Consider the following 72,089-nt stretch of genomic DNA (forward strand, 5'->3'; position numbering starts at 1 on the left):
TATATGCATCAACCAAGGGGATTTCGTGACACACAATTTCCCAACCATGTATGTATCTTAAAGTAGTCCATATATGGTCTAAAACAAGCCCTGACAGCGTGGTATCATAGATTTTCTGAATACGCCTTCCAAATTGGGTTTCAGCATAGTCGCTCCGATCATTCACTATTCATCTACCTACATGGAGGGGATATCGCCTACCTATTGTTATATGTGGATGATATTCTTCTTGTGAAATCCTCAGATTCTCTACGACTTAAATTAATGGGTCTCCTTGCCAAGGAGTTCGCAATGAAAGACCTTGGGCCCTTAAGTTTCTTTATGGGTATTGCAGTCACACGACAATCTGCTGGTTTGATGTTCCTTTAACAGCAAAAATATGCTGCAAAAATTCTAAAAAAAGCAGGCTTCGAAAATTGCAAACCTCTTCCAACACCGGTTGACTCATCACAAAATTAGCGCCAACATCGGCGAACTTTTGGAGAACCCGACAGAATTTAAGCAGCTAGCGGGGGCCTTTCAATATCTCACTTTTACACGTATGTACATTAGCTATGCGGTTCAACAAATTTGCATGCACATGCATGCCCCTCGATTTCCCCATTTCACGGCCCTCAAAACAATACTTTGATACATTTTTGGCGCAATAGATCATGGCTTATCACTTACTGGTCCAACACTACATCACTTTTATCCTACACTGATGCTGATTGGGCGGGTTGTCCCGACACCTGACGTTCGACATCTGGATACTGCATCTTTATGGGAAACAAACTCATTTCTTGGTCCTCCAAACGGTAGACCACTATTTCCAGATCGAGCGTCGAAGTCAAATACCGAGGGTTTGCTAATGTCGTCTCAAAATCTTGTTGGCTACGAAATCTTTTATGTGAATTACAGCATCCCCCTCGCAAAGCAACTATTTTCTATTGTGATAACGTGAGTGTTTTTTATTTGTCAATCAATTTGGTTCAACATCAACTCACTAAACACATAGAAATCGACAACCATTTCGTTCGCGAAAAAGTAGCTAAGGGTGAAGTTCGAGCCTTTCATGTGCCATCATAGTTTCAAATTGCCGACATCTTCACAAAGGGAGTCCTACATGTTCTGTTCTACGACTTCAGATCCAGTCTCAACATTCGGCCACCTACCGTTTCGACTGTGGGGGTGTATTATCCATATATTTTATATTAACTGTATGTTTTGTATAATGATGAAATTATTTTGTAAATATTTTCCTAACTTAGATTAGGTAACCCATTCTTGTATTATAAAGACCTTTGAGATTGATGGAATAACATTCGGAAGATTTTATCAAATTTCAATAAATTATATATATATATATATATATATATATATATATATATATATATATATATATATATATATCATACATACTTATAAAGCTAGCATTTTTTCTTGAATATGATGCATTTGAAACTCTCATGACTTTTCAATTTCTTTATAATAATAATTATAATTTGGTAATTAGGTTAAATAAATATCAAATCTAAAGTGTATTCATATATAAACTAAATTTCAATATTAAAATAATATCTTTAATTCTACTTATAAAATTATGTTTTTTTAACTTTTAACATATCATACTTAATTTATTAGTTTTAATATATTGATGAATGTAAACCATTATCATTTTAAAGGTATAATATTTGAACAATTTGTATAAAATACTTAAATTATTAATTAAAATATAACATTATAGGCTCAATTAAATAAAAATTTTATTTAACTTAAACAACCCAAAGATTATTTTATAAATAATTAAAGTGATAAATTGTAGTGTCTTTCTAATAATGATTGTAAGTTGGTTAATAAGGTTAAATAAATATCAAACCTAAAGTGTAATCATAAATAGACTAAATTTCAATTTTAAAATAATATCCTTACTTCTATTTATAAATTTATGTCTTTAAATTTTAACATATAATACTTAATTTATTAGATTTAAAATGTTATTGCATGTAAACCATTATCAGTTTAAAGCTACAATTTTTGAACAATTTGGACAAAATACTTCAATTGTTAATTTAAATATAATATTACAGTGTCAACTTAAATATAAATTTCAGTTTCACTAAAAAAACCAAATAATATTTTGTAAATAGTTAAAAATGATAAATTATAGTGATAAATGCAAAAACTAAATTGTAATATCAGTTTAACTAAAATATTTCGTAAATATATTTATATAATCGTTAAAAACTTTCAAATAAGTAGCTTAAAATAACTTATAATAACAATAGTTAAAATTAACTCTATATAAATGATTATATTGTTACCTTTAAAATCTAAAAATAATGTTTGATGTTTTAAATAATTATAATGATAGAAATTAAAACATTAAGCAAATATATTTTAAATAATTAGTTAAAAATAACAACTATAAATAATATTAAACCATATATAATATTTAGTTTTATTGATGTGTAACTCGCGAGTAGAAGTCATTCAAACGATTGAGATTATGACGTTATAATAGATTTATATATTATCATATAATTCAAAATAGTCAATATGTTATATCAAATTAATATACGAATTATTATATCAAATTTAACAACAACGTTAGTGTTATATTTTAATATATATATATATATATATATATATATATATATATATATTTGTAAAGACTTCAACTATATAAGTGTTTCTACGCATTACAATGTCAACTCAAATATAAATTTCAGTTCCATTTAAAAAAACTAAAGAATATTTTATAAATAGTTAAAAGTGATAAATTGTAGTGATAAAAGCAAAAACTAAATTGTAATTTCAATTTAACTAAAATATTTCTTAAATATATTTTTATAATCATTAAAAGTTTCCAAATAAGTAGCTTAAAATAACTTACAATAACAATAGTTAAAAACAACTCTATATAAATGATTATATTGTTAGCTTTAAAATAAAAAAAAAACAATGTTTGATGTTTTAAATAATTATAATGATAGAAATTAAAACATTAAGCAAATAAATTTTAAAAAATTAAATAACAATAAAACAACTATAAATAACATCAAATCATATATTATATTTAATTTTATTCATATGTAACTCACGTGTAGAAGTCATTCAAACGATTGAGATTAATAAGTTATAATAAATGTATATATTATCATATAATTCAAAATAATCAATATATTATATCAATTTAGTATATACAAATTACTATATCAAATTTAACAACAACGTTATTGTTGTATTTAAAAAATCATATATTTGTACAGACTTCAACTATATAGGTGTTTCTGCGCAACACGCAGGCATTCGCCTAGTATATATATAATTGTGTAAATATGTAATTAAACAATTAATGCATATTAATAGCAATTTTCCTACGTGAAACAATGATGCTACAAATATAATAGAGTACGTTGTGTCATATTAGCAATTGAAAATGTTGCTTTAACATGAAGAAAACATATTTGTGTCACTTTAGTAAATGAAATTTTGCTTTAACATGAAAAAAACATGTTTGGTTAGCATCATAAAACTTAAAAAAATAAAAATAAATAAATAAATAAAAATAAAAAGTAGTTGATTTAGATTAAAGGAAATGCGTTAGGTTAAATTTAGGTGTAATCAAGGTCGTATTTTTTGTAACTAAAACTGTAATAAAGGTTGTATATAAATATAAAAAATATGTACTACATGCAACTAATTCAGAAAAGCTTTGCACTTCGTAAAAATTGATTTGGGTCTAAGACAACTTCGGCTAACACAAATGCTGATAAAGGGTTACTTTAGTCAAATGCAACCTTTTCAATGCTTAGGGGGTGTTTGGATTAGATTTTTAGCTTATTGCTTATAGCTTATTTGTAGTGGGAATAAGCAATAAACAATAAGCATGGAGATGAATGTTTATTAAAATTAGCTTATTTAGCCTAATAAGCTGAATTTTATCCAAACATTTAAATTAGCTTATTGTGGGAATAAACAATAAGCACCTTTTTTTTTCCTATCCAAACACCCCCTTAATGCAACTGTTTACCAAACATGATGCATTAGCTTCATTTTGTTGTAGTGATTGTCATTTAGATGTTAATGGTTATAAGTTGTTTATGTTACATGTGTCTCTAATTATTTTATGACACCACTCTATGTGTTGACAATGTTAAATGTTAAAACTTGACCATTTACGACAAAATTTTACAAAATGTTTTCCTAAAAAATTATTGTTATCCAAATTATTTCAAATATATTTTAAATAACTATTTCAAATAACTCATACGAGATGTATTTCATGATCTACCTCTCACTTTTATGTGCGTCTTGGCCAAAACCTCCTCTCATGGTCATCAAAACGTCAAGTTCAAGATCTCATGTCAAAACCTTCTCTTATGGTCCATCGTCTTGGCCAAAACCTTCTCTCATGGTCATTAATACGTTGACAAGTAACATGATATTAATTAAAAAAACGTAATAAGATGACACATAATAAAAGTATTACATATCTACAATTTTACCCGTGCAAATCTATATATATTGATATCAATGGGATACCATATGTTATTGGAAATTAACACAACAAAAACTCAACGAAATGTATCACTTTTTTCCATTTCTTTTATATTTTTTTTATAAAAAATGCTACTTTATCGGATTTAACACAATATTTTATGTAAATATAAGTTTTAAAATCTTAAAAAACATTTTTTTCACTCTTTTCTTTTGTTTAAAAAATTGAGTAAAAATAAGTATTTATATAAAAGCGCACTCTGATTTTTGAGTAATCATGATGTTTTGATCGGACAAAATACATGCGAACAAAATTTCACGATTGAGTACATTCGAACCGAACAACGCTTATGATTACTTGATGGACCCCATGGATATGTCGATTTCAATCAAATTTTCTTCCTCATTCATCTCCGACCACCGGTAAATAGATTCCGGTGATAATTGCTCAAAACACAACTCTTCTTCATCATCGTCTTCTCCTCCTCCTTTCAACCCAACATAGTTCCCCGCCGGAAGTTCTATTTCTATTAGGCTCTCCTCGTCGGAGCAGTCAGGACTCTCGCTCGGAAACTGCCCACAGTCAAAGTCGGAATCTTCTTCACTGGTGGATGAAAACCGGCCAATAATGTCGTTTTCCGAGAAAGATTCCGGCAAACCTTTGTCGGAAAATCCAATCTTTACTTCATCTTGAGCCTGTGTTGAGATCTTCCGATCAGAGCAGATAAGATCATGGCCATCTTGTTGTTGCGACTGTTCTTTCTTAAGAACTTGTACTTTGAGTTTTGCGAGTGGCAAGAACAGAAAGGTAGAAGAAACCAATATCAAAACTGTGCTGAGGAAGAAAAAGATGGGGAAATTACAGAAAGACCCATAAGCGTATGTGAGAATGGGGAGAAAAAAAGCAATAATCCATGGGGTTTTCGGGAAATAAACACAGGATTTCATAGGGGTTAGAGAATAGAGACTAATGAATCTTGGAAGTGTTAAGAATACAAGAAAGGATTCTTTTTGAGCACACACACACATGCACTAAAACCCTAGAAACATAAACATTGTAAAGATTTGTGAAGCCATGGCCATGTGACCACCTCTTTCTTCACCACATGGCTTTTTGAAAGTTCAAATCAAATTGCCTCAAATAGCAAAATAATAATTAATTCTTAATTATATAACAAAAATTATATATATATTTTTTTATGATATAGATAATGTATAGAAATCTGAAGCACTGGTTACCGACTAGATATGACAATTTTTTTGAAATTATTATTGTTAATTAATAATCAAGTTTTATGTTTAACTTTAATTAGTATGAATGTGTTTATTTTTTGTCTTATTTAAAAGAAAGAGATTCAAAAGTTTGGAAGTGTGGTATAAACAATTCAACATTGTAGTTTATGTCAGAATTACTATTTTTAGTTAAGATCATCTTCGATAATGATGGTAATAAGACGGATAAGGGCGGGGCCTTCTTCATATTTGTTTATAGAGAGTCTGTTTAATCGGATTTTGTTTACTTAAGTTTGATTTAATCGGTTTTTTTAGCAATTTTAATTTAACTGTAATAAAACCGAATAATATTCGGTTTAATCAGTTTTGAGATTCGGTTCAATTTAAAAGGTAGAGATAATGACTTGAAAGGGTAAGATACTTTTGACTTTGATCACATTTGGTCACTAAACTTTATTTCGTGCTTTATTAACCATTTAACTTGTTGAATTGTATTAATGTTCCCCTTATAACCAGGTTTAGCCGGTTTTAAAGGATTTATCGATCCTACGTGTACTTTTTATCTTACATGACGAAAGAGGTGGCATGTAGGCCCCGATTTGTCGTCTCCTTCTCGTTAAACCTCACCCCGAAGTCTCATTTGGTCATTAAACTCAACTAGGGCACAAAATTCTCCATCGATCATTCGTCTCCTTCAATCGTTCTGTAGAATGGCATCATCTCCAAATCCTACTGATCAAAACTTCATTGTAGTGGATTTCCACTACAATGGTCAGTTTGCACCCAATCCCTTAGTTTACTTTGATCCCGACAAAGCATCAGCGCGAGATGTTGACTTCAGTGCGTTTGGGTATGAGTAATTCATGGAATTCCTTCACAAGCTCACCAAATCGAGAAGCAAAGACATCTATTTCTGCCTTCCACAAGAGTCTTTAGGTCTTGGAATTCATACACTGGTGAACGAGGGTGATTACAAGGAATTTTTGGATTTGGCGTATGCTAATGACAAGAGAATGAATGTATATGTGGATCACCATAATGAACCTATCTTCGACTGGATTGAGGCTGAGGAAAGTGAAAGTAAAAATGAAGACTTAGATGAAGATGAGGATTCAGTTATTCAAGATTCATATTCTGTTGATCATGAAGAAGATGATGCTACCTATCCATTTCCAGTAAACAAGACTGCACATGATAGATTTTTAAACATCCTTTGTGAACCTACAGAGAGTGAAGATCAAGATGATAAATGCGTGCCACCCCAGTACCCTGTGTATGATGAGAGACAGCCATGGGATCAGATGAAACCAATGATAGGTATGCGATTTTCTAACCCTACTTAACTTAAACATATGTTAAGCAATTATGCAGTTACTAATGGGTATGATCTATGGTTTGAAAAAAATGACTCTAATAGATTGTTAGTGAAATGTTGCAAAAAGAATAAGTCACCATCTTTCCCTTTCAGACTATGGGCCTCCTGGATGAGTAAAGAAAAGACTTTTTAGATCAAATCTCTAGTGAATGAACATAATTGTTGTAGGGTGTTTAAGTTTGGGTCAATAGTAACTTACAGATGGATAGGGAAACATTTTATGAGTCAAATTATAGAGAACCCAAAAATAAGTGCAAGGAAGATGATAGCTAAAGTGTCAACGACATTCAACATAAATGTGAGTGTGGGGCAATGCAGAAATGCAAAGAAATTTGCATTACAAGAGATTGAAGGAAGTCTAATTGAACATTATGGGAGATTGTGGTCATATGGTGAGGAAATTATCAGGTCAAATCCTGGGTCTACTGTGAAGTTGGATGTAGACATCATGCCAGATTCCACAACTTTGTTTTCCAATTTTTATGTGTGTTTCAAAGTTGTAAGGGATGGTTGGTTAGAAGGGTGCAGGCTTGTATTTGGGCTTGATGGTTGCTTTTTAAAGGGTGTAGTTAGAGGAGAAGTTCTTTCAGCTGTTGGGAGAGATGCAAACAACCACATCTACCCTTTAGCATGGGCTGTGGTATGTGTTGAGAATAAAGAAACATGGAAGTGGTTCATAGATTTGCTTATGGATCACATTAATGGTGGTCTTGGTGCAGGCATTACCCTTCTTTCTGATGGATACAAGGTTAGTACTAGATCCTTTTTATACTTCATTTTTATGCTTTTTCACCCATAATGATGTTGTGATTTGTAGGGGTTATTACAAGCAGTTAAGGAAAGATGTCCAGAAGCTGAACATAGGCAATGTGCCAGACACATTGTGGCCAATTTTAGTAAAAGGTTTACTAGTCAAGAATACATGAAGTTATTTTGGAGGGCTATAAGGGCTAGTACTGTGGAGAAGTTCAGAGGTGTAATGGAGAAGATCAAATCTATTGATACTCATGCTTATGATTACCTTATAGATAGAGATCCTACTACCTGGTCTAAGGCATTCTTTCAATAAGGAAGAGATTGTGATGCATGGAGAATGGGGTCAGTGAGAGTTTCAATTCTGCTATTAGGCATGCTAGAAGGAGACCTATAATCACTATGCTAGAGGAGATTAGGTTATTTGTGATGGAAAGGATATACACTCAAAGAGTTGAAGGAATGGAATGGGATTTGCTTATATGTCCAAGTATTAGGAAGCGTATAGAAGATTTGAAGGTTAAACAGAGGGATGTTTTTTACTTTAATATGCTTATGTTAATTATGAGGATGTGTTATTGATTTATATTTTTTTGCTTTAAACAGGTTGTGGGGAGTTACTCCTTGTGGTTATCAAAAGTATGAGGTTAGATTCACTGATGTTGCATATGGAGTGGATCTAATTGCAAAGAAGTGTGCCTGTAGAATATGGCAACTTACAGGGATACCATGCTTACATGGAGTGGCAACAATCTCTTACTTAAATCATGATGCAGAGACATATGTGTCTCAATCATACACTACTAAGGCTTACCTAAAATGCTACAAATATAGCATTAATCCTCTCAATAGTAGTGATATGTGGCCAGATGTTCCATACCACAAGCCTTTGCCTCCCAAAAGAAGAAGATTACATGGTAGGCCATCAGTGAAAAGGAAGAGGGATGCAATTGAAAGAGAGTTGACTGGACCAAGTAGACAAATTGTCACAAGAAGGGGAAGCCTAATAAAGTGTGGTATTTGTAAGGAACCATGTCACAACAAGAAAAAGTGTCCATCTAACCAGCAAAGCAATACATCAGGTTAATATTTTTAAAAACATTACATCATTTGAACAAAGAATTGACATTTTGATTTTTTTTTGCAGTACCAAGTTCATCCAGGGGCAGTGGAGCAGACCCAAGTTTATCCACGGGCAATGAAGGACCACCACCTACAGTCCAACCACCTCCTCCACCACCACCTGTAGCCCAACCACCTCCACCACCACTACCTGCAGCCCAACAACCTCCTCCACCACCACCTATAGTCCAACCACCTCCACCACCACCACCTGCAGCCCAACCACCTCCACCTCCACCACCACCACCTGCAGTCCCCATGCCAAGAAGAAGGGTCCCAGTTGGTAGAAGTGGAAGGAGGCAATATTCTGAACAGATCATCAAACAAGCATTAAGGAGGCAGATACTTGGGGTTGGGAGCAATACAGATAACCCTTCAGTTATTGATTAATTTAGTGGGTAGGTAGTGGGTGGGTAGGAATATCTTTTGTGAGGCAGTTGTGATGTAAAGACAAAGTAATAGTCTTTTTATTATGCTTTTCTATGGTACTATCAAGTAGGTGTGTGGGCACATGGTAACCCTTCTTTTGTCTATGCAGGAATCTTTTGTGTTACCTAGAAACTACTTTTTTGTATGCAGACAAGAACTTATTTAATTTCGAATAGTAATGGAGTATTTCAATGAATCCAACCACCACATTCATTTACTTCTTTGTTATATGTATTCATTGTTATATGTATGCTACTTTGTGATTCCATTCCAGTCAAAACTAATTCTTTATGATTCTATTCCAGTCAAAATTATATATATATATATATATATATATATATATATATATATATATATATATATATATATGCAACTCTGTGATTCTATTCCAGTCAAAATCATATATGTATTCATTGTTATATGTATGCTTCTTTATGATTCCATTCCAATCAAAATTATTTCTTTGTGATTCCATTCAAGTCAAAGTTACTTCATTCCATTCCAACAAGAAGTTAAGATAATGGCTCCATTCTTTGTGATTCCATTCCAGTGAAAGTTAATATGTATGCTTCTTTATGATTCCATTCCAGTCAACATTACTTCTTTGTGATTCCATTACATTCAATGTTACTTCATTCCATTCCAACAAGAAGTTAAGATAACGACTCCATTCTATTCAAACAACATCTTTCAATACATCATTTCACATCACTTCATCATATACACGATGATCAAAAAAAGAAATCCTATGGTAAACTTATTGTAGCACCTGGTTCTTGGTACGTATTCTTTGTAATTAACTCTTTAAATATTTTCATTTTTGGCCTTGGACTCAGCGAGTTGAAGGACCAACTTGCCGAGTAGAAGCGGGATAAGACGCGGGACTTAAGTGATGGACTCGGTGAGTCGGGTCCCGGACTCGACGAGTAGGTACTGTTCGGACAAAAACCCTAATCCGCGGGTTTGCACCCTATTTAAGCAATGTTATGATGGCCATATTGTCCCTTATGCTCCCCACAACACTTCTCATTGAAACCCTAGCCATTTGTGCTTTGTTGAGGCCATTTTTGGTGTTCTTGTGTGGTTGTTAAGCTTGGAAGGAAGGAAGGAGCTTGGAACTTGAGTTGGGACCAGTAGATCCAGGGATTTTACTTCATTTTCAGCAGTTTCAAGCCGGAGGATTTTCAGAGCAGCAACAATAGATAGACAGTTCCCGCGCAGATCAGCAGCTACTTCGAGGTGAGTTACCCTCCAGTAGCGGTGGGTCTACGGCCACAATGTCGGCTCATTAGTAGGAGTTGTATGATTAGATGATTGTCTATGTGATATTCATCTAGGTTTGCTACTACCTGATATGTTTACGTGCTAGTGACAGTAGGGGAGATAGTCCCCAAATTTCCGGTCGATAGGGACGAAGGGGCAGTCATGCCCAACCATGCTAGATAGATTATGTGATATGTGTTATGCGGTGGTAGTAGGGGTGAAATAGTCACCAGTATACGGTCGAGAGGACCGAAGGGGAGACCAGCACCCAGATATGCTAGTCAGCATCCGGTCGAGAGGACCGAAGGGGAGGCCAGCACCCAGATATGCTAGCCAGTATCCGGTCGAGAGGACCGAAGGGGTAGGTCGAGCACCCAGATATGTCTGACAATATATGTATGTTATGTGGTTGTATGGTATGTGGTACGATGTGGGAACTCACTAAGCTTCGTGCTTACAGTTTTCAGTTTTGGTTTCAGGTACCTCTTCATCGAAGGGGAAGGAGCTGGCACGGTAGCGGCACATCATACACACACACACATTGTTTTCCGTTTTACGAACTTGTTCTGGGATTTGTACTCTGATATTGTGTTGTTTTCATATTTTGGTTTTCAGACACAATGTATGTTATGAAATGGCTTGATCAGACAATGTTTTATTTACAAATGTTTTTCAAAGTATTGATTTTAAAAATGAAATTTTTGGGCGTGAAATTTGGGTCGTTACAAGTTGGTATCAGAGCCCTGGTTTAAGGGATTCGGACACACCTTCGGGGGTGTCTGAACTCAAATCGAGGGATTAAAGGATTTCAAAAAAGAAAAAGTTTTCTGAAAGATTAAGTAAAGAGTTTTAAGAAAGAACGAAGTGTGTAATGTGCGCGACCGGCCGAGCTCAAGTAAGTATTCCCCAAAATACCCATACAATGTTATGCAATGTTTACCAGTTCAGTAGAACAACATGCTAGTGTAGGACTAAGGGCTTAGGAGTGATGCCTTATGTGCCTGATTTATGTGCTTCAGCTTATGTGAATTACATGCTAGTGTTAAGTAGACAACAGTAGGATAGCATGTTTAGGTTATGCCTAATAGTATGAGCTTAGCATTGTATGCTAGTACAGTTTCTCTCTATGAGAACAGACTTGCTTGAGTAGTTTACCTGCATCCGAATGTTGCTTGCTTTGTGCTTTGTGGGAATCTGCGTGATGGGAGTTAGCCATTAGGTGAATATGTCACGTCACATGTGGTCAAGGTTGAATAATCTCAGAGTGCTGGATTTGGCCCTATTGCTCAGCTCTTGTCTGAGTCTAACCGTTGTAGGGACGAGTCTGTTACTCGAAGGATTATCTGAGCCTCATCACATGTGATGGTATCCAGGTGATGGATAATTGGCATTACAAGGAGGCCTTCAACAGTTGGGGACCGGTTTGGGTAGGGCCAAAGATTTTCCCTAGAGTAAGCCTAGGATGAGGATAGCAGTGATCAACAGTGGTAAAAAAAAGGAAAAAAAAGGGGATCTGGTGGAGTCAAGGCAGTCCTTGAAGAAGGTACGGATAGATGTGGAAGGTAGTATGGGCTCGTACTACTGAAAGCAGAGGATCTGTACCCGAACTGAGGAAGGTTGAGATAAGACCAGGGAACTTGTAGTAGATGTGATCCCTCAAGAGGTACCAGTATCACTAACGGTTGTTATTATGTATTGTAGAATGGTGGTACTACGTTCGAGGCCAGCAATTGGAAGCTCAGGATAGGGATCGGGATCAGGCTCGGGATCTGGTTCCGAGCTAGTAGATGAGGGGCTACGTGAGTTCATAGCGTCAGAGATCACCAGAGGTATCCTTGAGTCGACCCCCATCATCTTCGGGTCGATCAAGGAAGGGATAGTTGAGTTGATGGAGGATCGCCTCAGGGCGTTCAGGAGTGACCTGACATCTGGCCAGTCAGGATCTCGCACACTATCCTTCAAGGACTTCAGGGGTAGTGGTGCGCCGGGTTTTCATGGGGCGAAGGACCCCATAGCTGCCAGACGATGGATTGCAGACATCGAGTCTGCACAGTTGACTAGCTTCTGCCCCGAGGGGTCAAAGGTGAGGTTTGGAGCAGGGTGTTTGAGAGACAGAGCTAGAGACTGATGGGAGTCTGTTGGTGACTCATTGGGAGCCTCGGCTGTAGAGGCTATGTCATGGTCAGACTTTGTGACCAGGTTCCGAGCAGAGTTTGTGCCAGCTGTGGAGCTTCAGCAGCTGGCCAGGGAGTTTTTGGATATGAGGCAGACCACGGAGACTGTGGCAGAGATCACCGCCAAGTTTCGGGAGAGGGCGTTGTTGGTGCCCCAGTACGCGGGTGATGAGGATATGAGGAGGACCCGCTATCATGACATGCTATGAGCTGATATTCGGGAGCATGTCGGTTTTTCCGCTTGCCCTACTCTGTAGTCCATGATTGCCAGGGCCAGGGAAAGGGAGATCGACCTGGAGCACATCCGGAAGAGGAAGGTTGAGGAGGGGTAGGCTACGGGGGCTTCGGGGAAGAAGCCCAAGGGACCAGACGCAGGGTCGAAAGGCCAACAGGGCGAGGCCGCTGCAAGAAATACGGCAAGACGCACGAGGGAGCGTGCAAGTTGGGATCGTCAGGCTACTATAAGTGCGGCGAGATGGGGCACTTCAGCAGGGATTGTACCGCCCCTGCACCTATGATACAGACATCAGAGTTGTTGTGTTTCCACTACAACCAGAGGGGCCGCAAGAAGGCCAATTGCCCCAGTTGACAGCAGCAGTGCCAGTGAAGGCGCCAGCTCCAGCGACCCTGCGGATTACTAATGGCCGACAGGGCAAGGCAAAGGCTCCAGTGGTGAGGAGCCGGTCATTTCAACTAACTACCGAGGAGGCACGCACTGCACCCGATGTGGTGATTGGTATGATTCTTTCCCTCTGTTTTATTTAGATGATGTTATGATGTTGATATGTGCTCTGTGTATATGCGTTTAGGATCATTCCATGTGAACAGTATCCCAGTTCAGGTGTTGTTTGACTCGGGTGCCACCCGATCATTTGTTTCTCTTGCACTTAGCAAGAAGTCCACTGAGTCTTCGGGCATGTTGGACTGCCCTTTAGAGGTAGAGATTGTCGATGATCGATCAGTACGAGTATCAGCAGTGTTCAGAGATTGCGTTTTGAGGTTATTTGAGGAGCGCTACTTAGTGGATTTGGTTCCTATTCTGTTGCGTGGGAACAAGGTGATTATAGGCATGGATTGGTTAAGCCCTAATGGGGCGGTGATAGATTGCGCGCAGCAGATGGTGCGAATCAGGACCCCAAGTGGGGGAAAGTTGGTGGTCCACGGCGAGAGGCCACAGCGTGGACCCACAATATGTTCGACAGCGAGAGCTAGGCGCTACCTTCAGCAGGGTTGCGTGGGATATGTCGTGTATGTTATGGATACCCGGGAGGCGGGTAAGGCAACGGTGAGCGAGGTCCCGGTGGTGCGGGACTACGCAGACGTGTTCCCAGAGGAGCTTCCTGGGATACCTACGGAGCGACAGGTGGAGTTCAGGATCGACCTAGTCCCTGGTGCGGCTCCAATAGCCAAGGCACCGTATCGGTTGGATCCTCCTAAGATGCAGGAGTTGTCTACACAGCTGCAGGAGCTGTTAGACAAGGGATTCATTAGACCGAGCAGTTCAGCCTAGGGAGCCCCAATTCTATTTGTGAAAAAGAAGGACGGGTCGCATCGGATGTGTATAGATTATCGGGAGCTGAACAAGGTAACGGTGAAAAACCGTTACCCACTTCCGAGGATTCATGACCTCTTTGACCAGCTTCAGGGAGCATCTTGGTTCTCCAAGATTGATCTACATTCAGGATATCATCAGATGAGGGTCAGAGAGGAGGATGTGCAGAAGACCGCGTTTCGGACGCGTTATGGCCATTACGAGTTTGTGGTGATGCCCTTCGGGCTCACCAATGCTCCTTCCGCGTTCATGGACCTCATGAACTGCGTGTGTAGACCGATGTTAGATCGTTTTGTGATAGTGTTTATTGATGACATCTTGGTTTACTCCAAGACGCAGGAGGAGCACGAGGAGCATCTGAGTGAAGTTTTGGAGACTTTGAGGAGGGAGAACTTCTATGCTAAATTCTCCATGTGTGAGTTTTGGTTGCGCGAGGTGCAGTTCCTCGGACATCTCGTCAACCAGAATGGGATCTTAGTGGACCCGGCCAAGGTTGAGGCCATGATGAGATGGGAAGTTTCGAAGTCTCCATCTGAGATTCGGAGTTTCCTGAGATTAGCAGGCTACTATAGGAGATTCATTCAGGATTTCTCCAAGATAGTCGTACCTCTGACGCGGCTGACGAAGAAAGTCGTGGTCTTTCGATGGGGGCCTGAGCAGCAGGCAGCGTTTGAGACCTTGATACAGAAATTGTGCGAAGCGCCAATCTTAGCCCTTCCAGAAGGCGTAGAGGATTTTGTGGTATACTGTGACGCGTCTATTTCAGGTTTGGGCGCGGTGCTGATGTAGAGAGGGCATGTCATTGCTTACGCTTCGAGGCAACTGAAGCCTCACGAGGCGAACTACCCGGCGCACGATTTAGAGTTGGGGGCGGTTGTCTTCGCCCTCAAGATTTGGTGGCGTTACCTCTATAGAGTCCGGTGTACCATTTACACAGACCACAAGAGTTTGAGGTACCTCATGGATCAGCTAAATCTGAACATGAGGCAGCGTCGGTGGTTGGACGTGGTGAAGGATTATGACTGTGATATCCTTTATCACCCAGGGAAGGCCAATGTGGTGGCCGATGCACTTAGCCGCAAGGCAGCGCCGATCAGAAGCGTGTGCATGAGGATGTCAGTGATGACTTCGTTGTTAGAGCAGATCCGGGAGGCTCAGTAGGAGGCTATGAAGGAGGAACATCGGAAGAGCGAGCGTATAGTGGGTCAGGTTTCCTCCTTCAATTATGATAGCCGAGGGTTATTGACACTACACCGCAGGGTGTGGGTACCATATCACGGGGGTGTGCGCCAGGTCCTAATGGAGGAGGCGCACAAATCCCGATTTTCCATTCATCCCGGGGCGACGAAGATGTATAGAGATCTTCGTCTAGACTATTGGTGGCCCTGCATGAAACGTGATGTAGCTTGGTACGTTGAGAGGTGCTTGAACTACAGAAAGGTCAAGGCCGAGACGATGGACCCTCTTGGAAGAAGTTCCATGACGAACTGGGCACTCGTCTGCATTTTAGCACCGCCTTTCACCCGCAGACAGATGGTCAGAGTGAGCGGACCATCCAGAATCTGGAGGATATGTTGTGGGTGTGCGTGCTGGACTTCGGTGGTAGCTGGGATACTTATCTCCCTTTGGCTGAGTTCTCATACAACAACAGCTACCACGCGAGTATTGACCGTCCTCCCTTCGAGATGTTGTACGGGAGGAGGTGCAGGACCCCAATATGTTAGGGTGAAGTTGGTCAAAGGGTCATGGGGAGCACCAAAGTAGTGCTCAAGACGATCGAGAGGATTCAGCAGGTTCGGAGCAGGCTTCAGACTGCATAGATTCGGCAGAAAAGTTATGCCTGATGGGTTTTGGCCATAAGAACATCTTATGTGCTCATGCAAACCCTAATGCTTGGATCTAGGTTTCTCTATTGTACATGCAATTCATCCAAGACTTTAAACCCTAGATCTAGCATACTATTAATCATATTAACATAAGAATGGGGTTTAGATCTTACCTTGATTGTTATGTAGCAATAATAATCTCAAACCCTCCTTGTAATGACTTTAGAAAGCTTAGAGTCACAATTGTCACTCCTCTAATGGCTCACAAACACCAAGAGCAAGAGGATGAAGAATAAGGAGAAAGGAGGTTGCCCAAAACGTCCAGAAACCCTAGTGGTACTCTTATCCACGTTTTTGGGGCTTAAGGGTACTATATATACATGTAGGCTATTAGGGTTTTCAACTAGGAAACCCTAATATGACTGCTTAAGCCCTAAGCAGCCCATGGACCCTTTTAGAATATCCCTTGGACGATTTCTAATGGGTTTCCCCACAGAATTCGTCCAACCTATTATTCCAAGGTGATCCATAGCCCAAGTGCAATTATCTTATAATTACAGTTCCAGTCCCTTAAGTTTAATTAATCTCTTTTAGTCACAAAACTAATTATCAATTAATTCTTGACTAATATTAATTAAACAATATGATTTCTCCTTTAATATATTATTCTCATAATATATTAATAAATCATAATTAATCTTCTCTCTCCATAATTCATCCTATCAAGTTGCTTTGGTGAAGGCAACCCAAAAGGACCATGCACAATCGGGTCCAGTACATACCAAAATACTTATGGACTTAGACACTAATCCAACAGTCTCCCACTTGGATAAGTCTAATAACTATTATGCATATGACTTCAGATCCTGATCTGCAATCGTAGCTTTCAAAAGCCGCTGTCAACTCTGATCTTATCAGATACGCGTCCTTTAGATAAGGGATCATATATTCCTCCATTCTAGATATCGTATAGACTGAGACATGGATTTAAATCATTCTCTCTGTCTATGTATTGTTTCCCGATTTCCGATTTATGACGAATGACAACAGACTATAATTGAACACATCAAATTAGTCTCGGCTTGGCCAAGCGCTTAGGTGCCATCACTAAATCATCGAGGGGCCCAAAGATATCGCTTTTATCCCACTTTGGATAAAAGGAACAAAAAAACTTTGATTCAATGCTTGCTTGCACTCACTTACCGAATCACACACAACAATATGTTTTATGACACCAAGTTACTGGTGCGTTTACATATTATCAATGTGTAACCGACTCGCAAGATACAACTCGCACATCTCGGTTTCAAGAATATAAGATGTTATCGTCTCACCAATCACTCGTGATAAAATCCATGAAGTGATCCAAGTGAGCGTGGGTTTAATCCATTGCTCAAATCATATTCATAAGCACTCATGAATGTTGCAGCAAACATTTGCTTATGTATAATACACTTTAGACAATCCACACACATGCACAATATTCTTCATTCATACCTACTTCCAACATATGAACGACTGTGGTCCGTTCGAATAATTTGATTGTTCTGAACCAATTTAATTATTCAGGAAGTCAAAACATGCAAAGTGAAACACAAGAATAATATTAATCCTATATGGTCCCAAACCTTTGAGTATAAATAAAACATTTTATTTAATCACCATATTGATTACTCATTATTTGTTGTTTCGGGTAATCAACTTCTTTCTTGAATTATTACTACACTTGTCCTATGCTCTCAGCATGCACACAATGTTTACTTATGGTCCTTACTTTGTGAAACAGATCAAATGAACACATTTCCAACCATACTCATTTCACAAATCTCAATCCTTATCACAAGTGTAAGAATATCAAATTCTTGCCACTTATAGAATATGCTAGATTCTAACATTTTATGCAATGATCCTTTCGTAAAGTCATAGCTCAAAATCATCAAGATTTGGCCAATCTCTATCAGAAACAATTCTATAGATATGATGTCTCTCACTCAAGGTACATTCCTTTGAACATCCTTCTTGCATAAAAGTTTCTAATCTAGACATAGATTCTCAATAATCGGCTCCCAATATGGAAATATTTCCATATTTTCCATATGACAAATCATTCTTAATAGAATCTTATCTATTCATAATAATGTCGATATGGTCCATCCAATACCATACTTCCAACTACTCACAAGCGACCAATCCTTAGCGAGCTTTGGATCGTCCTTTGATAGTTGTTTAATTATTTTAGTCAAAATAGATTCTTGTCCTTTATCCCTCAAAATGTGCTAGACATTTGGAAAATTTTAGAATGGTCAAATATTATAGCATTTGCAATCGATCCTATATTCAAAGCGTATGGGATACGATGCATAATGTCTTACATGCTATGTATTCTTGACTAAATTTATTAACATTCCACAACCTAAGTCTTTAGATTTGAAATGAAGCATAATATTCTCTCCCTTAATTATAGCAAAACAACTATTCAATCCTTACGACTTTGCAAAGTATAACTCTTGTTTTCTATAATTAATATTGCTAACTTGCAATACTTGCCTTAATAATCATACAAGCACAACATTTATGCTCCCACTATCATGATGATTATTATCATATAAGCATAACACTTATGCTCCCACTAGCTTTGACATGTATTCAGAAAATAACTAAACTTACAGAAAACAATACCTATTGAATTTCTTAAGTTTATATTTCTAATACCTAATGCTTTGATAATCTTTTATCAAAGCTTCTTAATTTATACACCTTTGCCTTAGATAGCTCATATGTGTGTCTTAAACAATTCAGACTAATTGCCAAATCTCACAATTCTAATTATGAAAGGGATACCGTAACCATAATCAAATTCAAGAATACAATTTTCACAATCACTATCTTCTTAAAATCTTTCTTGGTGAAAGCATTTCCTCACAGTCATCTTCATGAAAGAGGGAATCTTATGACATCTAGATTTTAATGGTGTATGTGTTCCTATCCATGCGAATTTTTTAAAACCAAAGTTTGCGACAAATCGAAACTCATATGGACCGAACTTTCTCAATCTTGATTTCTTGCCTTATGGTAACACGAGTGCCCACCATGTCTTCCAAGCACTTAAGCAACTCACCCTTTCCTATCAATGTACTTTTTCATTGATCAAAGTGCTTGCCTTTTATGCGTTCAAATGAGAACTCATAGAACTTACATGCATAATTAACTCAATTGGAACGACACAGAAACAAGATAGTGTCAACACGATAGGTTGTAAACCTTAATTCGTGTGCCAATGATGATCGATAAGGTTTATTCTTGATTTGTTCTTGAAACCATTCAAGACCATTGAGACTCCCACTGACTCCTTGACATATAAGATTCTTTTGTCAATAAACATTTCTTGACAAACAAATATTCAAGAGTTAGTGTAGCTTTTATCCAGACAAAACACTTCACAAAATTGGTCCTAGTTGGTCTTTGTCTTATCCAAGACATCACAACTTTCCACATTTGATGAATGTTATAAACCTTCTTAAGACTTGTCACTCAATGTCACAATCTTAACTCTAAGACTTGTTTTTGGAACGAAGTATGATTTACTTTTTGATTTAGCCATTTCATCAATTCTTGATTCCTCTTCTTAGACATACAATTGCACTAAGACTTACTTAGAGTATCAATTGAGATATGGTTCTTAATCATTAAGACCTATCATAAAAAATAATAAAAGTTACTATCCCTTCTTCTTAGAATAGAGAAACTTTTATCTTTCTGCCTACTTGATTCTTCTTATTCGTTCTGCTATTGATTTGAACTCTTTCAATCAACTCGGAATTACACTTAATCTTATAAGTATAATCATATCTACTAAACCATGACGAATATCTTTGCCACTCTTGTGGTGGACTTGATCAACACACAACCTTGTGTTCTTGATCTCCTAGTCCTTCACTTGACACTTTGTCAATGAATTAGTCTAATTTCCAAATATGAAATTTCTCATTCATCATGCAACCAAGTTGCATGATTCCAAGTTTCTGTCCAATTGAAACTTGGGTGATGAGAAACTCTCCCTATTCGGTAGATTCTTGACATTTCCACAAATAACATAATTAAGAATCAAATCCATTATTGCTAATAATAGAAACATTCAAACATCAATTTTTCATACACGCCATTGCAAGGATAAATAAATAATATAAAATCAAATTTTATTTTATTGCGGAAAAATTAGTCCTTACAATGTAATTCATTGAAAAACTATGTTAATACATATTTCTCAGCAATCTTATTCTAACTCCAAGTAGTAGCTCAAGATTCTAATATTCAAGTAATGCGATTGAAATCCATTTCTTCACGATTAGATTCCGCTCACTTCTTCCCTTAAGCTTTCTCTCTTTGCTATGATTCTACAAAACACCAAATGTATTCTTATCACATCATGTATTAAGAATCTAGAATAGGAACTTAAAAGAGTTAGTTAATGGATTTTACCTAAAGCAGAGCCATACGTTTTGACTCTCCCATCTCTTAGATCTCTTAGGTAAATAGGGAAGCTTCGTCTCCAATGCCCCTTCTCTTGGCAATAAAAGCAAATTGACTCTTTTGGAACAGCACACGGAACTACTTCTGACTTTGCCTTTCTCTTATGATCAAACTTTTTGATCATGGCATGCCTTTCGTTGCCATTGCCTATATCCATAAAGGTCTGGAAGGCAGATCCACCAATCAACTTTGCTTTTCCAATGCGCCAAATCATTGTTGATTCAGCAGCAATAAGCATATAGGTGAGATCGATGAGGGTTATGTCGTGGTTCATCATATAGTACTCTCTTAAGAACTCACTATATGAGTCAAGAAGTGACTGAAGAACCCAGTCAACAGCCAACTCCTCACAGACAACAGATCCCAACATTCTTAATCTATCAATGTGTGACTTCATCTCTAGGATGTGTGCACACACTGACTTTCCTTCTTCATGTTTACTTGCCAAAAGGGCTTGAGTGAGTTTGAACTTTTCAATCTTTTGAACTTGTGGCTTAGGGAGAATAATAGGAGGAGGTGGAGGAATTGAAGCATGATCTCGTGTTCCTCGATTGAATCGTGGAATATCATCTTCATGTGAAAACCTTGTTCCACGGGATTTGGGAAGACCATAGTTGTCATACTTTGACATCTACAAAACGGGAGAAAAATTAAATTCAAGTTAGTTGATTGATTGAGTCCTTAATAAATCACCCAAATGAGATATTAAGGCTAGGACCCAACACAATACTCTACAACCTAGAAAAGGGATGTCGTAATCTAGTTGCAGAATATTTGAAGGTAAGTGAATGACGATTCACTAATTTCCACCATGAAAAAACGAAAAAGAAATTTAAGTTTTAAACTTATTGAAAATTCCTAAATCTTTTGAGATTCATTGAACTTTTCAATGGCATGTTTAAATCTCGATATGCCCCTCTAGTTTGTGACTGGGATACCAAGGATCACAAAGTGGGTGTGAATAACCATGCAGACTTACATGGTGCCCCCACATGTTACAGTCACCTATTCGATGTGCCGGTTAACCACACACGCTCCACTAATGTCTTCGCAAGGGCACAAAGTGTAATTTCATGGAATTGCATCAATTCACTTTTGCCTAAAGTAACTAAGATTGGGAATTTGTAAAAGCATTTAGTTACTTTTGTACTTCATTATACTTATAATGGAAGGTTTCTGTCCTATCCTACCTGTTCGGCTAACGACCCTCCACTAGTCAAGAGTGTGGTGGGTAAGAGTGGATACCCATTCAATCGCCATTTTATAGGCAATTTCCTTAAACACCCCTTATAGACCAGCTTCGTGAATGAGGCCTACTAACGGTAAGACTGACTTTTACTCATACATATATATTAGACTTTTAATGTTATATATAGTATAGGATGTATTTTACACTTTTAAAATAGTAGGTGGTCAAATTTAATAATTATACACTTTAATTAATTAATAAAACCATAAGGGTGTGATTTAAACTTTTCAAAACAATACTAGGGTTTTAGAATTTAACATTTCTAAAATAAACTTTTAATCAACTTTTAAATTCCAAAACTTGAGGGCAAGTTTTGAAACATTTAAAAACATTAGAGTTTCAACTATTTAAATTTCAAAACAAAACCTTTAAGTTCAAATTTAAACCATAAAACTTGCATGGGCACAAATGAAACTTTTTCACAACACAAGGATCAAATAATAAATAATATAAATTAAACAATTAATTTTGTCATTATTTATTTTTGACCTAATTTCAATTTCTTGCAAGATAAGTTACCCAATTAATACAAATAATCAATCTTTAATCATATAAGGAAGTTATTATCTAATCAATTGGTAATTATCTCTTGTTTAATCAAGGATGTACTCAAATATAAGATAAAATTCGAATATTAAAGACCCAAAACAGTTAAGGCAAGTATCCTCAAGCAAAATAGCAAGAAATCCCGAAATCTGTTGTTACTGACGCTCAAACTCGTCGAGTTCCTCTATGGACTCGCCGAGTAGGAGCAATTCGTCGAGTCCACATTGGAACTCGCCGAGTTCATCGGTCAGGGAGCCAAGAAATCGATTTTTTTGAGGCTTGAACAAATAACCAAGGCATCAATACAATAGAAACCAATCAAGGATCTGATACCACTGATGGGTTTTGGCCATAAGAACATCCTATGTGCTCATGCAAACCCTAATGCTTGGATCTAGGTTTCTCTATTGTACATGCAATTCATCCAAGACTTTAAACCCTAGATCTAGCATACTATTAATCATATTAACATAAAAATGGGGTTTAGATCTTACCTTGATTGTTATGTAGCAATAACAATCTCAAACCGTCCTTGTAATGGCTTTAGAAAGCTTAGAGTCACAATTGTCACTCCTCTAATGGCTCACAAACACCAAGAGAAAGAGGATGAAGAATAAGGAGAAAGGAGGCTACCCAAAACGTCCAGAAACCCTAATGGTACTCTTATCCACGTTTTTGGGGCTTAAGGGTACTATATATACATGTAGGCTATTAGGGTTTTCAACTAGGAAACCCTAATCTGACTGCTTAAGCCCTAAGCAGCCCATGGACCCTTTTAGAATACCCATTGGACGATTTCTAATGGGTTTCCCCATAGAATTCGTCCAACCTATTATTCCAAGGTGATCCATAGCCCAAGTGCAATTATCTTATAATTACAGTTCCAGTCCCTTAAGTTTAATTAATCTCTTTTAGTCACAACACTAATTATCAATTAATTCTTGACTAATATTAATTAAACAATATGATTTCTCTTTTAATATATTATTCTCATAATATATTAATAAATCATAATTAATCTTCTCTCTCCATAATTCATCCTATCAAGTTGCTTTGGTGAAGGCAACCCAAAAGGACCATGCATCATCGGGTCAAGTACATACCAAAATAGTTATGGACTTAGACACTAATCCAACAATGCTGACAAGCACCGTTCAGACCTGGAGTTCCAGGTCGGGGATATGGTTCTCCTGAAGGTGTCGCCTTGGAAAGGCGTCATCCGATTCAGGAAGCGGGGCAAGTTGGGCCCAAGGTACATTGGACCATTCAGGGTTACAGCCCGGGTGGGCAAAGTAGCGTACAGGTTCGATCTGCCAGCCGAACTCAGTCAGATCCATAGCACCTTCCACATCTCCCAGCTGCGGAAGTGCCTAGTGGACGACTCAGCGGTGGTACCCCTAGAGAATATTCAGGTTGATGACAGCTTGAACTACATTGAGAGGCCAGTGGCAATCCTCGACCGGAAGTCGAAGGATTTGAGGAACAAGAGGTTGGAACTCATTAAGGTGAAATGGCAGCACCGGAAATGGTCGGAGTGGACTTGGGAGCCGATGGAAGAGATGATGGAGCACTACCCCGAGCTGTTTCAGGAACAAGCAGCAGACTTCGAGGACGAAGTCTAAAATAAGTGGGGGAGATTTGTAGCACCTGGTTCTTGGTACGTATTCTTTGTAATTAACTCTTTAAATATTTTCATTTTTGGCCTTGGACTCGGCAAGTTGAAGGACCAACTCACCGAGTAGAAGCGGGATAAGTCGCGGGACTTAAGTGATGGACTCGGCGAGTCGGGTCCCGGACTCAACGAGTAGGTACTGTTCGGACAAAAACCCTAATCCGCGGGTTTTCACCCTATTTAAGCAATGTTATGACGGCCATATTGTCCCTTATGCTCCCCAAAACACTTCTCATTGAAACCCTAGCCATTTGTGCTTTGTTGAGGCCATTTTTGGTGTTCTTGTGTGGTTGTTAAGCTTGAAAGGAAGGAAGGAGCTTGGAACTTGAGTTGGGACCAGTAGATCCAGGGATTTTACTTCATTTTCAGCAGTTTCAAGCGGGAGGATTTTCGGAGCAGCAACAATAGATAGACAGTTCCTGCGCAGATCAGCAGCTACTTCGAGGTGAGTTACCCTCCAGTAGCGGTGGGTCTACGGCCACAATGTCGGCTCATTAGTAGGAGTTGTATGATTACATGATTGTCTATGTGATATTCATCTAGGTTTGCTACTACCTGATATGTTTACGTGCTAGTATGATATGATGTTATGTGCTAGTGACAGTAGGGGAGATAGTCCCCAGATTTCCGGTCGATAGGGCCGAAGGGGCAGTCATGCCCAACCATGCTAGATAGATTATGTGATATGTGTTATGCGGTGGTAGTAGGGGTGAAATAGTCACCAGTATCCGGTCGAGAGGACCGAAGGGGAGACCAACACCCAGATATGCTAGTCAGCATCCGGTCGAGAGGACCGAAGGGGAGGCCAGCACCCAGATATGCTAGCCAGTATCCGGTCGAGAGGACCGAAGGGGTAGGTCGGGCACCCAGATATGTCTGACAATATATGTATGTTATGTGGTACGATGTGGGAACTCACTAAGCTTCGTGCTTACAATTTTCAGTTTTGGTTTCAGGTACCTCTTCATCGAAGGGGAAGGAGCTGGCGCGGTAGCGACACATCATACACACACACTGTTTTCCGTTTTACGAACTTGTTCTGGGATTTGTACTCTAATATTGGGTTGTTTTCATATTTCGGTTTTTAGACACGATGTATGTTATGAAATGGCTTGATCAGACAATGTTTTATTTACAAATGTTTTTCAAAGTATTGATTTTAAAAATGAATTTTTGGGTGTGAAATTTGGGTCGTTACACTTATATATTTTCTCCATTGCAATGGCATCAGAGTACTTTTCCTTCTTCATTTGTTCCATGTCTTCCTTCACCTTCTCTACTGCGGTCTTCAATGTTTCTAATTCAGCTTTCATTCCCTCCACCACTTCCATTAGAGCCATTTGTACAAGTTCTACATCCAACCATTTCCAATATTTTCAATTACCCTTCCACACAAAAAATTCAAAAGGAGATTTCAAATCTGGAATAAATGAATCAGAAAAGAGGGAAAATTCAAGTGAAATTGCTTACCTCATTGCACACCATGAAATGCCTCCCTGGATTCTTTGGTGTTGTTGATGTTAGAATACGTGCAGGGGACCCACAATCACAAGTTTTCGGATCATTCACTGTGGATTTCTTGCTTGATCGATTGAGGGAGGATGAGAAGCTGTAGGAGGAAGCCATCGGGTATTAGGGCATCGGGGTATTAGGGCACAATAAAGGAACAACATACGCCCCTCCTTTAATAACAATAACCCTACATGCCACGTAGGATCAAACTGACATGTAGGATCAATAAATCCATTGAAACCGGCAAAAAACAGTCGGAAGGGGAACATTAGCACAATTCAACAAGTTAAAGGGTTAATAGAGCACGAAAAAAAGTTCAATGACCAAATGTGACCAAAAGCAAAAGTATGTTACCCTCTCAAGTCATTATCCCTAAAAGGTAAAGTAAATAAGATTTCATATGTTCTAATCTTTTAGACCAATTGTTTTTCCTTCACAAACTAAGAGGGTGTTTGGATAGGAAATAAAAAGATGATTTTTGCTTATTGCTTACTCTCATCGTAATAAGTTAAGTTTAAGTGTTTGGATAAAAATTCTTAAAAATCAGCTTATTGTGGTAGGGATAAACTAAATAAGTTGATTTTAATAAGCATCACCCCCTTGCTTATTGCTTATTGCTTATTTTAATAAGCTAATAAGCTAATTTATCCAAACACCCTCTAAAAAAAACTAAGACAAAAATTTGTTCATCGTAGGTTCTTTACAATTCAAGGTTGCATTACATAATATTCTACTTTCATATTTCTTCTTTTGCAATTTATTACATATTTTATTAAGAGTTATATTATTATGAGTTGTAGTTTTTAACCAGTTTTTTTAATAGTGTTTTGTGTTGGATTAATCGGTTTATCATAAGAGGAAATCTAGGATAATTTAGTTTTAAGGGTATTTTAGAAAACATTCATTTTATGCAGTTTTTGTGTTAGAGTATGAGTCTAATTTTATTAGTATAAATATGATTAATGCTTAGGATGTTTAAGTTAACTTTTTCCAACAATAAAGTTCATCAAGTAATTCATCGTTCTTGTTCTTTTCTTCTTTGTTCAGTTCATACCTTGGATACCAAGGTAATATCAGGTGATATACCTACACTTGGTATCAGATCCTAGGGCTCGTGAAGACATAGGGCGGCCGGTTTGAGAGTCATTTTCAATAAATTGTAGTCTTTCGTTGCGAGGCAGACGCAACGGGAACCAGGTTCGGTTTAAAGGGGTGTGGATTGTTTTTGACCGCGAGTTGAAGCATCTCAACAGCAGCCCCAAATTTTCTTGATCGGGCTTGTTCTAAGGTAGAGAGAGACCAACCGGAGGCACAGAATAAACAGATGGGAAGACGTCAAAGCAGGTGGCTTTGATTTGGTTCGTTTTGCAGATGACGGAAGTCGGTAAAGGTGGTCGTGACCTTGTCTTGTTGTTCGGTGGAAAAGTGCTCTCGAAACAAGTTTAATTAGGTCGGGGTTGTCAAAAGGAGAATAAGATGACGTTGGTTAAAGAAGGAGGTTCAATGACGTTTCAAGTTTCAGTTTTGACTCCAACAAATTATTCGGTGTGGGGAATCAACGTCAAGTTGATTATGGATGCACACGACATATGTGAGAAGGATGAACCAGGGCGTTCGGTGGAAGAATCTCTCGGAATATGATGGATCAACAAAGGTATGGCTGTCAAGACAAGAAAGGAATGGACAAACTACACTGTGTGAACATTATGGCGGTGGAAATTCAAATTGGGTGGCTTTGGATGTGGTCGGGGAGAGGTCGTTGATTCGGGAAAAGTCGAGATGGTAATGAACATGTCCAACGGGATATCATGGTATATGTCACATGTGTTGTCACCAATTAGCATGGATTGTTAGAAGACTTTGGATTTGAGCGAGATGGAGGTCGGGTGTCCGGAAAAGTCGAGAATCGAGATGGTACGAAAAGAAGGTGATTAAACATTGTTTTGAACAAGTGGCCTGTATGGCTAAACCGATTATGGGGGTGATTATTAGATTAATCGGTTTATCATAAGTGGAAATTTGGGACAATTTAATTCTAGGGGTATTTTAGGAAACATTAATTTTATGTAGTTTTTTTGTTAGAGTAGGAGTATAGTTTTATTAGTATAAATATGGTTAATATTTATGATGTTTAAGTTAACCTTTTCCAGCAATAAAGTTCACCAAGTAATTCCCTATTCTTGTTCTTTTCTTCTTCTTTGTTCAGTTCATACCTTGGGCACCAAGGTAATAACAGGTGATATACCTACACTTTTGGATTTACAACTAGTACCTTACAAAATAACAAACAGTTGCTCTATTCACGATTTATATTTTTTCCAGTTTTGTTTAGACTTTTGAGTTGATATTTCAACACATGATTTTGGAATAACGGGGCTTACATCATAATAATTAAACTTACCGGACTATTTAATAAAATTTCTAAAGCTAGCAACATTTTCTATTAAAAGTCCTAAAGCTAGTTTTATTCAATGTACCGATAAATTGTTTCAAGTAGATGACAACATTTTTCGTTAAAAGTCCTAAAGCTTGTTTTGATCATATAAAAAGTAAAGTGAAATAGCTTATTGAAAATACTGTTGCATAAAATATAATGATTTGATGATGTGGAATATAAGAACGAGCACAATCATGAAGATGTATTTGGTGAACAAGATATTATATTCAACTATCAGGAAATTACAAAAAGAGAAAGATTGTAATCTATCTTATCTATGTTAAAGAGTCTCAACTCATTCAAGGACCAAATCTTGTCAAACACACTAAATGAATACAATATGTCTATTTATAGATAAATACACAAACCAAGGTAATTAACTAACATGTCATAAAAGGAGGCCTTTGTCATCATCCTTAAATAACTTTGCATCCAACATATATATCTTGTCTTTATTTAATCTTTACTGGAATTATATTTAATAAATATTGGTTTAAAACTTAGGGTCCGTTTGATAGTTGTTGTTTGGGAAAGTTGTATGACTGGGAAAGAAATCATATTGTTATTTGTTTGATTGTACATTTGACTGACTGTGCTAAATGATGAAAAATTATCATTCAACTAAAAAAATATGGTTTTGGAACTTTCTGGAAAAGCATAGCTTACTGGAAAAACCATTTTTTTCTGCAAATCAAATGGTTTTTCTAGTTTATTCGGTCAAAAAGATCTGTTTATACCTGAAAAAATATCTATCAAAGATGTTAATTTTTTTTTGTTTGTTGCAGTAACATATGAAACATGAGACTGAGTGCGTGATATAATGACTGTGGCTAGCCTAAGGATACATTTTGGGCGCTGGAGATGGGCTAACTAAAGTAGGCTTTGAGCTAGAAGTGATATGAGAATAATGGTTTGTGATAATATGATTGTCGGCTAAGGAAGCATTTTGGGCTCTCTAGATGGGCCAATTGACGATAGTCATGGACCTAAAGTGAAGATAGGAGTTGAGGGAAGCTATACAGATAAAAGTTTTATTCAATGTGTATATCCAATTTTGATATCTGCATCTATATACAAAAAAGATAAAATCAAACCGAAATGTAATGTTAGACTCGTTATTTAAAACCCAGACACATTATGGTGGACTTGTTATATAAACCAAAAACAGATCAATCATGTTATGGTTTGGGAGGAAGGGTCGTTTTTTAAATCGAAAGTTTTCATTGATCTGCTTGAAGGATTGTTTGATCACTTTCCAAATATAATAATTAGACTTTATGTTTGGGTATCTAGAAATCCATATTTTGGGGGTAATTTTTCAAGGAATGGTTTCAAATCAAAACACTAATGAGAAACTACAAACTAGAGATTATAGAATTTGAATTCTTCTAATTATCAAAGATAAAAGAGCAAATTAGCATTAAATTTTGATTTTATCACATAAATAATGAATGACAGATTCAAAGATAATCATAAAAAATATATTATGAAGATAATATTTTCTGTAAAATTTTCTTATTTTTTGGAGCGGGGTGCTACCTCTCGGACCCCGCATGGGGGCGCAACCCTTTGGCCCCCACCATTTTGTCGAACCGAGATCAGACTTGATTAAGTTACAAACCAACATTTATTATATATCATCAAAGTGATGATTGAATAAAAACAAACAAATATATATATATATATATATATATATATATATATATATATATATATATATATATATATATATATATATATATATATATATATATATATATATAAAAGCTATTTCACTCTACTTTTTATATGATGAGAAGCTAATATATATATATATATATATATATATATATATATATATATATATATATATATATATATATATATATATATATATATATAAAAGCTATTTCACTCTACTTTTTATATGATGAGAAGCTAAGATTGAATTCAATTACACTAGAATGATGAATTGACATCGCCAATAAGTCAAACCAAAATAAAAAAACAAGTTTTGAGTTTCAAAATAATAAATCTATAAAATCAAAATTTAAAATTATTAATCTAATGGTTTTATTCGGGTTATTAGTTAACCCGAATTTTCAGAAAATCAACCGAATCTAAACCCAATAAGGTTATCTTTATCCGGTTAACCAAATCCAATAACCCACAAAATACATAACTCGAACCAAATAAAGTAGACTTGTTTTGGGGTAAAAACAAAAAAGAAATTAATTTAAAGCTAGAGGGAATGAATATTTTATTGGGGAAGGTTGAGGACTCACCTATCCTTATAGGAGTTTTGCTCATTTTCTAGTTTAAAATGACATCATTAGATTAAATTACATGATTCAAATGAAGACAAATGACAATGTTCAACTGTTACATGGTTGATCACTTTATCATATGAAGCATGCTTCGTATGAATATATGCCGATTATTCGAAGACAAATTACAATGTCCACTTATTCGATTTAAATTCTATGAACCCTTGTTAAATCATACATGAGTAAGTAATCTTCTGGTTTTGTAGAAATGCATATTGATAAATCACTTACCACCGGAAGACTCCCCTATTACCCCCATACAACTTAGTATCTTCAACAGAGCAAAACACACCACAAATAACCCAAGGATAACCATTTCCAAGACTTTCATCAAGTTGGATTTTTGGTTTTAGCTTGTTGATTTTATTTGTGGATATTATAAACTTGTTTATTTTCTTGAGTTGTGAAATCTAACATTCTGTGCTTCAGACTCTACATATTCTGTAACTTAATGCAATTGCTTTTCTAGAATTACTTTCCCAATCTTAGTAGCTTTCTATCTATCTAATGGTAGATAATGAGCATGAAGAACCTAAATAGGAATCTCATGAAAAGCATGTCTGACTTTTCTTACTTTAATGTCTTTTTAAATTTCTCTCGAGTCAAATGAGAAACAGGAAGAACATAGTCAAACAAAATGTATGCACCAAATTCAGTCTTGTTGTTTGATTCGAAAGAAAGAATCTTTGTCAAATCAATAGCTAGATATCACAAAATAGATATGATTTTTTTGGGTAAAAAAAGAGAGAAAAACCATTAAACAAAAAATGTCTGAGCCCGGGTTCGAACCGGGGACCTCTAGTGTGTGAGACTAGCGTGATAACCGACTACACCACCCAGACTGATATGTCTTAAAATTGTATTAACTATTCATATTCGTTCAACCAACTTCCTACTGTTACCAACCTACATCTGAATTAATTATTTGATTCCAGTATAAACATAATAACAAATTTGAATTGTCAGTTTCATTCTTATATCATTTTATTTTGTCCAGATAAACATATATATAATATATCTTTCAATGTGCTTGTATTCATTTTTTGTGTTGTTTCTTATTAGTCTTTACCATCTATCTTCGTTTGATCCTTGAACTTCTTCGTGCACATTTCTTGTTGAATTTTATCACTTTTAGCACATGCACACTTAATTCAAAATAATATCAAAATTGGGCAATCCTTAACTAAAGTTGGTTGTTTTCTAAAGAATTAAAGGCTAATAAATATAAAGTAAAATCGTTGGATCTTTACATACAAAACACAGTCGAATCAAAATCACAATGAATAACCAAGAATCACACTGCAAATATCATACAAGTACATAATATAATATATAGAAACTTCAAACCCTTAAATAGACCCAAATACATTGCCTCACAACTATTTAACAATACTAAATTCTTAGCATATGGTCGAACAGTGCAATGGTGATTTATCTCAAAAAAAGCATTCCCGAGTTCACGATATTTGTATCTATTTTTGTGAATAACTCGAAATAAAATCATATTTGTTATCATTTAAATATAACAAATTTCAAATTTAAACACACATTATTTTCAAATTATATACCCCAAGTTTGTATTCACTTCATAGTCCAATTTGGGACTGAACCGGTTCTTTTCCACAAACCGAAGCAATACCAAACCGGTTTAAACCAAATCGCCAAATGATCAAAAAAAAAGCAACTTTTTACTAACATCCTGTATTGAAATTGTAGTATATGATTCTAAGCCATTGACTCGTTAAATACATATAATTCATATATCACAATCAATAACCTTCAAAAAGAATTAACTTACAAAAACCACACAAAGGTTGTAGTCCACACCCATAAATAACAGCCCGTGGGTCGACCCAATATGGGTCTCATGGTTGACCAATTCCCTTCTTTAAAAGCATGTCATACACTCTATCAACCTTAGTGGGGTCCACATTAAACAAGCGATGCGCATCCGACTTTTGAGATATATGACCATTCAAAATCTCTATAGAAAGCTTCTCCAACATACTCAAATAATGTACTGGAAGCACCCTGATCTCCGTGCACAACCGCTTTTCCTACACCCAAAAAAAAATGTCATTTTTTAAGTTATAGTAGTTGGGAGGAAAAATGAAGGGCAAATAAGTAAAATACTAGTGTCGTTTTGTCTAGATTAAGTTGAAAAGATAGAAGTTCTTACAGCTTCGTTGAGTAAATCAGCGCCCAAATGACCGGTAACATCCCAATCGTCCAGGCTGGCGATGGCCAACCCTCCACCTGTCGAAGAAGAATCTTTTCCGCCATGCGGACTGCCATCAAGATCACTTTTCAAATGATTTGCTCTTTGCAAGAATTTGCCACTAGGGCCAGGCTGTATATTACTATTACTATTATTATTATTGATATTATTAATATTGTTGATATTATTGTTATTACTATTATTATTGATTCTACGGGCGTTTTCTTCAGATTCTCTTTTTCTCTTTTGTTCGATGTATCTTTCGGCATCTGCAGATGTGCGACAACCAGCAGCTCGTGCCTCCTAAACACGTATTACAAAATTAATATTAAAAAATAATAATAAGGATTAAGTTTAGAAAAGAAAAAAAATAAGCAACCTGTAGATCCTCAATTCGTCTTCGAATGCGGTGTTCTTCAATAACAGTTTTAAGCAGTTCTTGGTGTTCTTCTTTTGTATGAAAACGCATGAAGACTCTGTATCGACGACATATTTCTTTTTCTTCAGGGGAAAGACCCTGTTCAAAAGGGTCAGCATAAAGTAAATTTCTTTCAAGAATGAAGTCTTTCCTGCGTTTCCTCTCATCTAGCCTGAAAAATATATAAAAATAAATAATATTAATAATAATAAGAGAAATGAAGACATTCAAATTGGATTTGGATGGAATAGAATGAGTCATCATGTTTCATCATCATGTTTAATTGGTCTAAAAGAATGAAAGTAAAACATTAAAAAAAAAAGCTCAGTAAAACCATATTAAAATTAAGACATGTGTAAATTACGTTTTTGGTCCCTGAGTAAAGTGGAGTTTTTGCAAGTTTGGTTCAAAAGAGTTTTTTGTCCTTAATTGAGGTTTTTAATCCTCTTCTGAGTAAAATGAATGTATCCATTCAGGGACCAAAATTGCAAAAAATGTTGTACTCGTGGACCAACAATGTAATTTACTCTAAAAAAGTTATTTTTAGAAAAATATATATATATATATATATATATATATATATATATATATATATATATATATATAGTTCAACTAAAGTGATGCAATTCTTACAAAAGATTTGTCAATAAAAACGGGTTATTTTACAATTTTTCATTCCATTCTAATTTGAAATGAAAAAATAAAGGGCAAATGACATAAAAGCCCTTAAGTTTGGCAGAAATGTTCGGTTTTACCAGGTAAGCCTGCAAAAATGGTAAAACTGAAGAAAAAAAAAATTGCAAACCTCGGACTTTAATGAACCTAAAATACGAAAAAGGGTAAATCCACACATTTCTACCAAACTTAAGGGCTTTAATGTCATTTCCTTAACTACATAAATGCAAATAGAACAAGTGATGGTAGACCTTTTTGAGTATATACGCAAGACACGAAGTTTAAGTTCACGTTCAGCCTCAGTATCTGTTTCCTTAAATTCCATGTCAGCAAGTAATTGTTCAGCATCATTATCATACTCAACTTCAAATTCTTGTCTCTTAAAATTATAGCCAGTTAATTCAGTAATAGAAGGGACTTCTTCTACTGATGTTCTTAGCTTTTTCTCTCCAAAGCTTCTGTCTGCATGAGAATCTGGGAATAAAATAAATTATTATAGAATAAGTAATGTCTTTTTATTCTTCAACTACTTATATAACTGTTGCTAGTTTTCTTATTCAAAATTCACCTTCTATTTTGATTCCATCACCACCTTTGTCACTTTGGACAATGCTTGATGTTCTCTTACCTGCCCCTGTTGATGGATTAACAGTGCTAGAACCTTCAACCCTGACAAATATTACCAAAAAAAAGTAAATAAAGCTATCAAGAAGGATTTATGAGAGATATAGAGGTTAAAAAAGTTTATCTTTACTTGATTCTTGCAGAAAATGGAGATTCTTCTTTCACCAAAAGTTCCCCTCCAGTTGGGAGTCCTGATGCAAGTTTTAAAAAAATCAATCAATGTGAACATATCTCCAAAAAGAGTTAAAATCCCAAGAAACAGAAAAAAAAAATCATAATGCAATTATATACTAGGAAATAATAATAATAATAACCTTTTATGGCTTCACCATGCCCTCTGGCCATTGCAAGAAGTTCTTCTCTATTCTTTCCCATAACATGAGACATGTCCTAAAAAAGGCAAAAAAAAACATAAGATTCTGCTAATGTACTATAAAAATAATAATAATATAAAAATGAAACTATTTTTTATACCGGAAGTGGGAAGCAAGGTGAATTCATGTATATGGTATTATAATGTTCAATACAATGTGATTTGCTTTTGGTTCCAACATGTTCAGCAACTTCATTCCAGTTTGCTAGCCCATACATTTCTATCCCCTGTTTCACAAAAAAAAATCATTAGAAAATCTGAAAACTTTAATAACAAAAAAGTTGAAGGTGGGTATAGGAGAAAATACCTCAAGTAGCAAGATCTCTTCATCTGCATTCCAATCAGAACAGAAGAGAGGAAATGACAGATTATCCTGTAGAAAAGAAAATCTTTAAGGCTTGGATAAATTCAGATGTGAAATTACTACAAATAGAAAAGGTTATGAACCAAATCACAAAAAAAAGTAGTAACAAGAAATTACTAACCATAACTCTATATGAATGATTGCTTTTATGAGGATGAACCTCAGCACCAACAGAAAAGCACTCAACACATAGATCAAAATCAGAGCAACAAGCACATTTGATACGAATCTTTCCTGAAATGTCCTTGTTGCAGTAGTTACAATGGTACAAAGCCTTTTTCCCTTCACTCATCCCTTGGCCTATTATCATACAATAAAACAAATTGAGTTTTTAAAACTGCAAAAACATCATATATGTATATACAAAACTATCACATCATTCTTCATTCTTGTAATCAAATAGATACCTGAAGTTGCAGCCTCTAGATTCTCTAGATTTGAGGTGGTTCTCTTTCTCTTTGATCGACTAAATAAAAATGAATGACAGTTACAAAAGGATTCAAATCAGAATACAATGCCAAAAATAAAAGTAGCAATACAGATTAACCAATAAAATGAACTTATGTTCATATCAACCAAGACTATGGAGGCGAAATATAACGTGTAACAGCCGCTCTAACCTTCACTCCTTAAGCCCAAAAAAACCCTACTTCATTAGTATATATAATGTGGAGATGAGAAATTACCATAAGAGTATGCACTGAAAAAATGAAAAGAAAATACAAATATGATGATGCTTTTCACATTTTTTCTACTCTAACATGCATTTATGCTATCTCATTCTAGGCTGCCTTTATGAATTTTCCACTTACAGAAAGATGTTGAATTTGGATTCTATTGATTTGTATATGACATCATTTCATTGAATGAAATTGTCAGCATATAACACTATATTACAACATTTTGCTTACTTAAAGACTGGTTATTCTAAAGGCATTTAATTCTATAAAACCATTCATTCAAACTACAACTTAACTCAACTCATACCATGTAAGGGACAACAGATGGATATAACTAAAATACAAGTAATAAGATGTGTTCATTTAAATTATGGCAGGCATTATAGAAAGACCCTCATACAACAATACATACAATGGATAATGTTCACTTTATCAGCTGATGAGAAAGAGCTAGATTTTGACTTCAGATGATAAGGGTTTAGAAATTGTGCTGACCACATTGATATTTATCAAAATGTACCATAAGTGATAATTGGTTTGTAATAAATTTGATAAAGTATGGAACTTGATATCAATTTAAAGCTGTATTCCTTTCCAGAATGATGGAAGATTATCCAAAAACTTAAAACGGGGGCATAACCACGGAGTCCAAATGGTGAAGCAGGCGAGCTTAAAAGATTTTGAAGTTGTATTACTGCACATGATTTGTCTTCGATTCATAATCGTAGCGAATTACCAATCAGATACTTCAGATTACATGAATGTAGCTAATCTAAGCCACTTAAATTAGAGAAAAAGTGAGTCCGAACAAAATTACCGAGTTACACATATTTAAATTAAAATATAATGCATACCTCTGGCTAGAATCCTCCTCTGCAGAGTGATTGACTGCGCGTGAACGACCCATTCTTCTACAATTCTATTGGAATAACTTCGGTGACGAAACCCTAGAATTTCCAAATAAAGTGACACTAATTTTCTATACAAAATCGAGAATACTTTAGTTAAATTTCGAAGGGAGAAGACCAAAACTTGTTTGTGTGTGTACAGACGAGCACGTTGTCGGAAAATTTAGAGCAAAACCCTCCTGGATCGATCACCGGAAACATAAAATATCGAAGAAGTTCATTTTGATTTTATAAGGGAACGAATCAGTTTAGTTTATTTACATTCTGACCCATTGTGTTTTTGTTATGTATAACTTCACACCAACCGGGAGATTATTTTAACAATTTAATAATATAATAATATTCATTAAAATCCTACTATGGTCCTAGGATGGCAAAAAAAAAAAAAGAACCAATGGGAAACCGAACATTTTGGGTCGGATAATAGGTCGTTATCAGGTTTTTTATATATATATATATATATATATATATATATATATATATATATATAGTTAGTATTTTTTGTTTTGATTATCTATTGTATGCATGTATGATTGATTCTGGACCAATCATTTTAGTTATTTTAAGAAAGTAATTAATGGATATTACATGTTGAAGATATAATGAGTATTAATTACATCTTCAGCATTTAATATGCATTAATTAGTTTTCTTAAAATAATTAAAATGATTGGTCCAGAATCAATCATACATGCACACAATAGATAGTGAAAACATTTGAACCTAACTCTCTCTCTCTCTCTCTCTCTATATATATATATATATATATATATATATATATATATATATATATATATATATCTATAACTATCTATCTATATATCTATATATATACTCTCTCTCTCTCTCTCTATATATATATATATATATATATATATATATATATATATATAGATATATAGATAGATAGTTATAGATATAGATATATATATATATATATATATATATATATATATATATAGAGAGAGAGAGAGAGAAGTATGTTTAAATATTTCTCACATCTATTGTGTGTTAAAATGCACTAATAATAATTTAGTAAAAAATTAAATTATTATTTAATCAAATAAAGATTGATATTAAATGATTTTCATAATTATAATTTTTTTATGGAAACTAATTAAATTAATTATTAATGTTAGCAATAATATTTTTTCAGAATGAATTCGTATCTAGAAGAATGACATTGTATTCTAAAAGAATGAGAGTGTATTCTATACACTTTCGTTCTTCATATTCCATGCAATTTTATTGTATTTTAAGTGAGTGTGTCCTAAAACAAAACACGAATCCATGCAAAAAAATTAGATGCGAATTCATTCTAAAAGAGTGTTATTTGTGACATTAACGACGAATTTAATTAGTTTCCATAAAAGAAGAATTATATGAATGTCATTTAATATACACTAGGTATAAAACTCATATATTATACGGGTTGATTAAATATTAAAATTTAAATAATAAGTATTTTAAAAAAATGAAATAAGGAATAAAGAAACATATTAATTACAATTTACTATCATATTTAATACATTTAATACTTTACATACATAAGTAAAAGTATCATGTGGCTTTTAAATTTTAAAAATTGAAAAACCCTATAAATTAAAATGTGGATGTTATTTATTTAAAAAATATCATAAAATGACAAGTGTCAAAATTGATAAGAGATTGACAAGTGACAAAATTATTTTCATTTATTAGGGAGAATACAATTATAGAAATAATTTAATATCTATCTTTATTTAATTGAATAATTATTTAATTTTACTAAATCTATATTGATGCATTCTAGCACACAATAAATGTAAGAAACACATTAATCTAACTAACTATATATATATATATATATATATATATATATATATATATATATATATATATATATATATATATATATAATGTTTGAATCGTTTTGATATTAATTGCACGTATTCAAAAATATAATACTTACTGTGGACAATCCTTTTAATTATTAACAATCTAATGTAATGATTTCTTTTTATGTTTTAACATATTACATTAAACTTAAATCAAATAATTTTTAATATAATGTTCAATTTATTTTATTAAAGTGATTCATCATATTTTTATTTTAAAACGGAGGTTAGAACATGTATTTTTTTTTTAATAATGTAACTTTTTGTAATATTTTTATAAGACATGGTGATACCCTAAACTGGAATAAAGATTTCGTTATAAATTGTTATAAACCCGATAAGATATCCGAAACCCGATGGGAAAACTCAAAACCCGATGGGGTGCCTCGATAAAATACACAAAAGATATCGGGCGGGTTTGGAAAACCATGCCCCGACCCATTGTCATTCCTAACTATGGAGTATATTCTAACTATGGTGTAAAAGAGTCGAGTCGATCTCGGTAGTGTCAAGCTCGAAACTCGACTCGTCTAAAATATTCGAGCTTGAAGCTTGACTCGAACTCATCTCGAGCCTAAATTTAATGCTCAGACTCGACTCGTTAAATACTCGATATTATCAAGCCCGACTCGATTAAATTTAAAAAAAAAAAAGTTAAAATCATCAAAAGTTAAAAACATTTTACATGTTTTTATATTGTCCAAAATAACAAAAAAAGTTACAATAAATCATATAATGGCAATATAGCATCAACCATCTATGCCATTGTATTTTACATACATTCAAAATGTCAAAAAGATATATTATCAAAAGTTTTGAAATGCAACTTAAGTCCTTACTCATTAACGGCTTAGAATATTTTAGTAATTTAAAAATATATAAAATGTAAAAAGGTAATTTTATAAATACTCGATTAAGCTCGCGGGCTTTATATAAATTACGTATTTTGAATTCAGACTCATGACAGCTCCACCCATCCAACTTTCAGATTAAAAAAAAAACGATTGGTTTGTTTAAAAAAAATCTTCAATTTGGTCCAAGTTGATCTTTTTATGTTTTCTAGAATTTAATTTCTTATGATAAATAGTCTTTTCCACTTTTTTACATCTTTTTTTATAGTTATGTTTTTACAAACTTGAATTTTTACAGATTTATTATTTTTACAAATTTATTTTTAAGTATATTCTTATTTAGATCTTTACTTTTAAAAAGTTTTTTTCAAATTCATTTTAAATTTATTTTTAAGTATATTCTTATTTAGATCTTTACTTTTAAAAAGTTTTTTTCAAATTCATTTTCTACTTTTTTACATATTAGTTTTCATATAAAAACGTAAAATAATTAGTTTTTTTAGATATTCTCTTTTCACAAACCAATATGCATTTTTATTTATAATTGTTTGTAATTTTACAATATATTATATGGAAACTAAGTAATCTAATTATTTTTTGGGTGTTTTTTTTTTAAATGTAACCAAGTTTTTCATTTTGAAAACTAACCCCCAAAAATTGGCCCAAGCATAATATTGTAGCCCAATAGTCTATATATGGGGTCCACACATAAAAAATCTCAAATACGCGTTTTAGAATTTGCAAATCCGAAGCATGATCTATGTAACACCCAAAAATTTCAAACCAATTTAAATTTTTTATACATATCACGTTCATCAAAACATTACAACTTTGTTTTCAAAATATTAGTTATCAGAGTTTTTCCCATAAACATAAATATAATAGGAGGTGTTGTACGATCACGCATTCGCCTTGCCGCGATCCTCTGATGTACCTGAAACAATAAACTGAAACTGTAAGCCCGAAAGCTTAGTGAGTTACCCCCAAAATACCGATACACATATAGTCCACATAGCAATATCAACATTAGCATATCATATCAATAAAACAGAAAAGCACGTAACGGGTCCACAACTCTACAGACTGGAATACCCCTGGGCCCACAGTGTGAGTCCGGAATGCCTGCCGAGCCCTCAGCTCACATCTGGATTGCCACCAAGCCCTCAGTACGAGTCTGGAATGCCTACTGGGCCCTCAGCTTGTATCTGGAATGCTCCCGAGTCCTCAGTATAAGTCTGGAATGCCTACGGGCCCTCAGCTCATATCTGGTATACTCCCGAGTCCTCAGTATGAGTCTGGAATGCCTACCGGGCCCTCAGCTCATATCTGGAATACTCTAGGGTTTGTTGGCTACCGCATGGAGCAGTATAACCTCAACCCAACCCACATAACATATAACATAACTACTGAGCATGCAACAATCATATAACATCACAGGTAGTCCTACAGGTCTACCTAACTGGCATAACCACTAGCATGCAACACTAACTCATACTTAACATTTAACACTACTAGGATAGCATATCCAATGGGTCGGACTTGGTGCCTTAAACCCCTTAGTATAGTGAGGATAACTCACCTCGAAGATGTCAGCTCAGTAAATAATCAAAGCTCTCCGATCACTTGTCAAAGACTCCACCACCTATTACCATAATATGACATGCTCATAATTCCTTCACCTTATAAGGTGCTCCATAAACCACTAGTCAAACCCTGGTCATAGCCAAAGTCCCCAATCAAGGTCAACAGTCCGTGTTGACCTTAACTCGCCGAGTACACTTGGGTACTCGCCGAGTTCTCTGGAGCACATTCCAACTCGCCGAGTCATCGGAATGACTCGTCGAGTTCCTTCGAATCTTCGATCAACCCTTAAGGCCACTCGTCGAGTTCCTTCCTTGAACTCGACGGACATACATGCAAACGTGTCCTAGTTAAAACTCATCCGACTCGCCGAGTTGTTCTTCAACTTGTCGAGTCTCATGGCAACCTTCAACGGACTCGCCGAGTTGTTCTTCCAACTCGTCGAGTTCACGACCATCTTCAAGTGACTCGCTGAGTCAACTATGCGACTCGCTGAGTTCATTTAGTTATTTTATCATGCATACAACTTTTAAGCCATGGCAAGGCCCCAAATTGCAGATCCAACCACCTTAGGCCTGCTTATCACGTAAAGTTGCAAACTTTACGTGCATGCAAGGCTCCAATGTCTCAAAAATCCCAAACTATGCTTGAAATGGGGTTTTACACATAGGGAGGGGCTCAAACTTGCCAGAACTAATAACTTTATGGTCCCTTAATCCTCAAAGAATTTAGATATGAAGTTACAACTTCAGATCTTGGCTTATACCCTAGAAAATGATTTTATAATCCAACCAAGAACCCTAATCTCCAACCAAGGAGGTCTAGAACGAAATAGAAAGAGGATAATAGCTGGATACCTTCCCAAGAGATGATAAATGGAGTAGATCCGGATTTCCCCCAAGCTCCTTGCTTCAAACCACTTGCTTCCCAAGCTCTTTTCACCAAAATCCCCTTCCAAGGCTTCAAACACACAATTCACATGCACACACACGTATTAGGGTTTGATAAGAGACTGCAAAGAGGCTGAAAGAGGCTTGTGTTCCCTTAAATAGGGAGCACAACCCCGGGATTTAGGGTTTTAGCTGCCAGCTCCTACTCGCCGAGTCCCAACATGGACTCGTCGAGTAGGTCACTTAACCCGCGATCCTTCCCACTGCTACTCGACGATCAGATCCACCGACTCGTCGATTAGGGCTTAACCCTAAAACTCGCATTTAGACAATACCTGAGAATTTAGGGCATTACAATCTACCCGTATTTCGGACCAAATTTTCAGCATGGATTCGTCAAAACAAGTAATAACTACTCTTTAAGTTACTTTGCATTTGATTTTATAAAACGATTTACGTATTCCGGAATTGTCCGGAATGGTGCGAAATACGAGAAACAACTCTGGAATATTATGATTGAATCCGGATTATCGTTTTTTTGTTTTTCTCGTTGTTCGTGTATGAATCTCATGTAAGTACTTTGTAGTGTGTTTTGGATGACTTGTTTTAGTCTGGAATGAGGTATTGTATGGGTTTCAGAATGGTAATGTAAGTCCAAAACATAAAGAACGGGGTCCGGAAACTGCGACATCCCCAATTTCACGGCCAGAAAAGACCGGTTTAATTTATGTTTTTAAAATGATTTCAGAGTAATCCTTTGATTTAAAGAGTTGCGGAATTTGTTCCCAAACAAAATATGATAAAATTTATCAAAACGTTTCTCAAAGAGAACGTATTTTCATTAAATAATAAAACATCGGGATGTCATGTTCCGATACAGACCAAAAGCATAAACAGTATAAAATAGACCTTACAACAGTTATTTATAACTACTGATCTATATTCCAAAATCTCTCGTCAAGTCCACTAACTTGTACTTTTGTGTCATTACCTGTAATGCAAAGAAAACTGAGTGGGTCAGGCTTGGGAGCCTGGTGAGCATATAGGGTTTTCAACCCACAATAAATAATTAATTTAATTTCATCAACCAATAATAACCCAATTACCCATTCCCGTTATTCTCACTTTATGTCCCTAAGACAACTAACACAAGGGACCTAGTCTAAGAATATTTCATCGGGGCGACAACACATGCTTCGGGGGTTCCTCAGCAATATAAGTCAAATAAGGCAACCATGAGGGGGATGGAATACAACGAATGAACACCCAAGTTCATTAACACCTACAGGTTATGAGCCTGCTAGCGTTCCACTGGACTGTCTAGAAAAGTCCGTGGTCGTCATCTAAATTCCGCCAGATGACTGGATTACAATGACATCGATGCCTCTCGTCCTTTTATCACAAGACAACTATCTACCCATGTTCTACCCAACATTTTATTAGATAAAATATACATTTTTAGACACGGTTTAAAACCCGTATAGTATGTTCATTCAAAACACATTCCAGATAAAAGATGAGGCACATAAACATAACACATATTTCATAGAGAATAAATCATATCTATGAGATTAGAAGATAACATTGATACACTCACATAACACATATACTTAGTACGTTAAATCGATACTTGTATAAAATCGTGCATTTGAAAGCGATTAGGTACCCCCTTCAAATCAAGACCAATATAAAAACACATAACACGTATTTCGTAGTAAATACTTAATATTTATGCGTTAGAAGAAAGTAACTACACACTCACACCAAACATATACTTAATACATTCAAACAATACTTGTATTAAAATCGTGTTTATGAAAGGAACTATACACTCACTTGATCAGACAGCACTACGGCTTGTAGAAGTAGTATTCTTCGGTGAAACCGGGATCACTTCACACACCAAGTTTCTCGCGGACAGAGCTTCGGCTCGGAAACTCTTTTTCTTCTCGGGATCTTCAGGCTTCGGGACTTGCTTCGGGTCTCGTGATGATACCGGGGCTTCGGGGGGTTAAAATAGGGCTTAGAGAAGGTATCGGGAGTGAGAGAGCAAGGGAGGAGCAACCAAAATTGGCTGACCCTTGATTTCTATTTATAGGGTGAGATTTTAGGGTTCACGTCGTGAGTTTTAAGGCTCACGTCGTGGGGATTGATCGTCACTGCATGCGTCACTCGTCCACTTGGGTCTGACAGCTCCGGAAGGTCAAATCTCAAAATTCACGTCGTGAACTCTGACACAGTACCGGGTTTCGTGCCCCGAACTTCAGAAATTCATAACTTTTGCATACGAACTCCGTTTTCGACGCTCTTTATATCGACGCGAAGGTGAGATTATGCTCTACAACTCTCGTTTAGACTCCATTGGCTAATTTTGACTTTATTTTTAATATATTATAAATATATTACTTTTAGTAGGCCGGGACAGGAAAACTTCGTTCGAAATTCATAACTCCTTCATCTGAACTCCGTTTTCGTCTGTCTTTTTATCATTGGAATAATATTGATGAGATATTCAATTCTCATTGAGAAAGTTTTGGCTAAATATCACTCGACCTCAATCTCGAGTTTCGGGCTGCATACTGCTAATGCTGAAACTTCGAAAAATCATAACTTCCTCATACGAAGTTAGATTTAGACGTTCTTTCTATGCACGCTCTCGGTTTAACGTATTCTACGACTTTCATTTAGATCGCTAAGGACAAATATCTCTCTAACATAAATTCACTATTTACGTCGCGCTGTGTCGTGTCGGTTCTGTCGCGAAACTTCGACAGGTCATAACTTCTTCGTTATAACTCGGATTTCGACGTCCTTTATATGCACGGAAACCTTGTGACGTATACTAAAAATTGGTTAAGATTAATCCTTCTAAATAATCTTCCCTCAAAAAGTCATTTTTGATGTTTATCGTCTCTAAATTAACTAGTCCGGATCTATGGGCGTTACAGAAACCGATGAACTATTCTGAAATGATGTTACGAAATATCAATCCAGAATAACTATGCTTATAAGATTTTTCTAGATATTGTTTAATAACTCATGTTATGTAACACCCGTTGTTCAAGTACTTTCCATTTCAACCCCTAAGTATTTAATTTGTTGCAAAATTGGTCCCATAGCCCACTTTAAGTGAGGTGTGTATCTGTGTAAGTACGTTGGGCGTACCCAAATGTACGCAGAATGTACGTGGTTGGGGGTCAACCCCTAATTTTTAGGGTTTGAACCCTATTTAAGCATCATTATCTCCTTAAGACCTTTCCCCTCATCAGTGCCCACCTCCTAAATCGTCCCTTACAAACCCTAATCCATTGTGTGAGTATTTTTGAGCTTGATAGTGCATTTTTGGTGTTCTTGGAGGAAAAAGAAAAAAAAAAGGAAATCATCTTGGAAGCTCAAGGCATCTTGGATCCACAAGTGTTTCTCCCTTAAGCATCCTTTGAAGGTATAAAATCTGAAACTTGATGCGTTATTTGCTTAGATCTTGTTAACCTTGAGTTTGTGTACACGTTTGGTCCCATAGTTTGGTCTAGTGGAGTATGAGCTACTCTAGGTCCTTGAAATGTAGTTATTTGTAGTTTTGAGTTCATAGATTCAAAAAATGAGAGGTTTAGCATTCTCATTAAGTCATGCAAGAGTTTTGGGACTTTGGATGACTTTTGGACCAAGTGTTTGACTTTTTACCCTCTTGTATGCATGCAAATGGATAAAGTCCGAGACTTTATCCATTAAGACGTCCATTTTTACCTGGATTTGAAGTTTTATTTATTTATTTATTATTTATAAAAGGAGTAAAATAAAGTGGGCCCTAACCAATCTAACCCAATCCCTTTTAATTGATACGTCTTTTATCTTTATTCCCCCTCTCATCTATGAGATAAATTGGAAAACCTAAACAACTTAGAATACCACCGCCGACATCCACCTCCAGGAACCACTCTCTACGGTATGCACTCTAAAGCCGCCATCAACCATCAAGAACCACTGGATCATCACCACCATTAACATCAGGAGCCTCTGGAACATTGTTCGATTTATGAACCCTAAATCATTGAAATCAAAAGTCGCCACCGACCATTACCAGACCACCGCCACCTTCTATTACCGGATCATCACCACTATTTTGCCCTTTTCATGGTCCAAAACCCTAAATCTTGACCAAAAGTCAAAAGTCAATGAAAGTCAACTGCCCAGCGCGTACGTTGAGCGTACACTTCCTTACGCAAGGCATACAACACAATCAGAACCCATCGAGGGCGGAACCAGCTATGCGGAGCATAGCCATAAGTACATACAGCGTACTCCGTTTGCTTCTACTTTCACCAACTTTGTGTCTTAATCCTTTAATACAACTAACCCAACCTCATATCTGACCATTCTAAGATGTCTTAATCCATAAAGTCGTTGAATTTTAGCCTTTGCATGGCTAGGAAGGACCCAATGCAACCAACTTTAACTTTTAACACACTCTAAGCTACTTTACTCATGCTTGAGCCAAAAGGAATGATCAAGCAACCGTTTTTATGAATCTACATGTCCTAAAATGCATGAAAGGACAACTACAAGACCCTGGAGTGCTCCAAACTTATAAAGGTCCAATTTTGGGGACAAAAGCTCATAAAACTTCCATTATGTAGATCAAATGGAAAACTTATCAAGGTATAAACTTTATACCTGAGAAAAATGCACAAAGAGGAAAGGTTTCTTGATCTTTAAGCTTACAAGCAACCTCTCCTTCTTCTTTAGACTCATTCTTCAACAAAATGCACCAACACCACTCAACAAGCTCATAAAACTCACACAAGCAACTTAAAATCAAAATTAAGGTTTGGGGAGGGAATGGTGGCTAATAAGGATGATCAAATGGGGATATAATGTTGTTTAAATAGGGAGAAACCCTTAAGATTAGAGTTCGAAGTCTAGGCTAGTACGCCCGGTGTACCACACATTTGCCCAACGTACTAGCGGATCATCCGCATTCCAATAGGTACGAGTACGCCCAATGTACGACCCAAGTGCAAGCCTTTTTATTCTCAAGGGACCAATTATGCACTTTCTCATAAAATAAAAAGCAATAATAATAATACCTGGTATTGGGATGTTACATATTTAGTGTTTGATTTTTTATTTTGAAATAAGAACACAAGGTTGATTTTTATTTCAGTTTCAATTTATGGAACAAATTTGAAGTTTGGTTTGGTTGGTTTGTTTCTGATTTTGGTGTTGGTTTGATTTCTAAAATTAGAATAAGAAAACAAGCTTGATTTTGATATCAATTTCAATCTCTAGAAATCATGTTTGATGTTTGGTTTGGTTTGTTTATGATTTTGGTGTTTGGTTGTTTTTAAAAATTTGAAATAAGAATAAAGGTGGTGGGTAACGGAGGTGAAGGGTGGTGGTTGTGAGAGGGAGAGAGGGTGGTGGTCGTCGATTCTTTTAGCAACGTGTTGGTGGTAGTGGCCCCACTCATTCATAAATCACTTAATATATTTTGTATAATTAATAATTAATAAATTAATTAAAAAACAAAAAGAAGAAGTAAAAGGGTAATATTGTCTTTTCATTTCTGTGAGGGACCAAACACGCAACAAAATCATAACATAAAGACGGTCCGAGTGCAAAAAAAAAAGATGAAGGACTAAATGACAATTTTAACCAAATCATAGGAACGATTTTCAGTAATTTAATCTAGTATATATTATATATCGGTTTTTAAAGTGTCAAAATAAGTTCTAAAGAAACTTGAGGCTTTGAGGAGTAATATTTATAAGGTGGTGAAGGTAAGGTTTGAAAAATGGCTTGGGTAAAGTGGGAGCAAGTACCAGCTAGTTTTGAGAAAGATGGTCATGCATTGGGTAGTCTTTCGGTATTTAATAATGCTTTATTACAAAAATGGCATTGGAGATATGTGTCTAATGGAGACACTTGTTGGGCTAGGCTCTTGAAATCCATCCATATGGTAGATAGTGAATTTGATATGGCCGATGGTGGGGGAGAAGTTGGGTGTTTGGGCTAAAATAATTGCTAAGATTCCTAAATGGATGTTAATAATGTTGTCCTAATGAGAACACTTGATATGAGGCTTGGAAGAGAGAATTTGATATAATTTTGGAGGGATGTATGGTTGGGACAACAACCTTTCCAGATTTGATTCCATAGATTATATCAACTTTAACTTGATCAAGAATGCATGATTAGTGATAAATGGAGGGACGATCAATGAGTGTGGTATTTGAGAAGGTGGGTGCGGAGAGGTGTTAGAACCTTGGGGTATAGAAAGGCTTGGAAATTGTGAGAATCGTGTTGAACACTTTCAAATTAAAGTATTTGGGTGATACTCACAATCTTATTTAATCGGATAAGACTCAAAGAAACAAGAACAGAGAGTGTTGTGATGATATGATTTCGTATCTCCTGGAAAATGAGACCAAGAAACCGATTTATGATCTATTTCTGAAAACTATCATATGACAGTTTCAAACTGTCACAAACCACCAAAAAACAATCATAAAAGCGGGTATTTGGATAAAAGTTAAAATTGGGTCAATTCTAAAAAAATGGATTTAATCGACCCCAGCCAGGGGCTCTGCCCCTTGGACCCCGCCAGGGGTTGCCACCCATTGTACCCTACTCCCATGGGCGCTTCCCTTGGACCGCCGTTCATTCAGGGGCTTCGAGTCTAAAGGATAGTACACTTTGAAAACTTGATCAAACTTAAACAAGTGTGCACTCCACACCTCTCTTATTTTTTTAATATTTATCAAGATCATTTTTGGTCAAAACATTAATCATATTACACTTAAATAACATTGATGATAACAAATCACCAACAAAGAGCAATTCAGTCTACTATTGGAAGTGTTATAAGGGGTGAGGGTCTCGAAGGCACCAAACCGGTTTTAGTGGTCTTTGGACCCGGTGGGAGACTTTTCAATAAAGGTTACAAGGCAACATATTGATGATGTTTCCTTGGTAGGTGGGAGTCAAACTGGTAGGTGGTGTCGTATACCTCCTAAATAACTAAACATATTTGTGTCGAGATTGATGTCAGACAAATTACCTATGAGATTCAATCTATCTAAAAGAGGTATGAAGTTACCCTCTATTGTGTGTCTGAGATATGGTGCGAGAAGTGAATCAAATGAACACCTTTTCTTTCAATGTGAGGTGGCATTGTAACTTTGGTTTCTAGTTACCCGGTGGCGAGGGTTGACCTTTCCCTCTTCATCTACGAATAAAGAGGGGCTCTCTTGGGTGGATGATCAATTACTCTAAAAAAATTATGCTTACAAGTGATTGTGGTGACTTTGTGTTAGATAATTTAGAGATTAATTTTGTGATGTTCGATAGGTCTCAAATTAGGAAAAATACATTATTTGATAGTATTGTTTTAAAGTCTTTTTCATGGTTGTCGAGCTGCCAAGTTTGATGTACTTTAAAATGCTTGGCTTTTGAGTTCTATATAATTGACTATTTTTATTCTAACAAATTGCTAGAATTATAAATATATGCGTTTATAGTTGTTAAAAAAAACTTCTTGCATTTCCAAGGTAAAAAAAGTTGTATAATTTTGATCACAAAGCATATGCGTAATCAGGAAAAGAAAAAAAAAACAAATACAACAGAGTCGAGCACACACATATTCATGACTCTGATACCAAAACAAAAATCAGAGAAACTTATATTTGATAGTATTATTTTAAAGTCTTTTTCATGGTTGTCGAGCTTTCAAGTTTGATGTACTTTAAAATGCCTGGCTTTTGAGTTCTTTGTAATTGATTATTTTTATTCTAACAAATTGCTAGAATTATAAATATATGGATTTATAGTTAGAAAAAAACTTCTTGCATTTCCAAGATAGCTTTGTGATGCGGAATCAGGAAAAAAAAATACACACATATTCGTGACTCTCATACCAAAACAAAATCAGAGAAACTCATATTTAATACTCAAATAACTTCTAACACTTCAATACATTTACAAGTGTAGCAACTTTTGAATATCACCAACTTGCCAACATCAACAACAGTCCCTCTTTAGAGTCTAGTCTCTAATCTCTTCCATCTATACATTTACAAGTGTAGCAACTTTTGAATATCACCAACTTGCCAACATCAACAACATTCCCTCTTTAGAGTCTAGTCTCTAATCTCTTCCATCTATCTGTAACAGCAAACCCAAGCCCATCATCATTGATTCAACTTCTTCAAGCCCAACTTTCTATTTTAACCCATCAACATGATATCACACATTAATAAGTTACAATACATGTTAATTAATCACACAAACATAATTAATAATTTTGTAAAAAAAAGAAAATACTTTGACACATTCAGATACATGATTGTATTTAGGATCATATTTCATTTAGGTCGTATATGATTTAAAGAATTTATATGCATTGTTAGTAAGGAGTGTGAAATACTTTCATAGATTGAACCACATTTGTAGAAAAAATAAGAATACTTTTTTGGAACTGGAACTTTCCTAACGAGGGTTTTCAGGCCAACTTTTACGCACCGAACAATCCCCGCGGCAAACATGAGGCTGGAGATTAATCGGTGCGCGAAAACTGGCATGAAAACCCTCGTTAGAGAAGTTCCCTTTCCAAAAAAAGTATTCTTATGTTTTTAAGAGATATAACTTGAATCATAAATATAAGTTGGTAATAAACAACTCAAACTCATGTATATAACATTCTTTTTTATACATATGATGATCATAAAGATTTTTTTATCATAATGATGCCAATACCATTTTAACTAGTAATTATCAACCGATACATACAAATAAATGTCAACTTTTTGTTCATTAATTTCATATACTTAGTCTGACCTTTCATAATGACTGAACGAGCCTTAATGGTTGCAAAATATCTTATATCATGGTAAGGCCTTGAGTTTCATTAATTACATTGTTTTGTATGACCATGAAAATTTCGTCAATGTTTACAATAAAATCAAGTTTTAGCGAAAATGGCGAACCTATGAGGTTTTCAAACCAATCTGGTTGTAAATCCTAAAAAAACATAAGAAACTACCAAAAACATCAAAATAAATAAAAAATAATCAAATCTTACATTCGGTTTAACTTTTTATTTTTAAGCCACCTCTTTGTTAATTTTGGAATAAATAAACGCCACCGGTTGTTAAAGCAAATAAAACTATTGACACAATTAATTTCCATGAATCGGACTTGAGCCACACACACACACACACACACACATATATATATATATATATATATATATATATATATATATATTGAGCCACACACACACACACACACACACACACATATATATATATATATATATATATATATATATATATATATATATATATATATATATATATAGAGAGAGAGAGAGAGAGAGTTAGATTCGCATATAAACCTTAATTATTGTATGAACGTATAACTAATTATGAACCAATCATTTAATAAAGGTAATTTCATAATTTTGTTAATTAAGTTAATTGCTATCTAAAATTAAATCCTTATAATTATGGTAACTAATTAAACTTTGAAGATTATAATTTTGGAAAATGATGTTCATGCTTGCATAAAAAGAAACTAGTGGTGGTGACATATCTTTTTTAGTCAATGATGTTAAAAGAAAATTTGGAATATTTTATATTTTTCAGATTCTCTAAGAATGTATTTTTTTTCAATACAAAGAATATATTCATTATTATTATTATTTTAGAATTCATGATAACATATTGATTTTTTTTTAACTTTGTTGTTTTTTTACACACAATGCATTATTCTTCCATAATGTATTAATCTTCCAAAATACATATGTATAGTTATGTATTTACTTCTTTTTCTCAAGAAAATATTGGCTAAGTGGTTCAAATACATTTATCAATTAATCAATTCTTAAATAATTAACTTTTGTTCTTAGAGAATGAATTCTAATTCTTCAAGGATATTTTAAGAGAAGGTCATTCTTATTCTTAACCATTATTGTCATTAAACATGTAACTTCAACTAACCAAATTGATTCTTTATCATTCTAAAAATGTTTATTTAACTAAAAAGTTGATTCTGAATCATTCTAAAAAAATATTTATTTAACTATAAATATTTATTTTTAATAATTATCAAAAATCAATATTTAATATTCCTTAAGAATGTTTCTAATAAGAATGTTTCCTTAAGAATGTTTCTAATAACTGGTGATTTAAAAATTTGAGGAAGACATACGTTTAATTTGTTTATTTTTCTTATAAATTGTGTAATTTACAAAAATGTTTATTTAAATATTTATTTGTTTGATTTTTTTATTAATTAATTTGACTTATTTACCTAGAATGTAGTTAATTTCATTTCTCTCTCTTAATAAATTATCATATTTGTCATTATAGTTAACTAAGTGTAACTAGTGAATGCTAGTCCATATTAATAAAATGTACCCTTAGATCACTACTTTTTATTTTTTTTTAATCTAATGACCAAAATTTAGTCATACATTCACACAATATTTATAATTCAATTTGATCCTAACCATATATATATATATATATATATATATATATATATATATATATATATATATATATACATACACACACACACACTAAGCAAATGCCCGCGCGTTGCGCAGAAACACCTATATTGTTGAAATCTTTACAAATATATGTTTTTTTAAATATAACAATAAAGTTGTTGTTAAATTTGATATAATAATTCATATACTAAATTGATATAATATATATATTATTTTGAATTATATGATAAAATATACATCTATTATAACTACATAATCTCAACTGTTTGAATGACTTCTACCCGCGAGTTACTCATGAATAAAATTAAGTATAATACATGATTTAATGTTATTCATAGTTGTTGTTATTGTTAAATTAATTTTTAAAAATTTATTTGCTTAACGTTGTAATTTCTATCATTATAATTATTTAAAACATTAAACATTGTTTTTTTGATTTTAAAGGTAACAACATAATCATTTATATAAACTTATTTTTAATTATTGATATTTTAAGTTATTTTAAGCTACTTATTTGAAAACTTTTTAACGATTATAAAAATATATTTAGGAAATATTTTAGTTAAATTGAGATTATAATTTAGTTTTTGCATTTAGCACTACAATTTATCACTTTTAACTATTCACAAAATAATCATTGAGTTTTTAAAGTTGAACTGAAATTTATATTTAAGTTGACATTGTAATGTTATATTTAAAATTTAACAATTTAAGTATTTTGTCAAAACTGTTCAAAAGTTGTAGTTTTAAACTGATAGTGGTTTATATACCACAACATATTAAATATAACAAATTAAGTATAATATGTTAAAAGTTAAAGAAATAACTTTATAAGTAGAAATAAAGATATTATTTTAATATTGAAATTTAGTTTATTTATTATTATACTTTAAGTTTGATATTTATTTAACCTTATTAACCAACTTATAATCATTATTAGAAAGACACTAAAATTTATCACTTTTAACTATTTACAAAATATTATTTGAGTGTTTTAAGTTAAACTAAAATTTTTATTTAAGTTGATCCTGTAATGTTATATTTAAATTTATAATTTAAATATTCCATTGGACCCAGAAATGATACATTGGAAGAATCCGTTGGGTCTTCCAATATCAATAGGTTGGTTGTTTCACTCCTGTATCTTCCAAAAGGAAAAAAGATCTATGAGAGTTCTTTCCTGAATCCGAAAGAGAGTACTTGGGTTCTCCCAATCACTAAAAAGTGTAGCATGCCTGAATCTAACTGGGGTTCGCGGTGGTGGAGGGACTGGATCAGAAAAAAGAGGGATTCTAGTTGTAAGATATCTAATGAAACCGTCGCTGGAATTGAGATCTTATTCAAAGAGAAAGATCTCAAATATCTGGAGTTTTTCTTTGTATATTATAGGGATGATCCGATTATACAAATTGTTCAAAAGTTGTAGCTTTAAAATGATAATTGCTTACATCCAACAATATATTAAAACTAATAAATTAAGTATAATATGTTAAAAGTTAAAAAACATAACTTTATAAGTAGAAGTAAAAATATTATTTTAATATTAAAATTTATTTTATATATGATTACACTTTAGGTTTGATATTTATTTAATCTTATTAACCAACTTATAATCATTATTAGAAAGAAATTGAAAAGTCATGGGAGTTTCAAATGAATGTGGTGAAAGGAAAAATGCATGAGAGTTTCAAATGAATGTGGTGAAAGGAATTTTTTTTCCTTTATAAGTATACTAGGCGTAACCTCGCGCGTTGCGCAAAAATGCATTTAAGTGGTTAAAATAATTATGAAAAAAATAGAAATATGTTGAAATTTACGTTTTTAGTCATGTTTTGGGCATTAACCGAATTATCAAATGACATAAAAATTCATCAATTTATATTTTGACACTATCTAATATAGTCAATATCTTATAAACTTTACTTTTACTTTTATAATACCCAATATATATTATAAATTTTTGTATAACATTAATATAATCTACTATTCTTATGTCCGATAATATTTTTTGGATAAAACAAGAAATAAGTTGCTTTGAATGAGTTATTAATAAACAATATTAAACTAATAAACTTTGTATTACACTATTTATATTACACCAAAATATCTAAGGTTGCATATATGAACTTTCAAATATTAAAAATTGAAATTAAGAATGAAGTCATACAAAATATATCATTATACATAAATGTCATCAAGGGCTTTAAAATAAGTCGATTATTAAATATGATATTTAATTTTAATTACATATTTTGCAAGGCGTACGTTTGACTTTATGTTGGTGGGTCGAGAATCCTCTTCCTTATTTTGTACCTAAAAAATTAAGGTGAATAAGAATATAAAATAGATATTACTAAGCATTAATATAAATAATTAAAAAAGGTACGTGGATCTTCTACCATCGGTAAAGACAACATACCTCTCTAGTGAAATTGATTCCTATGTGAAATTGAAGTAATCATTCTATGTACACCTTGTTTTCTAATTACATAAATAAATATGAGTAACCAAACATAAAAACGTTATCTTTATGTAGGAAAAATATTTTAGTTAACTAATAAATTAAATAATGTAAGTTTAAGAGTCAGGAGTTTCAAAACATTAATATTTTTATTAATCAATCAATTAAGTAACACATGTTGAAATTTTTACAATTATTATTAAAAAACATTTGAAATATTAGATTTTAAATGAATTTTGGTTGAAGTGTCTTAACCTTTATATATATATATATATATATATATATATATATATATATATATATATATATATATATATATATATATATATACCTCTTTTAATAAATGAAACCTAAAATTGACACGTGTCAGTTTTTTGGAATGTCTCTTTGATATGTGACATTTTTTTATGATTTTTATTATTATTTTTTTTTATAACAAATCAAATTCAATTCAAACTTTGAAAATACAAAATCATATCCTAATAACATTATTATGTTTATTTTGCTTAACAAATTAATTCATAAGTTATTACAATCGACAATATCTTTGGTTTCTTTTTACATTTATTATTTTTTATCTATATCAAAATTTTAAATATACGGACCGTGGTTTCCACGGGTTATAACTTAGTGTGTGTGTGTGTATATATATATATATATATATATATATATATAAAGAGAGAGAGAGAGAGAGAGAGAGAGAGAGAGATGGAAAATATAACATATGTATAAGTTTTAATTAATTATCTTTTTGAAACGGTACAATTACAAAATAAAAAATACATATTTAAAATATTTAATTAAATATTTTCGACATCACCCTATATAATATATGATCAACATATTAACGATTAAACCACACTATACAACAATTGTATTAAAATAATCCAAAAACGAAGAAAATATAAAAACGAATTGATATAACAAACTTACAAATTAAAAGCTGTAATATAATAACATATCTCCAAAAGTGGTCATAAGACCTCAACCCAACACAAAAACCTTTAAGTTTGTTTCTTTCTTAAATTTGTATATGATTTGTATGGATGTCTTCTCAAAAGATTGATCTTTTGATATTAAACTTTTCACTAAATGCTAACTAAACATAATATAAGTTATAAAACTTTTGAGTGTTAAATCATAATTAAGAAAACTTTTGAGTTGCATTAGTTAAAAAATGGGGTTTCAAATGAATGTGGTTTGAGGAAGTTAAAAAAAGAGGTTTCAAATGCATGAGATTCAGGAAAAAAAATGCTAGTTTATAAGTATGTATGATATATATATATATATATATATATATATATATATATATATATATATATACACACACACACACACACTAGCAGCGTACCCGCGCGATGCAGCGGACGAAGAATAGTTTCATTCTGGCGATTTGTTAATTTTTCCTAGACGACAAATTGTTTGGTTTTGATCTATTTCGAGCAGCCTTTGACTGCTCTTTTTTCGTATCAGTCTTTTTTAATTCAATCTTTTTTCGTATCGGTCTTTTTAAATTGTGGAGAAGCACATGTATGATACATGTGTATGTAAAATAAGCTATTTGATAATATTTTTTTTAAATAATTTATTATATAAAATATGAAAAAAATATTTAGTTTTATTACTTTTGTTTAATCCAAAGAACAACTTTTATTTGTCAACGCCTACTTTGTGGTCGAGTACTATGGTTAAATAGGACTTAAAAGTAACTAAAATATATTATTAGATATAACAACGGTTTACAATATAAAATATGTTTTAATATTAAATGAATTTCATTTCACAAAATTAAGGTAAAATTGTCCAAACAAACCAGACAAAATTAAGGTAAACTATACAAACAAATGTAAGAAAGTGCATTGCTATTTCTTGCCTTTAATCCAAATTAAATGCAAGTAATAGAATACTATTGTCAAACATGTTGTCCCATTTAATGCATGTAACCTTAATTGAAAAAAATGTGTTGACAAAATGATCAACTAAAACATACACATTAAGAATTAGAAAGTATATAACTTACACATTACCAATGCAAAAGATCTAATGTTAACTACTCTTCAAAAGCTCAATTTTTTTACATCATCTAATCATTGTGTGTATGGTGCAAATTAATTCCTTATTTTTAATCTTTTTCTTTTGCAACCTTCCATCCTCACAAAATTTTCAAATAAGAATATCTTTAAAAAATGAAATACCAGAATGTTGCAGCTGACAAAAATTAAAAATTAAAAAATAAATATAAATGAACAAAAATAGGATGTTATATTATTCAATAAATGGAAGTACATTGCTTCAGACAAGTAAAATTTAAAGTACTTTTTTATAGCATTTCAAACGGCTTCTTTACCTTGCCACCAGATTCCTAATTTAAAAAAAAATTCAATCTCTTATTTGTTGATGCTCCTATTTGGTTCATGTGGGTTGCTACTTGCTAGTTACCCCTGATCTGATACTTAATCACTTTGTCATACATAAAGAAAAATGTCAAATCTGTAACGAAAAGATACATCTATTATGTGATTGGGATAAAAAAACTCACCCCAGTTATTTAGATTTCTTAATCAACAATAGTGGTTTACAATTAAGTGTTTTCAAAGTTATTGTGTCCAAATCAGAATGAGTGTTTTCAACCTCTATAAAGAAGGTTTCCAAATTACCTACATTTTCCACTCAAAATCATATTTGATTTTTATTTTAAAACTTAAGTTAGAAAAAAATTAGAGTAAAAAATTGGTATATAATATACAAGAAAATATCATATATATTAAACACAAACATACTATAAAAATTAATAAAAGATAGAATCTTTCTGCTAAGTTTTCATGTCAGTTTGATGTGCTAAACTTTACTTAAGATCCATAACTCACTATGATAAAGAAAAGTCACCAGGAAAAAGAAATCCGTAGACTCAAAATTAACGACAAAAGTCAAAATTAAAAACAAAACTTGGATAATTTTGTTAATAACCTTTATATTTTATGTGTATCGACATACTTCTGAACGTCTTTCTCCTTTTGTCTCAAGTAGACAAAAAACAGGCGGTTATGGTGGGTCATCGTGATGGTGATGGGGGGTATCTAGAATTTGGATGGTGGGGTGGTGGAGGCGGTTAGGTATTGGAGATGGATAATTTGGTTATTAACCTTTATAGTTTATACGTATCAACATACTCCTGAACCTCCTTCTCCTTTTGTCTCAAGTAGACGAAAAAGACAAAAAAACAGGCGGTTATAGTGGGTCATCGTGACGGTGATGGCGGGTATCTAGAATTTGGATGGCGGAGGCAGTTAGGTATTGGAGATGGTGGAGATATAGAATTTATGTTGTGAAGAAAGTGGTAGTGACAACTATAAAACAGATGGTGATCAAGGCCGTGGTGACTGCCGTTGACATTTAGCCACCGATTGGTGACGGAGATGGGGGGCAACGACGATTGAGGCGATTGCGGTGTCCGTGATGGGGAGTAGTATCGGGGTTAGATAGTAAGTTAGGGTAGAGAGAGATTCATATTTGGATAATGGTGGAGGTTCGTTGCCGAAAAATTGGTGCGAGTGTAGACAGATGCTCGAGATAGATGTCAAGTGTGATGACGATAACTCTCAAAAGATTAGGGTTTTTGGGTATTGGATTGAGAGAAAATATGAGTTAACAGTAAAATGGGTGAAATAATGTTATTGTTTAATTTTTTGAACCAATGAAACGGATACGTTGTATTTTTTTGAGTTAATTAAAAGGATACGTTATTAGTTATATGGCAAGTAAAAAGCATAACATGTTTGTAAATGATGTATTGGATTTTGTATCTCTTAAAATTCAAGAAATGTATAATATGCTATATATATATATATATATATATATATATATATATATATATATATATATATATATATATATATAGGGCTAGGTTATAATGTGGATGGATAACTATTGTGTGGACGTGTGGATAATGCTATTTTATGAAAATTATTAAGAGAATATGTTGTTTAGTAATGTGAACACGTTCAATCTCACAAAACTATTGTTATTTTATTGGATTCTCACTAATTTTAATTCATTTTTTTTCTCATGCATCGTTTTTTATTTATTTTAATTCTTACAGAATACTACTAAAAAAACATCCTGATAACATTATGACAGAATGAGAATAATTAAAAAAAGTGTATAATAACCTTATAGACGATTTAATTAGTGAAAATGCTTAATAATTACAATAATTATATAAGATTGAACGTATTCATATTATCAAACAACATATTTTCTTTGTCATTTTCACAGAATAGCATTATCTACACGTCCACACAATAGATGTCAATCCAAATTTGAACCTAGTTCTCTCTCACTTTCTTTTTCTCTCTCTCTCTCTCTCTCTCTCTATATATATATATATATATATATATATATATATATATATATATATATATATATATATATATATATATATATATATATATATAGGGCTGTCAAATCAGGCAGTCGTGTCGTGTTTTTGTCTGACACGACGCGACACGACAAGATTTTGTATAACACGAACACGACACGACACGATGTCGTGTTTTTTTCATTAACACGAAAACGAACCAATTAAAACACGACAACATGACACGACACGACAAATATAATATTAAATAACTATTAGTGTATTTCGTTTATACTTAAAGATATATAACACGACAAAAACGACAAACACGAAAAACACGACAACCACATGCTTGGATAATTTTGTTATGAACCTTTATATTTTATGTGTATCGACATACTTCTGAACGTCTTTCTCCTTTTGTCTCAAGTAGACAAAAAACAGGCGGTTATGGTGGGTCATCATGATGGTGATGGGGGGTATCTAGAATTTGGATGGTGGGGGGGGGGGGGGGGTGAGGCGGCTAGGTATTGGAGATGGATAATTTGGTTTTTAACCTTTATAGTTTATACGTATCAACATACTCCTGAACCTCCTTCTCCTTTTGTCTCAAGTAGACAAAAAAGACAAAAAAACAGGCGGTTATAGTGGGTCATCGTGACGGTGATGGCGGGTATCTAGAATTTGGATGGCGGAGGCAGTTAGGTATTGGAGATGGTGGAGATATAGAATTTATGTTGTGAAGAAAGTGGTAGTGACAACTATAAAACAGATGGTGATCAAGGCCGTGGTGACTGCCGTTGACATTTAGCCACCGATTGGTGACGGAGATGGGGGCAACGACGATTGAGGCGATTGCGGTGTCCGTGATGGGGAGTAGTATCGGGGTTAGATAGTAAGTTAGGGTAGAGAGAGATTCATATTTGGATAATGGTGGAGGTTCGTTGCCGAAAAATTGGTGCGAGTGTAGACAGATGCTCGAGATAGATGTCAAGTGTGATGACAACAACTCTCAAAAGATTAGGGTTTATGGGTATTGGATTGAGAGAAAATATGAGTTAACAGTAAAATGGGTGAAATAATGTTATTGTTTAATTTTTTTTGAACCAATGAAACGGATACGTTGTATTTTTTTGAGTTAATTAAAAGGATACGTTATTAGTTATATGGCAAGTAAAAAGCATAACATTTTTGTAAATGATGTATTGGATTTTGTATCTCTTAAAATTCAAGAAATGTATAATATGCTATATATATATATATATATATATATATATATATATATATATATATATATATATATATATATATATATATATATATATATATATATATATATAGGGCTAGGTTATAATGTGGATGGACAACTATTGTGAGGACGTGTGGATAATGCTATTTTATGAAAATTATTAAGAGAATATGTTGTTTAGTAATGTGAACACGTTCAATCTCATAGAACTATTGTTATTTTATTGGATTCTCACTAATTTTAATTCATTTTTTTCTCATGCATCGTTTTTTATTTATTTTAATTCTTACAGAATACTACTCAAAAAACATCCTGATAACATTATGACAGAATGAGAATAATTAAAAAAAGTGTATAATAACCTTATAGACGATTTAATTAGTGAAAATGCTTAATAATTACAATAATTATATAAGATTGAACGTATTCATATTATCAAACAACATATTTTCTTTGTCATTTTCACATAATAGCATTATCTACACGTCCACACAATAGATGTCAATCCAAATTTGAACCTAGTTCTTTCTTTCTTTCTTTCTTTCTTTCTCTCTCTCTCTCTCTCTCTCTCTCTATATATATATATATATATATATATATATATATATATATATATATATATATATATATATATATATATATATATATATATATAGGGCTGTCAAATCGGGCAATTGGGTCGTGTTTTTGTCTGACACGACGCGACACGACAATGTTTTGTATAACACGAACACGACACGATGTCGTGTTTTTTTTCATTAACACGAAAACGAACCAATTAAAACACGACAACATGACACGACACGACAAATATAATATTAAATAACTATTAGTGTATTTCGTTTATACTTCAAGATATATAACACGACAAAAACGACAAACACGAAAAACACGACAACCACATGTTTAATCGTGTCGATTTATGAACACGAACACAACACGACACGACATCGTGTTTTTTTAATCTTGACACGAAAACGACATGAAATGAATTCGAATTTTGATTTCGCCCCGATTTCGTTTCGTTTGGTTTCGTGTATTTTTGTCGTGTCGTGTCATAAATTGACACCCCTATATATATATATATATATATATATATATATATATATATATATATATATATATATATATATATATATATATATATATATATATATATATATATATATATATATATATATATATATATATATATATATATATATATATATATATATATATATATATATATATATATATTGAATGGACAATTGATTTTATACCGAATGCTACTTTCATATTCAAGCTGATTACATACATAGCGAATTAAAGCGTATTTCTTTTTGAGAGGACAATTTATATTGAATGGATAATTGATTTTATACCGAATACTACTTCCATAAAAATACATTATCTAATTAACTATAACTTAGTAAATGGAAAAAATTCACTTGGAACTTCACAAAGTTGCATTGCCCGACTCACCAGTGACGGGAAAAAGAAGCTTTTCCAAAGTTCTGGTTTTGTACAACTGAATAAGGTCATAACCAGTATAATTTATACTGGTCCTAACCTGTTTCAGTACGTGTCCGGTTTTCCATTGCCAATGCTCATCCCTACCCACAATAATGCGTGATAATGTTATTGGTACATAAAAATTGACTAATTATGCAAATCAAATAGCTAAACCCGCCTTGAATGAAAGAAATAATTATCATAGCATTTTAATGCAAACTACATTTAGAACCATATATTTTACTTGTTTTATCAACCGAATGGACAATTAATATATCTTTAAAACTTATTGGGTATAAAGTTACCTATTCTGCCAAAGTGAAGAATTTTTGGAATCAGTAGGACCATAGGCAGATGAACGGTAAGGCCATTATTACAATTTACAGCTGCAAAACATGTTAACTCATCTATCTGCATACAAAAGAAAATATTATAAACACAAAAATTTGACTGGAAAGTGTAAACCAAATCAACCTGATAAAAACATGCATAAAAATAAGACTTTTCCAATGTAATATGATCAAGATCAGATTCAAGAAAGCAACCAAAACTACAAGTTCTGCCTAAATAAACTAGCCAAAGAGACAGAATTGCCCTTGACCCATATTATCACAATTAGTGTGCCCACCAACAAATTGAACATGCTTAAGAGGAAAAATTCATTTCACAGCCTGTAAAGTAAAAAATGAGATAATTTAACATATGTCGAAATCCTAATTAACATTGAAATATAGAAATAAATAAAAGTATATAGCGGGGAAAACCAAATATGACAAAGAATAGTACCCATAAATTACACAATTATGATCAAATTATGTTCCCTAACACAGTTAAAGTTGTTACCTTTATTAACTAATTTGGAATCTCGCTAATCCTTGCTCTAGCAATTTAATGATCATAAACTACTAGGTAAACAACTTCATGCAATTAAAATGGTCATTCAACTACACTTAACTTGAATCCTAGCAACAAAGATTAAAACTTTAGCATGATAGGTAAATAATCATACTCAAGCTAAACCAACTTCATAAAATCCATGTAAACTAGAAACTAACACATACTATTAGGGTTCATCTACACTAAACGAAAACCTAATGATTTAATTCCTCATTGCAAAAAATAAACACATAAAAACATAAGAATTTAAACTATACATGATTAATCTTAATGCAAACTGAATGATTATAAGTTGTTCTTCTTCTAATTATCTTTAAATCTTGATCTCCAAACGAATTCATAACTTCCAAGGGTTTTCCAGAGGGTTTTAGTCGCAGCTCTTGTCTTAATTCACAAGCCGACTCTCGAAATTCGACCTAAGGTTCAATATATATAGTTTCCAAAAACTGGTTGCCATGTCATGGGAGTTAGGCTCCAGGCCATGGTCATCACTCAAAACGCGTATGCCCCAAGTCTCGGGAAGCTTTTGTGTTAGTAAAGGTGGCCACGTCGTGGCCTTTAGATTGCCATGTTGTGACATGCATTCTTTTGCACACTCTTCTTTCTTCTTCTCTATTGAATGGTAAATTTGACCTCCAAGTTTCCAACAATCTTCAGTTTTGGTCATTTTCTTCGAGATTGTCCATTTTGGCTACAAAATAGAATTTAACTTAATAAGTACCAAATATCTTTGCAATCAACCAAAATATAGCTTAAAATGTATTAAAATAATGCCTAAAAATATGTATAAATACGACAATATCCAAATACTCCACACTTGTCTTTTTCTTGCCCCCAAGCAAACTGATTTTATAATTATCATACTATCACATCAAAACCTTAGCTACCAACATCGCACAGGACAATCCATTTTGAGCTCATCCATTACACCGAAAGCACAATGCATGTATTTGTGTCTAATGAGTCCTAAATACTTCCTTAATCCTAAATACAAGCGACAAGGACCCGCAACTCTCGAAGGGGCCACCAACCACCCGAATCACTATAGCAAACCCTCCCTTGACTTTACTCAATGGATAGCGCTTATTCTCTTTCAATCAACAAAATGCATAATCCTCATAAACACTTCCCCACTTATTTTGAACAACATTCATTTTATGCATGCCTCTGAATATATCCTTAGAAATCTTTCTTAACCTCAAGGTAATTTTTGGTTAAGCTCCCAAGCATACATATGGAAAAATAACCTAGAAAGAAAAATTACAATAAATACTATAACTTTGATTTTTGGCACGTTTGCCTTATTCTTCAATTTCTTTAACTTGAGTCTTCAATTATTGAAACTTTTGAACTTTTCTTCATAATATTTCTTAATCTTCATAACTTTGTAGACTCTTATTGAATCAAACTTTTGCAACTTTTATTTATTTATTTATATTTTTTTTCACAATTCACTTTTTTCACTCAAAACTAAAAATCCTAGAAAAAAAAATATAAGAAAGGGAACTTAACTTCAACCCTTATTGGTTAAAGGTATTAGTCTAAAGTGAAATGACTACATAAGCTTTCCTAGATACATTTATGGTACACGATGATAAACATATTTTATCCCTCAAACTAAACAAGGTTATTTTTTGTCTCATGATTTCACTAGGAAAAGGAAGCCAAAAATACACTAAAACATACATTAGCTCAATTAAACATCGAAGCTCACATCGGATCGTCCCACACAACACTAGCAACCTAAGTCTCAACACAACAATATAACAATTTTTAACTAGATTTCAAAATCAGACCATTATTTCAAGTCTTTATACTCTAAATTTTTTAAATCCTAGTCACTTTTATTTTTTTAAAATCAATTTGCTTGTATTGCTATATTCGACCCCTTACCCCACACTTCATTCATGCAATGTACCTATTGCATACTTAAAATAACTAAAGCACATAAAAGTAAATAAAGGAGAGAATAAGGTACAAACTCCCCTGGGGTAGTAGTAATGAGATTGAATCTGATTGTGGTGGGAAATCTTGAACATCTCAATTTGTATCATCATAAAGATCACAATAAATTTAAACTTTATAAATCAACCCAAATTCATAAAATGTTTACAATCATAGTTTTCAAAACATTTTTCCAACATCAGAGTCTCCCAAAAATCATAAACCATAAACAAGAGGATGTGTACGGTCACGCCTTTGCCTTCCCGCGGTCATCCGAAGTACCTGAAACATAACCAAAAACTATAAGCCAACGCTTAGTGAGTTTCCCCAAAGTACCACCGGGTAAGCATAAGCATAATAAAAAGCAGCATGTATACAGAGCCTTTAGCCTGACTGGAACGTTGTACCAGCCTACAGACTATCTGGAACGCTAACATAAACTTCAACATGATTGGAATGCCTCACCGAGCCTTCAGCCTATTTGGATCGTTCTCTAGGCCTTCGGCCTGACTGATATGCCTCTCATTCTTGTAGTCTATCCGGGACGCCCTGGGTCTCTTGGCCTTCAGTCTACACTGGTCCGCCTCAACCCAACCACGCACAACATGTCGACATATACATAACAAATACGCATACATATAACCAGTCAACAGACAATCTGACAGATCTTACAAATCAATAAGCATAACATCATCCTATATAACAGGATACCGATCTAACAGATCACGACAACACGACAACATACTATCACATAACAAGATATCTAATCCAATGGGCCAGCCGTGGTGCCTTCGACCCATAAGTACAATGAGGAAAAGTCACCTCACAAACTGGAAAAAAGTTGATGAGGTCTTGACTCCGGATCTCATCTCTAATCGACACCTATTCCAACAAAATGACCAATCTTAATCAAAATCTAAAAATACCCAAAATACCCTTAAGGTAAAACTTGGTAAAAGTTAAAGTCAAACTGGTCAAACCAGTAGAGTCAACTGAGTCAACCCAATTGAGTCAACTCAACCGAGTCACCATACAGTAAGTACGTGGGGCGTACTCCGAAGCTACGATGGACGTATTCTCATGTTGAACATCATCGGGGTGGTTGACCTCGTATGCAGGGCGTACTCCAGGTATGCAGGGCGTACTCCCAAAAGCTCAAAATCTCAATAAGTGCTTGATGGCTTAAGCACTCACATCCATTTTTCAGATCCATGGCTAAAATATCCTCAAGAGGCATAAAGTTTCCAACTTTATGACTTTTCATGTCGATTAAGTGCTTATCTCAACTTATTAATCCAATAAGACCTTCTAAATGATGCATGGAGCAAAACCAACCAATTGGAATCTATTTTTGTGACTCAAGACCATTCCAAGGGTCTGAAAGGACATCTTAATTGGTCAAGAACATGCTATGTTCATGAATCATCATTTTGGGACCAAAAGGTGACTTTAAAGATCAAAAACCTAGATCTACAAGATGGAGTGGTAAAGATGCAAGATTTATACCTTCAAGATGTTGCAAACCAAGTAGAAATCCCAGATCCAAAATGCACTCAACTCCAAGATCTTTTCACCGCCTTCTTCTTTCTTCAAAACCACTCCAAAACTCACTTAAAGGCTCAAAATTTGCTCTCTTTTGCTCTAGGGTTGCTTGAGGGTCGATATCATAGATGGAGGCTAGGTAAGAAGAGGATATGAGTCCACAAGGTTGCTTAAATACGAGCCAAAGCCCTAAAATTAGGGTTTGCATGCATTCCATGTATGCCCTGTGTACGAAGTGTACGCCCAACATACTGAGGCATGCCTTAGTACGCTCAGTGTACACATACATACGCACGACATACTCATCCCATCCCAACTTTCACCAAAATGCCACTTTGGGCCCTTTTTCACTTTTTCTTAACTTAGGGACTAAAAAAGCAACATAATAAAGTTATAGAGTCCAAAATTATAAGTACCTTAAAATCGGGATGTTACATAATTATATCTGGAAACTAGACCCTCTACTTGTGAAGGTGCCGAATAAATAGAATGAAAAACTTTGACTTCGAAAAATATGGTGTGAAATCTTCTGGAATATTCACTGTAGCCCAACCACGACGTGGGAAAGCATACGCCACATCGTGGTCTCCATCTGGATAACTTTTTCATTGGTAATTATAATAATTCCCTGACGTGGTAGTTTGAAAGCCACATCGTGAAAAAATGTGAAAATAAGACCACTTAAATCATGCAAAAGATGGATTTTAATAAGGCCGAAACACAGCTTTAGCAAAAATGCACTTTTGGGAAAATTTTCAATTCACTTAAATCATGCAAAAGACGGATTTTAATCTTCTTTATTTCCATAATTCTCACAAACTCTTGAGACGCACCCTACACTTATTCAAAGTTATGGTTCTCGATTACACGCTTCAACTCTCACGATGATTAATTTTTCACTCAAAAATATCCCTCAACCATGCACAACCAAAAATAAAACAAACTTCCTAGGTAATAGAAGAAAACAACATCATCATTCGGTTAAAAACTTAAATAAAACACACCAAAAGCAAAACAAATAAACAATCTAAAAGAAACAAACCTCACCACACAGAAAACATAAAAATAAAAAGAAAACGGATAACTGTCACACTCCTCATCATCATCCACCGCCTCGCTAGTCCTGACTCCATCGTTTCCGGCTGCCCACAACTCTTGCCAAGTCGGTATGTGTAAGTCCCCAATTTGCGTGTGTATCGATTAGATCCGTTTGATGGTGCGGAATCCCAATCAAACGGATGATGTCAGATCAAATAGAAGAGAAGGAGAAGAAGAATAATATGAATCTTCAATGTATTGATGAATGGAATGACACTCCTTTACATGAGATTCACACACACACACACACTTAAGCTCCCATCTCTCTCTATTCTGTTCATCAATCTACTCCTCACCCCTTACACCTATATTTATACATAAGAAACATGGGCTTGGTGAACATGGTCCGTAAATAGGTTTACGACTGTAAACTTGTTCACGACCGTAAACTCAACTGTAAACACATATACGACCGTAAACACCAAGCTGTTTACGGTCCAAGACACAAAAATACATTTTTCTAGAAAAGTAAAGTATAAACCATATTTTTGACCCAACAATCTCCCCCTTGGTTTATAACTTTCTTTTCTTAATTGACCCAACAAGCTCCCCCTAAAAAGTAGCTGGATTTTCTTGTCAATATTCATCGAGAGCTTTGCTTCAACATTAATCTTCAAATTCATCACAACTTCAAGATGAACATGATGAATCTTAATTGAATGACCTCATCTTAAGCACTTGTGTTTTTCTTCAGAATTTGACATTGAACGCACATTGGGTGAGGATGTTTGATGTACTGATTCTTGAAAGATAGCGCTTTCAGCTTGAGAATCTTCAGAGAGAACAAATCTTCTGGAACACTTCAGTAGGTTCATGGAAGCAGCAAATTGATTGAGGAGGCTTCAATGCAATCTGTCACATAATCTTCAAGTACAGTTTCACCTTGCTACTAGGGTTGAAGGATTGAATGTTGAAAGAATAATCTTCATTTCTTGCTCCATCGAATGAGAATTCTTCGATGATCACGGATGAAGCCTTGGCTCAAAAAATCTTCAATACAGTCTCCACGAGTCTTATCTATACCTAAAATCACTTTTCAAGACAAAACAAAACTAAAAGAAAACTTAAAACAGAAACAAAACAGAAATAACACTATTTTTGGATTTTTAATTTTCTGATTTTTGTTTGATTTTTTAATTCTCCCCCTAAATTTGTGCATAGAGGAAAACTATGAACAAATTTAACAAAAACAAAAAAATATTTGGGATCAAAGTTGTGAGACAGCATGAACTTGTTTATCAGTACCTTCACCTTCATGAATAGATCTGGTCAATTGTTGGTATTGTGGTCCACTTAAACACGAACAATATTGACAAACTTGTCTAAATACACCATTTAGCTGACGACGACCACGTGTATTGTTGTTCACTTAAATTAAGCAGCGAGATCTACAGACAACCTCTAAATGGTTCAATTTTAGTTGCACTAGAACGTGTTCCACACTTCCCGATATGCCTTGGTTATCAAGAACTTCCTAATGACTCCTTACTTTAGATGAGTTAACAATTATTAAGGAGGAAGTCAAATTTAGAAATAGGTGCATATGTTGTGTCCCAGGTCGGATATATTTCAATCACGCGGAGGGGACAACATATGGCTAACTAGGATAGAGGGATTGAGAGGTAAAATGTTGCATATGTTGTGTCGCAGGTCGGATCTTTTGATCACGCAGATGGGACAACATATGGCTAACAGATAGAAATAATTCCATAGATAAAGAAGTGCATAGAAATAGAGTTGCATATGTTGCATTCCAGGTCGGATTGTAAGTCACGCAAAGGAGGCAACATATGACTGACAGATAGAAAGCAAGAAAATAATTTCTACAAACCTACTTTATCAGAACCCCCTGGTCGCCCTATCAGATCCAGAATTAAGGACATAAGTCCGTACATCAAGGAAAATTTGAACCACAGTTCTAGATGCATATTAATTTAGTGTATCCCGTGGGTTCATGTGTTTATCTCACTGCTCAATCTACCCGAGCGTCGTATGGTCAGTCCAAACAATCCTATCTAAATCCACACTTTCAAATCCTTCGTGCCTACCAGCACATTGAACACAGAGTCTAGATAATTCAGATTCAGTCCTTTACACATGTTTTAGACTGCCCGTTATCACATTCTTGATATCACTTCCCAATAATAATCACTAATGGAAAACTATTAAGAAAATGAAAAATTGTCTTTAAAACGAATCAGAGTAAGATAAACTCAGGAGTATAGAGAAGAAAACGCAAACCGTAATTCACCGATTGAATTCACATCCAGAAGGTCTGAGAACAGCACACATAATCTCAGAACAGATCCAAAAATTATTCATGTCATTAAGCACTAACCCCATTAATGACCCCTTCTTTTCTTCTTTTTCCTGCAAAGGACACATACTCTCAAAGAAAGTTCTGAATGTTGTACAGTTAAGAGATGCCTCCTATCATGTGCCTGGAACAGCCACTACCGACAAACCGAAGTCTGATGATATGCCTCCATAGCTGCTCCGACACAGAGCGGGATCAGTTGGTCTTTGGAACCAAGTCCATTTTGAAACTGGGTCAACCTTTGTCATCATTACAGGGTACTCTCTCCCATGACATATCATGCTTATCACAAACAGAAGATGTAGAAATATTAGAGTCATTAGTTGATTTGGGAGATTGAGCCTTCGGAACCCATCTATAGTCGGGTTTAACCCATTTCTTGTTTGAGCGGATGGATGCCTTAGTACTTGCTTTTGATCTTGATGTCGATCGCCGAGATGACTTTGACCTAGCCGATCTTGGTTTCGCTGGAGCATCTCTTGGATTTGGCTTATTGGCCGACATTCCCTTCTTGCCCGTGGGATTCGGATTCTCGGCCTTGTGGTTTTGATTCTTGGCCTTCTGCGCGTTCCAGTCACCATTTTCTAGAACGTGACCTTGAGGGGTTTCTTTTGAAGTATCTCCTTCTTGGCGCGTTCTGCCAGCCTTGAGCATAGCAGGGAACGTATGTGCGATTAGGACAATTTATGGCAATGTGTGTGACAACCCGAAATTTCCATTCGGTCAAACCCTAAAAGTCAACCACTCCGTATCATAAGCCAATGTTATTATTTCTTATTTTTAAGAAATATAAAGTTCGTTTGATTATTCTAATATTATTTTTAAACGAACGGGTGAAAGAAAGTGTCGTCTTGGGTTTTGAATATTAAAAACCGTAAACACCTCGCGTATTAGAAACACCCGACCAAACTTTTATGTTTTGGGTTGAGAAATCACCCAAAACCGTGAACTCATACCTATGTATGAGTTTACTCCCCAAGAAGTTAGTCATTTGTGTTTACTCCCCAAATGTCAAAAGAGTAAACTCCAAAAACTCTCTCAAGTATCATCCTAGATTTAATTGTAAATCTTCAAAGTTGTAAGTGTTCTAACCATTTCAAGTTAGTAAAACACTTAATCTAGTGTTTGTGCATCTATTCATCCATTCATTTATGTATTTTGTCTAGATTTTCCAAAACACCAAGAACACCAAGAACACACACTAAGTGTTCTTGGCCTTTTAGCTCAAATCAAGCCTTCTAATAGTAAGTACTTCCATCCTTGAGTGTTGCTGAGCTAGTATTACACCTAAACATCAAGAAATTATGCCAAGAACACAAGGATATAGGTGTTCACGGTCCAAGCAGATGCTTGGGCCGTAAACACCATAAAGGGCACCAAAGTGTGCCTAAGTCCTTATCTAAGCCCTAGTTTGATGTATAAGCCTTCCTTGATATGTTTAAACCTTCCTTTTATGTGTCTAAGCCTTGAAAAACACCAAAATCCAACATTTATAGGTGTTTACGGTTTGGGGATCTCCCAAAACCGTAAACACCCTAAAGTGTGTCTAAAAGGGTTATTTTCCTTCCTTAGGCTTAAAAACTAGCTTAGATACTTACCTTGTTGTGTTAAGGACTTGAAAACATGGCAATAACCTTTTCCATGAGGGTTTACGGTAGTAAACCCAAAGGGAAATGTCCATGAGGCCATAAACTCCTCCGAGTGTTTTTGATGCCCTAGTCCCTTCTAAAGGCCAAATCACTTAGTAGAAATGCTTCAATAGGCTTGTTAAACCACAAAACAACACTTGGTCAATAGGAATAGAGTTTACGAATGTAAACTCTAGAGTTTACTACCGTAAACTCCCTAGGTTATGACCATCAAAACCGTAAACTCCAAGGGAGTTTACCCTTGAACCCCAATCATACTAGCCTTTCCCTACAACACTTAGATGCACTCCTTAGCACTTATAACACTTATACAAAGTGTTTGTCATGACTTAGAGTGTCTTGACTTTGTTTATTAGTTGTTTAAAGACTAATTGTTTATATACATATATCCTTATATGTTATTAGGATCTTTGTGCGTGTCTAAGTCTTCACTTGACACCAAGCACTTATCCGACACTTCCTTCCGATCCACTTGCTACAGGTGAGTTCATTCCCCTTAATCATTGTTTTAACTGTTTTTAAGTCTTTTATGGGGGGGGGGATACAAGTAGAATCATGCTAGTTATTATATCAATCACTTGTGATTAATAAACAACATTCAAATGATTGGCTACTCATTAGCCGTTTTACCAAACAGTTTCCTTCAAATGTT

General features: G+C 34.3%; 1 protein-coding gene and 1 non-coding gene across 2 annotated transcripts; both read right to left on the bottom strand.

The window, feature by feature from the left end:
• Positions 1-31,229: 31,229 nt before the first annotated feature.
• Positions 31,230-31,303, bottom strand: TRNAV-CAC (transfer RNA valine (anticodon CAC)). Its single transcript has one exon. It is a non-coding gene; the product is annotated as a tRNA-Val (tRNA).
• An 824-nt stretch (positions 31,304-32,127) lies between these two features.
• On the bottom strand, positions 32,128-36,984 carry LOC111918672 (transcriptional adapter ADA2). The gene is made up of 13 exons (XM_023914302.3): positions 36,846-36,984; positions 36,668-36,760; positions 35,541-35,599; positions 35,255-35,433; positions 35,077-35,142; positions 34,871-34,996; positions 34,711-34,786; positions 34,527-34,587; positions 34,341-34,441; positions 34,024-34,246; positions 33,059-33,269; positions 32,641-32,982; positions 32,128-32,518 (listed from the first exon to the last, which is right to left on the bottom strand). The coding sequence occupies exons 2-13, from the start codon at positions 36,718-36,720 to the stop codon at positions 32,327-32,329; spliced, it is 1,689 nt and encodes a 562-aa protein (XP_023770070.1). The 5' UTR covers positions 36,721-36,760; positions 36,846-36,984; the 3' UTR covers positions 32,128-32,326.
• Positions 36,985-72,089: the final 35,105 nt, after the last annotated feature.

Source organism: Lactuca sativa, chromosome 5 (assembly GCF_002870075.4).
Source record: "Lactuca sativa cultivar Salinas chromosome 5, Lsat_Salinas_v11, whole genome shotgun sequence".
Lineage (NCBI taxonomy): Eukaryota > Viridiplantae > Streptophyta > Magnoliopsida > Asterales > Asteraceae > Lactuca > Lactuca sativa.

Excerpts from the sequence above, each read along its gene's own strand:
- LOC111918672 (XM_023914302.3), bottom strand. The coding sequence starts at position 36,720 with ATGGGTCGTTCACGCGCAGTCAATCACTCTGCAGAGGAGGATTCTAGC. Across the intron at positions 34,997-35,076 it reads AAGAGATCTTGCTACTTGAG|GGGATAGAAATGTATGGGCT; the intron begins GTATTTTCTCCT and ends TTTGTGAAACAG. Across the intron at positions 34,442-34,526 it reads CCATTTTCTGCAAGAATCAA|GGTTGAAGGTTCTAGCACTG; the intron begins GTAAAGATAAAC and ends AATATTTGTCAG.